Source organism: Typha angustifolia, chromosome 3 (genome assembly GCF_048772165.1).
Source record: "Typha angustifolia cultivar Huaian chromosome 3, ASM4877216v1, whole genome shotgun sequence".
Lineage (NCBI taxonomy): Eukaryota > Viridiplantae > Streptophyta > Magnoliopsida > Poales > Typhaceae > Typha > Typha angustifolia.
The window spans coordinates 4415803-4487891 of record NC_133241.1 but is presented as its reverse complement, the minus strand read 5'-3'; the positions used below and the strand labels follow the sequence as shown (position 1 = coordinate 4487891).

At 36.4% G+C, this 72089-nt stretch overlaps 3 protein-coding genes and 1 long non-coding RNA gene across 4 annotated transcripts; 1 reads left to right on the top strand and 3 right to left on the bottom strand.

The window, feature by feature from the left end:
• Positions 1-20859: 20859 nt before the first annotated feature.
• On the bottom strand, positions 20860-25156 carry LOC140758437 (multiple organellar RNA editing factor 8, chloroplastic/mitochondrial-like). Its single transcript, XM_073094605.1, has 4 exons — positions 24730-25156; positions 24151-24248; positions 23997-24062; positions 20860-21980 (listed from the first exon to the last, which is right to left on the bottom strand). The coding sequence occupies exons 1-4, from the start codon at positions 25098-25100 to the stop codon at positions 21193-21195; spliced, it is 1323 nt and encodes a 440-aa protein (XP_072950706.1). The 5' UTR covers positions 25101-25156; the 3' UTR covers positions 20860-21192.
• Positions 25157-31899: 6743 nt separating this feature from the next.
• LOC140758472 (uncharacterized) lies at positions 31900-33893 on the bottom strand. The gene is made up of 4 exons (XR_012104115.1): positions 33769-33893; positions 33594-33675; positions 33455-33508; positions 31900-32132 (listed from the first exon to the last, which is right to left on the bottom strand). It is a non-coding gene; the product is annotated as an uncharacterized lncRNA (long non-coding RNA).
• A 10384-nt stretch (positions 33894-44277) lies between these two features.
• LOC140758458 (sucrose nonfermenting 4-like protein) lies at positions 44278-62064 on the top strand. The gene is made up of 13 exons (XM_073094633.1): positions 44278-44632; positions 44733-44807; positions 53224-53400; positions 53506-53622; positions 53693-53752; positions 54197-54286; positions 56386-56520; positions 58119-58263; positions 58355-58528; positions 59239-59302; positions 60503-60569; positions 61311-61410; positions 61758-62064. The coding sequence occupies exons 1-13, from the start codon at positions 44561-44563 to the stop codon at positions 61847-61849; spliced, it is 1368 nt and encodes a 455-aa protein (XP_072950734.1). The 5' UTR covers positions 44278-44560; the 3' UTR covers positions 61850-62064.
• Positions 62065-62187: 123 nt separating this feature from the next.
• On the bottom strand, positions 62188-62970 carry LOC140758227 (pentatricopeptide repeat-containing protein At5g61800-like). Its single transcript, XM_073094325.1, has one exon. It carries the CDS (start codon positions 62968-62970, stop codon positions 62188-62190), a length of 783 nt encoding a protein of 260 aa, XP_072950426.1.
• Between the last annotated feature and the right edge of the window lie 9119 nt (positions 62971-72089).

Sequence of the window (72089 nt, the reverse complement as noted above, 5' to 3'; positions counted from 1 at the left end):
AGAGATACAACGACCTGCTACAAATGCCACTTGCTCCGGACCAACCAACTTTGGCAGCAGCCCCTTCATGCGATCTACCGGGATGCGAGCTATCACCTTATATATGACATTACATAAGGCAATCGGGCGAAAATCCTTCACCTCCATGGGTTGGCTCTTCTTAGGGATTAGGGTTATGTAGGTCTGTCCCCACAGGCGAGGCATGGAGGCCTAGGAGAAGAAAAAGCTTACAGCCTCACAGATGGTGTCCCCCATAGCACCCCAGTAGCGCTTGTACACTTCTACGGGCAAGCCATCCGGCCCTGGCGCTTTCCCGCGGGGAAGGCTCCACACAGCAGCTTTGATTTCTTCCGTTGTGACCTGTTTGACCAGCATCTCCGCCTCCTCTGGAGTAATGCTCAGCAACTCCGGCCAGCCACCATTGCCCGAGCTGAGGGCATCCGGAGTGCACCAGAGAGAGCTGTACGCCTCCAGGAACCCTTTAGCGACCTCGTCAGAGCTCTGCACCCAGCACCCATCATCCTTCCTGATGCCGACAATAAGGTTGTGCTTCTTCCTCATCGTGGCCGTGAGGTGGAAGAACTTGGTGTTGCGATCACCGTCGTTGGTCCACTTCAGTCTTGAGCGTTGCAGCCACTTGATGTTGAGCTGCCTACTCAGTGCTGCCTTCTTGTTGTAGAGTCCGCGTAGCTGCAGCACACCATTCGTTTGTAGAACCCCTGCCGCATCGTCCACTTCCATCTTGTTGATAGCAGCCTTGACCTCCAGCAAGGTTTTCTCCACATTACCCACCGCCTCGTGGTTCCATCGCCGGAGTTCTCTCTTCAGCGAGCAAGTTTTGTGAGACCAAGCTTGCATGGGGTTGCCATGGCTTTGAGCTGCCCAAAGTTTGTTGATCACGGCTTCGCAGCCCTCATATTCGAACCAGAGAAGTTCGAATCTGAAGGGTCTACCCGACTGCCTAGTTGCCTCAGTCCCCGAGAGCAGCAGCGGTGCATGATCCGAAGCTGAGCGATCCAGATGTTTAACCATACTCAGTGAGTGCGCACCCAGCCAACAGGCATTTGCCAACACCCTGTCTAGGCGCGCCAGTATGCGCCTATCGCCATGCTGGTTATTGCACCACGTGAAAGGAATACCCTGGAAACCCATATCTAGGAGGCCAGCCTGGCTGATGAAGTCAGCAAAGGCTGCCGACTTGGCCCCCAACATCACTGGATTACTGCACATTTTCTCCTCAGTCGAAAGAAAGGTGTTGAAATCCCCCGCGACGACCCAAGGTATGCTTGGGCTTGTCAAGCTAGCTAGCTCCTCCCAAAGTGCTTTTTGCTCTCCAAGCAGGGTGCTAGCGTAGACGGTTGATAGCCTCCACGTACTTCCTTACACTGGAGTGAGAATTAGGTGCAAGGCGTACCGCGAGGAAACCACCACGTCCACCCATCCATAATCCGATCTCCAGAGCTCCAGATGCTCCAATGGCTGGGATGGCAAACCACAGCCATCTTCTCCCAATGGACTGAGCCATGCGCTCGGCTTTTCCCCAGTTTGCATGGGTCTCTATCAGGCAAAGAAGGTCTAACCTATGTTCCCTGACCATGTCTCTACACTTGTCTTGAACATCCTGTTTTAAAGCCCTCCTATAGTTCCAAAAAATGGCTTTAACCATGGATAATTTATTTGGCGAAAAGGTAACAACCTAGGCCAGCGGGCCTCTTGGACGAGGTAGCAGCCTGATCCTCCTCCCGCATTTCACAGGCCTCCCGCACAGCCTGAGCGTCATCCTCCATGTCCTCGACCTCGCTGTGTTCCAGCAGTAGTTTTGGTTGCAGGACAAGGTCCACCTCCATCCCACTTTGGCCTACATATCCATCCCTTGCCTGGATTGCCTCCTTGAGGTTGGTGATGGCTTCTGTATGGCCATCTGTCAGCCTGAGGCAAGGGTTGCCCCTCGGACCGAAGCTTGCCGTTGCCAACCCATCCAGGTATACCCCAGGTGGGTAGTCTTTCGACGTTAGGGTTTTGGTCACCTGGCGTTTGGCAGTCTTGACGTATGGAGATCTTTGGGTTCGATCAGGGCCTGTTCCAAGTCTGATGATGATGCCATTAATATCCGCCTCTCCCTGCTCATGCGAGTTAGCCTTTGCTTCAGCCAAATCCAGGTCCAAATCCTGGTCTTGTCTTATCTTCATTAACTCCTCCCTTCCTCTGGGTTGCTGGCGAGGGCTAGCCGGTACAGTGCCCACAGACGGGCCAGTTTCCCCCTTGCTAGCCTGTCTCGTCCTGGTCATTTGAGGGGACACCATCTTTCGCGAGACCCTCATGTTGGTGTATTTTTCCCCATGCTCAGAGGCCTGGTGTACCTCAGATACCTTCCCTTTGCCCTTGGTGGCGTGTGCTTGCCCAGTATCACTTGATCTGTTTACCTCAACATTACCATGCTGACTTGGCTTGGCTGTTCTATCGTCACGTGGCACCCTAGCCCATGCCCTATGTTGCATGCCGTATCTGGCTTTGTCCTCTCCTGGTGGTGGCCCCGCTTCCCTGCAACCTTGGTTCACCCCCTCCGTTCGCCCATTGCCTCGGAACTTCGCATTTGGCCATGGCTGCCATCCAGACCCCTTGCCGGAGCTTTGTTGTACGGCCTTCCTCGGCTTGCGATTCACCACGCACCATGGGCCGAGTGTGTTTGTGTCCTCCGAAGCTTCATGTGCCACCGACTGGTGCACCTCCGGCCCCCCTTCAGTGGGCTTGTCCGCCATGCAGTCCCCCTTCCTTACATAGCTAGCACCATATTGGCAAGACTCACCTCGATGCCCCACTCGACCACAGTGGTAGCAAAATAGAGGAATGCTTTCATAAACCACTCTTTGCTCCACTTCCTGCTCTTTAAGCCCCAGCCAAACTGCAGTTTTGAGTGGCTTACTTAGGTTTATCTCAATACAGACTCTGGCAAACCGACTGCGGGTGTGATCCAGGGTGGTTTCATCAACCCTCAGAGGTTTGCCGAAGAAAGCAGCCACTGGAATAAGAGCCTCCAACTCCCAGTACTCTTTCGGGAGATTATGCAGTTGTATCCAAACTGGTGCTGTGGTGAAAGCATCCGCCGACGGTCAGAAGTTATCTCGCCACCTAATAAGATTCAGCACTCTTCCCATGATCGTTCACGACCCGATTGTTAACACATACTCCATGTCATCCTCGTGTTCAAACCGAAAGACGTAAAAACCATCCTCCATGTCCGAGACGGAGAAACCTTCAATCCCATTCCATACCTTAGCTAGAATTGCTTTGAGCCTTGATAGGTGTATGCCTCTTCCTAAGAACCGACCAAATAAGGATAGTCTCCACTTGGCCCGGCACCGCTCTAAGACCTCCGGCTCCAAGATGACACAGTCCTCTAGTTGTTCCTTCAGCTTCGCTAGTATCTCCTCTGGTATACGTCCGTTTTTGGACACCCTCCTGTGCGCACTTGCCGCCACAGAGGCCCAAGACTTCCCAGTGTGTGGTCTCTCCTTCTCCTTTGCTGGTAAACCAGCCTGCTCCTCTTGCCCCTTTGCCGTGCAGGGCTCCTTTTCAGCTCGTGCTGCCTCTCGCTGAAGGGGAACCTCCGGACCCTCTTGCGCTCTGGCAGGCTTCGACGAAGAGGCCCTCCGAAGTAGCACATCTTCTCCCCCGGCTGGTGCTGGAGGTGATGCCCCAGTTTCTCCGGTCGCCAGAGGTAGCATTTTACTTTGATTTTGTGAAAATTACTCTGCATCCCTTTCCTTTCTCTCATTTTCTTTCTTTTTTCTCCCTATTTGGATGAATGTGCCTAAGTGGTACTTCTGTTAGATATTACAAGCTAGCATTAATTCTCTAAAGACCTTTATCTTGATGGTGAAACTTTTCTTGCACCGTTTATTTCTCACAGAAAAGAAACTTTTCTTCCACTGTTTGGATGATTTGAAAAGAATGAAACTAGATTTTGAGTTGGTAATCTAGATTCTTCTGAACATCCTACTATTTTATCCTTTCATGTTTTCACGAAATTTTTTTCTTTCTTGAAGATATTACCTACTTACCATTTTGTTTCTTCTTGACATCTGTTTCTAATTTTTGGTTTGCCAGATCAGCTATGAAGTTATGTAAAACTTATTCCATGGTCGCCCAGATATGGCGATTTGAAATTTTGGTGGCAAAACTGGCCAGAAATGTATCACGGAATTTTTAGAACTACTTTCTTTTGTGAGATCTCTAGTTTGCCATATGACATGGTTATTGGGCTATTTTGCTTTGTCAACAATTGTCGTTGGCCTATTTATCTTCATCTTTAGTTGTTAGTCTATTTTGCTTTGTTTTCGACGTTGCGTTGTATGTCAAATTTTAGATTTTTGGTGGTTTGTTTTTGTTGTAGTTTAACACTTTCGATGCCGGTCCCAAGCCCGGAGGTGGAAAGTGGAGGGAGCTGTAGCTTATCATTCTTTTGTTACATGAACTATGTTTACATCTTATATAGGCATAATTTGCACTGGCATGCTATACTAGCTAAAAGACCCATTAGTATGACGAGAAACCAAGAAGTAAACCTAGCATCTATCTAGCCATTGGAGGGCTATCAAGTTAGGATTTAATTGACCTTCGGCCACTATTTGATCAATATCTTGAGATCTAACTGTCCAAATCTTATGATCTTGGATTTGTTGGAAACCTCTCTTCAAGAGAAACAACATATTCAGAATTTAGGAGAATCCGTTGGTTAGATTGTTCGTAAATCCCTTCGGAACTTACGAGCTTCATCGAGTCTAGAATTGTTGTGGATCAGATTAGGCCGGTTCGTAACAACTAGTATCAGAGCTAACGTTCCTTGGATAATCATGGCTACCACAAGATCAAAGGCGGCTAAGCAAGTAAGTGGTCAAGGCTTGGAGACGGACCACATGGCTATGTCAAGATCTCCATCCCCTTAGAGTTCAGGAGGACGGATAGAGGGACCACTTGATCTCGCGCAAACCCTAGCGCTTATGGTGCAAACAATGTTGGAGATCAAGGCCACCCTTACTGACAAGAACCACTATCCTCCAAAGCGTACCCCTAAGCGTCATCGAAGACATGAAGAATGCCCCTTACCTAGAGAGGGGAACTGACGAGGACTAATCCTGAAGGCACCATGGTAATAGCGTGACGAACTGCATGGACATCGCACCAATTTACCTCCCTTGCACCCGAGGGAACTTATGGCCCCCACATCTAGAGGAGGAGCCTTGGGATGAGTGGAAGGAGCCCCCACATCAATCAAGGGTCCAACAACAAGAGCCGCTTCACCGAGGACACAAGAACGGATGAGACCAAATGTTGCAACCCCGCACTATTCAAGTTGATTTTTCTAAATTCAATGGTGGTGACCTGTTGGATTGAATTTATAGGGTGGAGCAATTCTTCAGTTACCAAGGGACACCTAATCACCAAAAAGTGCTACTGACCTCGTTCCACCTTGAAGATGTAACAGTGAGATGGTGTTAAGCAGCACGTCGCGCGCGTGCTTTCGCAACATGGGAGGAGTTCGCCGACGCGCTTTGTGTGCGTTTCAGACCTTCCAACTATGAGGACTTCAAAGCACCTTGACAAATCTTAACCAAAAGACCTCTATAAGATTCTATCAAGAGGAGTTCGAAAGAATTAGTAATCGAGTCCAGGAGTGGTCGGACTCAGCCCTTAAAAGCGCTTTCGTCTTCAGGCGAGATATTCATGCGGAAGTCATGGCGTCTTGTCCTACTATCTTGTTGGAAGCCTTCTCAGTAGCTCAAATGATGGAAGAAAAGATAAAGGAGTTGAAGGCTACTCACCGTCCAATATGGAGCACTAGCGACCCGCCCGTTAATTCTAGACCACCGGTCTCGGGTGTGGCACATTTGGGGTGGGTTCGGCCAAATCTCAATCAGCCACTCCCACCACGGACAGGCCCTAACCTTAGGGGACAGTCACGGATGATAGGACGATGCCTCACACCAGCGGAGGTCGAAGATCGGCGCTTGAAGGGCTTATGCTTCTATTGCGACGAGCGCTTCACACCGAGCCACAAATGTGCCAACCGATCCGTAGCCATTATGCTCATGGAAGAGATGATAGAGGATGATCCCATTGAAGATCTAGAGAAGTAGCAAGAAGAAGAAGTGGGCCACACCGAAGAAGGTAAACTGCTTGAAGTTCAAGCTGAACTCTCCTTTCATTCTCTTGCCGACGAGTCAACTCTGAAAACTCTTCGAGTTGAAGGTATGATCAAGAAAAAAAAAGTCCTAATTCTTACTGATTTAGGAAGCATCCAAAATTTTGTGGATTCACGTATGATAAGGCGGTTGGGATTAGAGTCGGAGCCTTCTAACGGCTTTGATGTGATCATCGATGATGGCACTATGTTGAGAACGGAGGGCATATGCCGTAAGGTCCAACTGCAAATTCAATGTCATGTCTTCTGAATTGATCTTTATCTATTGGCTTTACGAGGAGCCAACTTGGTGCTTGAGGTGCAATGGCTTTAAAATCTTGGATCGATCACCTTCAACTTCACCACCATGGTGATGGAGTTCAGTCATGAAGGCCAACTGATCTAGTTATTGGTTGTATCAAACACGGAAACAAAAAGGGCACTGCAGTCCCTAAAGGGGTTGTCGAAACCCGAGTGTCGTGGGTTCCTCATGCGACTCATCAAAGGGGCCAAAGACGTGGATCATCCAACATGCTTACCCGCTGATTTAAATACTGTTTTGCAGGAATTTGAAAATGTGTTCCAGCAACCACATGAATTGCCACCACCTAGGGCTCAAGATCATCACATCGAGGTCATGCCCAGGGTGGGTCCAACAAATGTGAGGCCATACCGTTATCCATTCATCCAAAATGAGGCTATAACAAAGATGGTTCAAGAGATGTTGTCAAATGAGGTGATAAGACCAAGTCGAAGCTCCTATTCTTCACCGGTCTTGCTTATGCAGAAGAGGAATGGTTCGTGGCAGTTTTGTATGGAATATCGAGCTATCAATTCGATATGCACAAGAGGGCGTTTAGAACTCATGATGAGCACTACGAGTTTCTCGTTATGCTTTTTGGTCTTACCAATGCTCCTGCCACCTTTCAAAGTTTAATGAATGATATCTTTAGGCCTTATTTGGGGCAATATGTGTTGATATTCTTTGATGATATATTGGTATACAGCCATACATGGGAGGAGCATCTGGGATATCTTCGAACAGTACTTGGCCTATTGCGGCAACATGAGTTGAAAGTAAAAGACACCAAGTGTTCATGGGAGCAACAAAGGGTTGACTACCTAAGCCACATCATATCTAAAGATAGCGTGGAAGCTGACCCTAAGAAGATCCAAAGCATAGTGGATTGGCTGCTGCTCAAGACTACCAAGGAGCTACGCGGTTTCCTTGGTTTAACCGGCTAGTATTACTGGTTTATGGCGAACTATACCTTGCGGCTCCCTCACGGCCTTGCTACGGAAATGTGCATTCACATGGATGGACAAAGCAATGGAAGCATTTGAAGCCTTGAAGAAGGTGATGATCTCAACCCCGGTATTTGCTTTAGCAGGTTTTACCAAACCGTTCACCATTGAGTGCGAGCATCTAGAGTCGGCGTGGGAGCTGTTTTAATGCAAGAAGGCAGACCTGTGGCCTATATGAGCAAGGCTCTTTCTGAGCGATCACAACTGCTATCTACCTACGAAAAAGAGATGCTTGCCATCATCCATGCTATCACTAAGTTGAGACTCTATCTCATCGAGCGACGCTTCATGATTCGCACTAATCAAATGAGTTTGCCATACTTCTTTGGGTAGTGCATACACAAACCAACCCAGTAAAGATGGGTGTCTAAGCTACTTGGATATGACTACGAGTTGGTGTATAAAAGGGGGATTGAAAATAGCACCGTTGATGCCTTATCTAGGTGCCCAAATCTAACTAAGTTGGCGGCGATTTTAGCACTGGATTTTCCTTTTTTTTTCAGCAGTTGTCGAAAGCCTATAAGAATGATTTGGACACCATGAAAATGATGGATGACCTTGCTGCAGATCTCAGTTGTATGCAAGGAGTGCTGGTGAAGGACGGACTCTTGGTGGAGAAGGGCAAGATTATTGTTCCAGCTGACCATCACTTGCGCTTGGAGTTGAAGCACCACTTCCATGACTCCCCCATGGCTAGACTTCATGCGCACCTACAAACGGCTAAGTCAGAGTTGCACATGGGCTAGGATGAAGAAAGATGTATAAGCCTATATCAAGGCTTGTGAAGTGTGTCAAACAGCAAAGATAGAGTCGGCAAAACCCGTTGGATTGCTTCAACCGCTTTCGATTCTAATGAATGTTTGGGAGGATGTCGCCATGGATTTCATTGACGGTCTACCCAAGGCCAAAGGATATTTCGTGATATTGGTGGTGGTATATCGCCTTAGTAAGTATGCACATTTTTCAGCTTTGGCGCATCCTTACACGACAAAGAAGGTCGCGGAGCTTTATGTACGCGACGTGGACAAGATGCATGATATGCCAAAATTGATTGTTTTAGATCGTGATCCTATATTTGTGAGTCAATTTTGGCAACAATTCTTTGTGCTCAAAGAGACTACCTTCCATATGAGTTCAGCCTATCATCTTCAAACGGACGGCCACTTCGAGGTGTTGAACTGTTGCTTAGAGCAGTACTTGCGGTGCTTTGTTGGTGAGCAACCATGGCAGTGGTTGTCTTATTTGCATGGTCTTTCATTCAGCCATTGGCATAACCCCGTTTGAGGTCGTCTATGGACAACCAACCCCGACCTTGCTTACGTACTTGCCATCGACCTGAGCCGACCAAATTGAGGTGGATGCAGTTTTGCGAGATCGTAATAAGGTGTCGAGGAGACTCCAGATACACTTAGCAGCTGCCCAAAATACGAATCAAGTCTACGACTAGCAGCACCAAAAGAGGTCCTTTTTGATTGGGGACTAGGTCCACATCAAGCTCCAACCATATCGGCAAAGCTCGGTTAGACCCATTCCTAATCAAAAGTTGTCTCGAAAGTTTTATGGATCGTACCATGTGACCGAGAGGATTGGGCCTGTGGCGTACTACCTAGACTTACCTGTGAAAGTGCGGATACACCTAGTATTTCACGTCTCAAGCCTCAAGGCTCGAGTGTCCCTCACCGAGCCCATTGGAGCTATTCCACCGAGCCAACAATGACTGAAGCTAACGAGTCCGAATCTGAACCGAGTACTCTTATTTGAGTTCGGATCCTAGCCCGCCGACGCACTCGAGTCCAGAAAGAGTAGGTGATTGAGATTTTGGTGGAGTGGCAAGGATGCACAGTGGACGAGGCGACTTGGATGCCCGAAGTCGACTTCATGGACCAATATCTTGAGTTGACACCTTGAGTGCAAAGTGAACGGAAATGTGGTGGAGTGATACAATTCGATCTATATTGGCTCTACTCGCGATATTAGGTTCATTGGGATGAGTCTATTTATCTAATTGACTTTGTTTGAAGCAATAAAAGCATTTCTGTCGGGGCGCGTTCGAAAGTAGAGACCGCATTCGAACGGGGATGCGAATGCCTACACACGTTCGCAAAAATAGAGAACACAAATTATGTGTTCGAACGGAATTGGGTCGTTCAAACGCGGTAGTTCGAACGCCTTCATACATTCACATCGATGGAGAACTGAAATTTCGCGTTCAAACGTGATCGAGCACGTTCGAACGCACTACGGCAAAAGTGTGGGTTTTGATAGGGTTTTGTTAGGGTTTGTTAGAGTTGTTTAACTTAGTTGATGAGTCCTTAAGGTGAGCCTCTATAAATATGTGGAAAAAACCCTAATTTGGGTTGATCTTGGATAATTGAATTGGCTTTGGCCTTTATCTCCCTCTTAACTAGTCTCTAGCCATTGGTGCCCTCTCCCTCCTCCCTTCTTCCACCACCCAAGTCTTTGATCAACATCTTCCAGCTTATAACCCCCCTCTTCTATAATAATTTCTCCATCTTCACACCAAGGAATAAACCTAGTATCTATCTAGCCATTGGAGGGCTATCAAGCTAAGATCTAATTAACCTTCGCCCACTGTTTGGTCAATATCTTGAGATCTAACCGTCCAAATCCTTTGATCTTTGATTCATTGAAAATTTCTCTCCAAGAGAAATGACATATCCAAAATTTAGGAGGATCTGTTAGTTAGATTGTTCGTAGATCCCTTTGGAAGTTACGAGCTTCATCGAGTTCAGAACCGTTGCGGATCGAATTAGGTAGATTCGTGACAAAAACATAACAAATGTTATTATTACATTTGCGCTTGTTAATATATATATATATATATATATATATATATATTCTTCTTATTTTATGTTGTTGCTTTTTCTTCTTAATCTACTTTACTACTGAAGTTGTTAAAACACAACAAAATGTATACAGAAAAAAATGAAAGTTGTTAAAAGATAACTAAATATAAAATCTCACCACTATCTATGATTAATCTTCATAATTTATTAATTAAAGAGCGATTATAGAGACTTGCATAGGAAAAAAAATAATTAAGACATAGAAGTAGAAGAAGAAGAGAAAGCAATAGCAAAAAATAGTAGAATAAGAAAAAAAGATATATTAACAACTTGCGTAAATATAATAACAACTTTTATTGATTTTAACAACTTTCGTTATTTTTTATATACATTGCAAAATTTACATACTTCACCATTATAATTTACATAGAGACAAATAATAATTATATAAAGTCATGTTTTTTGTTATTTAACTAATCATAATTATCTCACCACTATCTTCGATTAATCTTTTACTTTATTAATTAAAGAACGATTATATAAACTTGTATAGAAAAAGGAAAGAATGATTAAATGATATAAGAAGAAGGAGAAGAAGAAACAATAACAGAAAAAAAAGTAGAAGAAAAAGAAGAAAAAATATTAATAAGTTTCAGAAATATAATAATTGGAGCTCTTCATCTCCGACAATTTGTTCAAACACTCTTTGGATCAGTAAGTTATCCTCAGAATCTATTGCCACTTGGGGACAAATCCAAGAGGCTTTCATTCAATGCTTCTATAATACTCAATAGGCTAATGGAATAACAGAACTTAGTTAAACTAAACAAAGAACACATGTAAAGACAACTGATTTTATCGATAGATAGAGAAACTTGAGCCTTCATTGTCCACAACCAATCATTGAACCAGAAGTTGTTCTTAAGTGTATGAACAACTTGCGTCTAGAAATGGTAGTTTATTTATAAAGAGTTCGTCCAATCATATTTCAAGAATTGGACTCTAAAGCTATAGATATAGAAAATTCTTAGTCTTGTAGCACGAAGAACCAAGGGAATACTAATGTATTAGCTCATTGGGTTTATAAGTATGGTTCCCTTTAATGTTGTTACTGATAAATCATTTCATGTATTGATGAAAGCAGTTGGTCAATATGGTCCGGGGTTCAAGCCGACATCTATGCATAAATTACGTGAGTCACTTTTGAAGAAGAAAATGGCTAAAACAAATGATGATTTGGAGAACCATAAAGCTGAATGAAAAAAAAAGTGCTGCTCCATTTTGACTAACGCTTGGACATATCGAAAATGAAGAAGCATTATGAATTTCTGTGTCAATTGTGAGCTGGGGATTAGTTTTCTACGTATAGTTGATTGTATACTGCATGGGTAAATCCCCCACGCGGTGCATCACGTGACCTATTATTAATATGTTTCCACAAGGCACATAGAAATATAGGTTCATACCATAAATAATCTCAAGCAAATATGAGTCTGAAATACAAGTTTCACATACCATAATAAGCCTTCAAAGATACACACATCCAAAATACAACTCCAATCATAACACCCTCGTAGGGGTTCAATACAACTAATAGAAATAACACTAAATAAAGTAAAGACAGCTACTCCTCGCTACTCGCACCTACTTCCCCTGGCTCTAAAATGATACCACCAAGAGATGGTGAGCACACAGCCCAACGAGTAGAATCCATAAAATCTATAACAATGAAATCAGCATGCTTATAGTTGCTAACAAAAAATAAGCTTATTTAAATAACTTACAATGAGTTATAAAATCAATGTAACTGATAAAGACTACACGGTACTATTCTTGAATATGCCAACTCCTAATCATATCAGGATAAGTTTACACAAGTATAAAGTTTGATACAATATCTTATTCATACAAATCTCAATCGTAACATTTACATGTTATCCGTAGAAGTAAAAAGAATAGTTTTTCTCATATTCACACAAGTCAAGGAGGTTAATCATTACATGCTTACCAAGGCATTAATCATGTTTTATCATAGCTCACCGAGCCATTTACTATATAATGTGGATATTCTCCAAATCTAGCGGTAATGTCATCCAAACATACATGGCACCACTACATGTGACCGGTTGTCTTAGGCCATCAGACTAAGGGCCTCGGTCGTGGGCCCATATCTCACTATCTCTAAATCATCACCGCCCTAAGCAGGATAGTCAAGAGTCCTCAGCATATCAATGGATGCCTTAACCCTGCATCGTCAGGTACTGCTAGAGATATATCTTTACCTCACAATCATGTTATTACTATCATCATAATCTAGTTCTGACCATATGGTATAATTATCTGAATGCCATTTAGGCTATCGACCTCAGATATAGATCGCTAATAATATAAGTCATATATGATACACTCTACCCTTAACCCTAGGCTGAGCGAGTAGGGGGCATTGCCTAGTCAGAACCTGACTACTAATAATAGGTAAAAATGGTGCAGTGTCTGTGGATGTATAAGTCATGTTATAGTCATCATAGTCATTATATTCCATATTCACTACAGATATTTATGCAAGAGTTTCTTATACTAGGATACATGTAGATCATAGTTACACTAATGCATGTGCTAACACTAACATTCCCATAACATCATGAAGAGTCTACTATCAACAATGACACATGTCAAGATATATTATGGTACACTAAATGCATGTGTTAATGCTAACATTCCTATAATATTATGGAAAGTACACTATCAACAACTACGTATACTGGGATACATAATAGTTATACTAAATGCATGCGCTAACACTATCATTCTTACAGCATCAGGAAAAGTATAATAGCAACAACTACATTGTTCTAGACTAGTATAAACTCTACTCGTCTAGGGATCTCCATAGTATTCTAATTACCCTCAACTACCCGACTCCTCCAGTATCCCAAAATCTTTCTCGCGCAGTGTCGATCCTATCAATTGACGCAAGTAAAGCCATACGTAAAGTTAGCGAATTAATAGAATTAATTACTTTATTAGGAAATTTAGGTTTAGGTATATCACATGAGTCAAGGGTTCTCTAGGATGAGTTCCATGTCATCCTAAAATTTACAAGAATTTGTATTTAGGGGAATCGTCCAAATAACCCCATTGGGCCTAGGCTGGTGCATAGGTGGGGTGTTGGGTTGGGCTCGAGCCCAACCCAATAGGGCAGGGGAGGCCTTGGTGTAGCCCACAAGGTTAGCTGTGGTGAGTTAGGGTCCAACCGCAGCCCACCAACCCAACAGGACAAGGGAGGCCTTGGTGTAACCCACAAGGTTAGCTGTGGTGAGCTGGGGTCCAACCGCAGCCCACCAAAGATTTGATTGGTGGACTGTAGTCTGCAACCCACCCAAATCTTGGGTTTAGTGGGTTGCGGTCTGACCGCAGCCCACTAAAGGTTTGGTTATAGGCTACGGTCTGCAGCCCACCCAACCTTTGGTTTAGTGGGCTGCGGTCTGAACCGCAGCCTACTAAGGGATGGGTGGGGGTTTGTTTAACCCCCCACCCTCCCTCACTATCTCTTTTCTAGGGAAGGAGACCGAGGGGGGCTGGGGGAAAGGAAGCCCCAATTGCTGTCGGTGGCCCACTTTCGAGGTCGGCGGCCCGCGTCCATCACCCGAGGTGGGTGGTTAGTTGGAGGAAAGGGGAGGGGAAAGAGGAGGAGGACGGCTCAGCTCGACGGCGGCGGGGCATAGCCCGAGCCGCGGTGGAGTCGTCATCCGTCCTCCCCGCCTACAGGGGAGTGGGGGCAGCTCGCTCCGCGGCCGGGGTGGCCGACGAGGCGCGCTCCATGACCCCTCCCTTCACTAAGGGCCTGAAGCCCATCTAAAGACTCCCCCATCCACCGGAGCTCTCGGATCGGTAGCTAGATGCAAAGTCGTTGGCCGCTGAGGACTCCGATGATGACGAGGGGGAGGGGTTGATTTACTGAAATTTAACGAGGGGGTAGGGGCTTACCAAGGGGGTCGTACGGCTTGGCTTCATCAGCTTCGGCGTCGACAGCACGAGAGAAGGAGAGGGAGAGAGAGAGAGATGGTGGGGTGGAGGGAAATAGAGGAGGGTGGCTAGGTGGTGTGCACGGCAGGAGGAGAAGGACGGGGGTGGCAGGCTAGGACGCACGCACGCGCTCGAAGCGTGCATGGGCAATTTTTTTATATATATTTCAGGGTGTTACATCATCTCCATGTTGCTGCATATTACTTAAATTCATACTATTTTATAGAGATTTGGATGAAATGAAGAATGACTTAAATGTAATGGATGGTGTTGTTAGTTGTATTGAGAACTTTTATCCGGATGAAGCCATTCAAATTCACATTTCAAATGTGGAGATAAAAGTATATAAGGATGCCACTGGGATGTTTGGGAGACCGCTAACAAGATTAACAAGAGAAGTTAACAATGATGAATTCAACCCAGATAATAATTATCAATTAGCATATATAGTAGAAGTATAAAACATATGTATTTTACTCTTTGTATGTTACTAAGCTACTTTTTAATTTTTATGGTTATAGCTCATTGGTGGAGTGTATATGGAGCCAGTGCCTTCTACTTGAAATGCATGGCAGTGAAGATTTTTAATTTAACATGTAGCTCCTCAGGTTGTGAAAGAAATTGAAGCTCCTTTGAATGAGTAATATATCATTAATCATTGTATTGACTAAGCTAAATTGATGAATTTAATTATCAAATTGATTTGGTCTTTGATTTTAGATTCTTTCAAAGAAGAGAAATAGATTGAAAGTCAAGAGGCTGAATAATCTTATTTATGTATAATTTAATGTAAAAATGAAGGATCGAAAGATAACGAAAGATAAGGATCCAGTCGTTTCAAAAGAAAGAAATAATGTAATGGAATGGTTAGATAATGATCATGTAAAGCAAGAGGTTTTTTCGGATGAAGGGTTAACTTGGGATATGGTGACAAAAGTATCAAGAGCTGAGGAATATTTAAGATCAAGAAGGAGCATCAGATCTACTCAAGCTACTACTAGTGGCACTCCTTCCACTTCTCTAGATGAGCAATTAAGTCAGTTGGATGAAGAAACAGATGATGAGAATGATGTTGAGCTAAAGTTCAATGATGATTCCGATGATAATCTTTTGGTAGATGAAGCTCCTATCATAGATTGTTAAGAAGATTAGAAGATGGCATTTTTGTTATAGTTGTGAATTTGTTATGAAGTTGATAATTTTAATTATATATTATTTGTTATAGTTTTGATATTTTTTATCATGTTATTTGTTATGATTGTGAACTTGTTGCTAGGAACTTATGGTTGTGATATTTTTGAATATTTGATTATGTATTTATGTTATTTCTTGTGGGCATTATGGTTGTGAACTTGTTAATTGTTATTATGGTTATGAATTATGATTATGTTATTTAGTATTTTGGTTTAGTGCACTATTAAAATTTTTGTATATACTATATTGGTTACAACCTACATGTAATTATATAATGTTTATTATGTATCTGTATTATATATATATATATATATATATATATATATTAAAAATGCTAGATCACATTATCGCCTGGCTTCCGCCTAAGTGCTAGGCGGTGGGGTGACCACCTGCCACCCATGGCCGTCTTTCAAAACATTGAAATATTTAGTCATTAATATACTTTTATCTTAATCGAAAAAATTTATTCAAAGATATTATGATTATTTTGTACATATAATTATCTTAACTCATCTATATAATAACCGGTGAGTAAGAAAACTAAGAGCTTGTGTAATATATACTCATAATATTTATATGGTAAGGTGTAACAATAATAAAAACAAAAAGTAGGGATTTTTGATAAATTTTCCTAAAACCAACTGATAAAGCAACCAATTCTGGAACAATGGACGCATCCAGTAGCTGCTCTAACAGAGAACATTCAGACGCAGACGCTGAAACTGAAGTTAGTTAGATAGGCAGTTATTTCTACTGTATGCATTAAATGCAGTCTGTTACAGATGTGTGGTTGAGATGTGTTGACAGTTGTAATTTGAAGCTTATAAATAGCGATCTCTCTCTGTACTCTAATTGTGTGAAATGAAATGAAAATTTCTCAATCATCTCTTTCTCTCTAAACTCTATTACCAACTATATCCTTGCCTACTTTTTGAGGCGGTGGCGATTTGGCATGGCATTGAAATCGCAATTAGGTGGCGGCGGCATGGCATTAGGGGCATTCGACATCGGAGGGGCATCACGAGGTGGCATAGAACCAACAGCACGATGCATCACGAGGTGGCATAGAACCAACAGCACGATTTTGGAATTCTTGGTTTGGCGTCGGTGGTGCTTCTCTAGTTTGGAAGTTTTGCATGTTTTCTCTTCTACGTTCAAAGTTCCTTGACCTATCAAAATTGTGGGGCCTGTCATTGCGCCTGGATCTCTTATTTGCACGGGCATTATTTCGGACACACTCCTCATGGTATTTAGGGTCATAAGGAATATCTTGACTACCGATGAAAGGTTCACCTACAACAATAGCAGAGATATAGAAAATGAGAAAATATCAGCTTTATTTAGTTTTTCCCAAATTAAGATTACTATGTGTGTATCAATAGGATAAACTTGTAAATTCCCAAACAAAGAAGACAATGTCTTTCACTAAAGTCATCATTTATATAAATTCTTAATATATATATTTGGCCATGCCAGTAGAGCATGAGGATTAGCAAAAGTAGATCTTAGATATTAATGATTACATTTACACCTAAATCTTATATTACAAAAGCTGTGCAACTATCAACTGGATTTCTAGCAGTTCCCAATTTCTCCCAAATTTTCTTCAGGTAAAGAAAGCCACATAGGAATATGGTGCCAAGACTGCGAAACCACTAATTTCTTTCTTCAATTGATTTAAGAAACATAAGCAATAAGGTGAAGCTTTTGAGTTTCCTTTATGTAAACCTAAGTCAGCCAGTCTGGTTTGATAATTATATTGCACATTAAGTCCAGGAACTAATGATAGGCCATTACATTGCATTAAGGTATCGATCACATAATACTGATAGATTTGAAGAGACAACTTTATGAGCAAAAAGATTCAACAACCATCAACGAGGAACCAATCATCAAAGAAAATATAACATGAATTTCAATGGTCAAGATCAAAAAGCAACTGTATGTCAGTGGCTCCATGTTGTCACCACGTATATGGTAAACAATGTATATTGATATGCTTCATCAACATATTAAATATAGTGGATAAAAGAATATGAATCAACACATATTATCATCTTTAATAACAAATAAACAATAACATCAATTAAGATGACAAACAATAACATCGATTAAAGTGACAAAAAATAAGAAATGGCACGAAATATATATTCCCACTTCCTACAATTGAAGCAAAAAAAAAAAAGGCTGAACATAGTAAAGCAAGAAAGTTAACATCACCATGGCAGAAGCAGAGAATTAGACCTTTTCATGAAGTTGACTGAAATAATAAACTGACCAGAATGATCAAGATAGAATCTAGCTGAACAAAACACCAAGTTTATTTGGTACATACAACATGTGATAAATTTACTTAAGCGGCTCGAGAGTAAAGATGATGACTTCACTAATTCATATCCAATTTTCATACAGAAAAAAAGTAGCTGCCTAATAATGATCTAATGCACAAAACATCCCCACTTTTCTGGTCATGCGCATCTACTAATTATGTGAACCAATAAAGCTTTACTTAGTAAGAATTACAAAGCTTGATATCAAGAATAAGACATTGCACTAAGTTGATCAGTTTTATATAATGAACCTTCTGAGTACCTAACTAATTCATCAGAACAATAATTTTAAACTCATTTAAATGGAACCCAAGAGACAAGCTAAGTCAACAATGACTATAATATCGAATAGGCTTTTTAAACCCTATTAGATGGCTTCTTGAAAGTGACCTTTAACTCTAAGGAACCTCTCATATAAAAAATTATGGTCTGTTCACCAACACATACAGAAATATTGTAAAATAAAAGGAAAAATAAAAGGGGTAAAAAACCATATGTCGCTTCAAGCAGAATGTGTATGTGCATATAAAGAGAAACATCTTTCTTATTGAAAAGTTCAAATACATCTCAAATGTTATACCTATGAAAAAATACTGAAGTTACTTATTTTATTTAAAAGACTAAATAGACAAAAGCAATACAACGTTGGGACAGGCAACTGATTGTAGAAGGCATACCCTTGATTTTGTATGAAAGCTCCATAAAGACTAAGTATCTAAAAGCAAAGTAATTCTTTGTCGAGATAGAGTATATTTTGTACCTTACTTCTTCGCTGCAAACAACAGCAATTGAAATACCAAGGAACAAATAATAAAGAACAATAACACAGGGTCAAAAATCAAATTAATCTTCTCAATCCAAAAATTTAGACAACTATCGAAAACGAACCGGCTGAGTTAACAAGTCATAAACTTCTAGAGAATATGTCTATTCTTTTACTGCAGTGAAAAATTTATCTAAAGTTAATACCGCATGAATAATAGCAGCTTTTTTTTTCAATTTAGACATATACAAAACAAACATAAAGATATTTCCTGAGCCAAGAAAAAAAAAGGTCTCAATCTCTCCTTTGTACACTTGGTTTTTCTACCGCACCTGTTAGTTTGGAAGTAATTTAACTGAAACCCAGTAGTTTGTTTAGGATCAAGTGCTATTGACTTACCTACAACTACTTTAAGAGATTTACCTAGTTCAACTTTCATTTATAAGATTATATTCATTATTGAATCAAATTGACGGTTTAAGTCAATGTCATCAGTCTAAAGACTGAACACATTAATGATCATGAACTCTTGTTTTTTTCAGGAAGATCCATTGGGTCATTGGATCTTCAGAAGCAAGAGCAGCCAGAACAATTGCAGCCCTGAAGGAGCTTGCAAAGGTTACATATTTGCCTTGGAAGTCAACGAGGAGCTCGATTACTGGCCAGAGCAGGCTAGCCATGGCAGGAGATGGGTCAGTGTTACTCTTGCATCATGTTCAAACTATTCTTTGCATAGACCAGCAGTATAGCTAAGAACTAACCAACTATTTCGAATGATGCCTCCATAAATAGGTGTCTGTGATGGATGCATACAAACTTTCTCGGTACGAGTGGATGTGTGAAGCACTTGACTTGCTCTTACAATTTCTATCGAAGAGTAAGCTTGCGACTTCTGCATCATAATTGCATGGGCCGTCAACCTTGTGCAAGATTCTGCCTACTACGGCTGAGTCAGCTGAGAGAGCCATAGCATTATGCTGATAGCTCCTATATCAGCTTGCCGTCTTGTGGTCGTGACTGTGAGTGCTAAATCCACTGCTGCCTCTTAATTGCAATGATCGGCTGTAGTCTTCGAGTCTTAAATCGTCGGATGGATCCCACTTGTGCAGTATTTCTTTCGGTTGGCACTAACTTTGCTTCCAAGACGGGAAAAATCTTGTTAGTTGAAGGTTCACTTAATCCCAGGAAAAGCAACAGTTTGAGGCTTTAGATGAATCCAAGAGTTGCTTCTGGGTCCCATGTAAGTGCTGATTGTTTGAGTATGATCACTAATGTATCAAGTTTCACCCTGCGTTATGTCTCACCGTCTGTGAAATGGAGTTTTTCTTGATAAATATCGATATATGTGTATTAGCAATACAATTTGATCTATGTATGCATGTAACTAACCTGGTAACAAATGTAGTTAGTAGGATATTTTACGATGTTCTCCATTTCCAGTCATGATATCCGGACATTAACATTGCCATTGATAACAAGCCTACCTGATCTTGAAATCGGTTCTTCTGTCGAGAAAGGAAACATTTTGATCAATTTGTTCATCAACTGAACTTGTCTCAAGTGCAAACAAAGACAGCTAAGAACTACTATCATTTTTTGGAAGTAAATTCCGAAGTAGTTTAATTTTAGCCCAGATTTTCTACGATTTGTTCGAACCATTTGACTTGGGATAAACCTGAGTTGCATCACCACTACTTTCCTCGTTGCAACTTGCAACACGAGGAAAGTTTCAATTCTTTGATGTTGGCAAACATCACGATATTTATTTTCACAAATCACAAGAGTGGTATAAACCTTTTCGTAGTAAGTTTTTATACCTTTGAAATATTGGGTGTCTAATATACCTAAAATGAGTAAAGAAAAACAAGGCATAAATGAAGCACTAATCCAGAGATGGCCTCATATTTCAGGAAAGAACAACAAATAAAGCAAAAACGTTAAAAAAAGCAAATATTTCACACTTTTAATAACCTTGTGATTTTGATCTATATGAACATCACACGAGATATCCAACAGTAGATATGTTGAACAAAGCTAGTATTGCGCTACTCAATACTAGAGCACCAAATAAAACAATATTGCTCAAGCAAGAAACGAGAAAGATTACGCATTACATCCGCTACAAAGCAATTAAATTTATCAAGCACTAGATAAAACAAACATATGCGCCCAATAAAATGGCTGAACCTACCTAATTCTATATGACGTATATTCTAAAAAATCCCATAACAATTAAAAGAAAACATCATCGAATAGGCAAACAGAGAGAAAACTTCCATACACGTTGGCCTGATTAGTCCATACAACTAATATATAGATATCATGCAATGATGTTACTGGGCACATGCCTGAACTCATTGGCTGATAGGTGTAACTTTGTTATCCCTGCAAAACTCTGCTATATAAAAGGGAAAAGCAGATAGACACTAAGGGAAAAGCAGATAGACACTACTACCAGCTAGACTTGCACGTAATCCATACTATGAAAATAATTATCAATAAGTTCCATTCTAGCAAGATCTCAGACACTAACTACAGATTTTTCCAAAATTGTTCTCAGTTCTACACATCTCTACTTCTAATGTTTTACTGGTAATCCCTTCCAGGAACATCTCTTCCCTGATAAGCAGGTCCTCCATAACCTGATCCACCCTGTTCATAGTTAGGGCTGTCTCCTTGACCGTGGCCAGCTCCTTGATTGACTCCTCCTGGATAGCCAGGGTTTCCTCCTTGAAATGGCGGATTGCCTCCCTGATAATCACGGCCACCAGGCATGTTCCCATCAGGATTACCACCTTGGTAACCTGGGCCACCTCCCTGATAACCAGGGCCACCAGGCATGTTCCCACCAGGATTACCACCTTGGTATCCTGGGCCACCTCCCTGATAACCAGAGCCACTAGGCATGAACCCACCAGGATTACCTCCTTGGTATCCTGGGCCACCTCCTTGATAACCAGGTCTACTACCTGGCATGTAGCTGCTTTGTGGGTTAGGCATTTGGTTCTGGTAACTGTTGGGTGGACCACTCATGTTAGGAGGCGGTGGCATACCAGAGCGATTTGGCATGGCATTGAAATCACGATTAGGTGGTTGCGGCATGGCATTGTGAGAATTTTGCATTGGAGGGGCATCACGAGGTGGCATAGGACTACCATCACGGTTTTGGAATTCCTGGTTTGGCATTGGAGGTGCCTCTCTATTTTGGAAATTCTGCATGTTTTCCCTCCTGCGTTCAAAGTTCCTTGACCTATCAAAATTGCGGGGCCTATCATTGCGCCTGGATCTCTCATTTGCACGGGCATTATTCCGAACCCACTCCTCATGGTATTTAGGGTCATAAGGAACAGCTTGACCATCTATGAAAGGTTCACCTGCAACAATAGGAAAAAAAAATAGGAAATGAGAAACTATCTGTGTTACTTAGCATTTCCCCAATTAAGATTCTATGTGCATCAATAGAAGAAAACTAGCAAATATCCATGCAAGGAAGCAAAATGATATCTTATGAAGAATCAGCCTTCTAAGTCCACCACAATCACCTATTTTAGTTCGCCAAAGTCATCATTCTTACAAAATCATAATATATGTTAGGCCATGCTAATAGAGCATTGAGAATTAGCAAAAGTCCTAGATCTTACATGTTGATGATTACACCTAAATCTTATATTAGAAAAGCTGTGCAGCTATCAACTAGGTTTCTAACTATTCCAATTCATCCCAGATTTTCTTCAGATAAAGAAAGCCACAAGACCAAGATTGAATCTGGCATCAAAGCTGCAAACCAGCTAATTTCTTGTTTTCTATATCACACAGTAACCCTAGCAAAGAATGACAAGCCATTGCATTGCATTAAGGTGTCGATAAGACAATATGGATAGATCGAGAGGGACAATCTTATGTGCAAAACAATTCATCAAGAATCAACAAGGAACCAATAAATGAAGAAAATACGGCAAGAATTTAGATGGCAGGAACGAAGTCATCGAAATTTGAGTATGTTATTGGCTCCATGCCGTCACCACATCTCTGGTAAAGAATGAATTTTAATATCTTTTATCAATATATTAATATAGTGGATGAAAGAATATGAATCAACACAGAAGAACAACTATCATTCATAGTAACAAATTACCAATAACATCAATTAACATGGCAGAAACAAATATATGGCATCCCAATTATCATCCTCTAGAGCAAATTAACAATAACTTCAACTGTAGTGACGAAAACAAAGAAATAACATCAAGTATTTGTTCCCACAAGAGAAGCAATAAATGCTAAAGATAGTGCACTCAAAGAAAAAAAGTCAACATTACTGCAATGGAAGCAGAGAAAGTTAATATTATTCTAATTAAAGCAGAAGAAAATAACATCACCAATATTGTTCAAGCCTCTTAGCAACAATGTGGGGAATACAACAAAAGACTAGAAAAGGAACCAGCAGACTTTACACTAAATAAGTTTTAGAGTGATGAAATCCTATGCACATAAAGTTCTCAGACATACATGGTTGTCCAAACTCCACAAGAGATAATAGCAACCATGGTTTGAAAAATCGGTCAATCTCGATCCAAAACACGATCCAAAACACGATCCAATACAGAAACAATGATGGGAATCAGGTTGGTTCAGTTTGTTTCAATTTTAATGCATCAAGTTTCGACCGAAACAAGATGTTGATGCCTTTAGGGTTTGTAAGTTTTAATCACAGCCCTATATTGAAAGTGAATGGTGGCGGCAATGATTGATTGAACTTTAGGTTTGAAATTAGCATTGATTACTTAACTTTTATCTCTTTCCATTACTAGTCAACATTTATTTCTCCTAATTGCCCCATATATGGCAAAATTCAAATCTGTGTCCGTAAGCCTCATTAGGCACAAATTTATAGAAACCATGCCTAATTACAGCTGTAATTACTCCTCATCAATGGCTTCTGTTAGGTAATACCATGGTCAAGCACGATTAGGCAGCACATAGTGAACCTTGTGAGTACCCAAACTACTCATCAGAACAACAATTTTAAACTCATTAAACTGAAACTCAAGAGAAAAGCTAAGTCAATAGTGACTATAATATCGATCAGGTTTTTTAAACCCCATTAGATGGCTTCTTGAAAGTGACCTTAACTCCAAGGAACCTCTCATGTCGGAATTACCGTCTATTTACCAACACATACAAAAAAAGAAAAAAAATCATAGGGGTAGAAAACCATCATCTCAAATCAGACTGGGTATGTGAATATAAGGATAAATATTAATCAAATTAAAAATCTCAAATGCATCTCAACCATTATAACCATGAAGAAATACTGAAGTTACTTATTTCACTTAAAAGACAAAATAAACAATACAGGTAGACTTTTATAGGCATCTTTTGGTACTCACCTCCATAGTCCTTATTCTTGACATCCAGATAAGAATCAGGAAGAACCCAGCGAACCTTTGGCAACTCTGCATCATTTTGAGAAAAAGGCAAAAAATTAACATTATGCTTATACAAAAGCAATACATAGTTGGGACAAGATTGTCAAAGGCATACCCTTGATCTTGTATGAAAGCTCCTCAGAGACCAAGCATCCAAAAGCAAAGTAATGCCTTGTCGAGACAGAGTATATTTTCTGCCTTGCTTCTTCTTCACTGCAACATAACAGCAATTGAATACAAAGGAACAAACAATAAAGAACAATAACACAGGGTCAATCATCTCAATAAGTTATCCAACAAACTACTGTTCTTCTAATCGCTAAACCAAATTTATCATCCCAGTCCAAAGATTTAGGCAAGTATCGAAACCAACAGGCTGAAGTTAACAAGTCATGGACTTCTAGAGAACATGCCTAGTCTTATATGGCAGCGAAAAATTTATCTAAAGTTAATACCGGATGAATAATAGCAGTTTCTTTTTCAATTTAGACATATATAGCAAACTGAAAGACATCTCCTGAGCCAAGTAAAAAACGAATCAATCTTCGAAAGCACCTCAGAAAGAAAGAAAGGAGCAGGGAAAAAAAAGGCTATTATTAGATCTTTCAAGCTCTACAGAACCCACCACTTATCATCCCAACCAACTAAACATCGAATTCCAATTAAATACAAGTTAGGGTTAGGAAGCGCAAACCTCCCAACGATCATGGCAAGCGTCTTTATGTAGCTATCAATTATCTCATCACGAGAGACATCAGGATTCCCGGCCGGACCCGGAGGAGGCTCCATGACGACGAGCCAATGCTCGAAATCGCAGCCATCTAAGAGGATGGTCTCTTTCGGTGGGCGGTTACTCCAGTTCGGAGAGGAATCCCGGAGCGACGAAGTGGTCGGCTGCGACGAGAAGCATCGAATGGCGGCGATGGCCGGTAGGCGACGGTGGAGGAGAAGGTCCGCGGCGATGAGGGGGCGGAGGCGGAGGAGAGACGATGAGGAAGAGAGGAAGGAGCGAGAGGAAAGGAGGGAGAGAGAGGAGACCTTCGACAGGAGGGATCGGGTAGCCATTTTAGAAACCTAAGAAACGGAAGGGAAGCTGATGAGATGAGTGATAAACCCTGGCATTTTAATATTTTATACAGAGTGTAGTTAAGGGCAATTTGCAAAAAAGGCGACGAGGTGACTTGTTTCTAACCCTTTTTCCGTGAGATATACGATTAATTCTGATATAAAATTATTTTTAAAATAAAAAATTATATGTTTCTATTTGTCATGGATTTAATATTATGGGTCATATTAATTTTACATAAAGACTTAAATCATAACATATTTGATGCACCAAGAAACATTAATTATTTTATAAAAATATTTGATTATTTTTGTTGATTTGCATAGTTCTTGTGATCATATATTCATAATTCAAATGGTTTTAGTAAAAGAAAAATTATTTTTGAAAAATCTCATATGATTGATACGAGTGATCTTAATGTGAAAGTGCAAATTATGTGAGTGAAAAAAATTGATATATAGATATTTAGTCATTAATATATTTTTATTTTAATCTAAAAAATTTATTCAAAGATATTATGATTATTTTGTATATATAATTATCTTCACTCATCTTTAAAATAACCGATGACTAAGAAAACTAAGAGCACTGTGTAATATATATTCATAATATTTATATGGTATGGTATAATAATAATAATAAATATAGAAAGTAAGGATTTTTGGTAAATTTTTCTAAGACCAACTATATCATTCCCTACTTTTTGATAAAGTAGGGATTCATCAATTGTATTTACAAAGATACAATAAATGAAGCATGTCCCTAACTTTTCCAATTTGATCTATGTATACATGATGCAAATGTAGCATGGATATTTTGGTAGGCTGTTTTATTTATTCTTCTTTGATTAAACCTTCCAATCATGATATCAGACATTAAGCTTGCCACTGATCTCAAATTCACTTTATTTCCAAATTGCTTCATCTGTTCAGAAAGGATTCATCTGTTGGATTTGCCTTTATTAAAAACAAACAAAGATTGCTTAAAAAATATAATCATTCTTCCGAAAGTAAGTTTTGAAGCGTTTAAAAAGACTACTTAAAAAATACAATCATTCTTCTGAAAGTAAGTTTTGAAGTATTTAAAAAGAGTTTTGCCTCACATCATAATTTCGTTGAACCCAAATTTCAAAAAACATAATTGAATTGTTTAATTCAAATTTCATGTTGATACATAAGCAGATGAGAAGCCATTAGTATAAACATTTATACATCTAGTAAGCTTTATACTTCGATTAGGATGAAATATTTGGATATATATGCATCTGACAACCCAGCCATCACACAACTCACTACACAATACTCTTCTGAAAAATAAATCGAATATAAATAAATAAAAATAGATTTCATAAAAAATAAATAAGAAAAAAGCAAAGCACCCAGATGTTACCAACAAATATTTTAAGTCAAAAAATGCTCTGCTTTCCATATGTATGATGTGAAGATATTTTTCAACAGATCAAATATAACTTTGACTCCAAGCTATAGCTCTGTAGTATACTGTCCCAGTTGAATAACAAGATCATCTCAACTGAACCACCTCAGTTATATACTAGGAAGCAACTAAATTTATAAGAACAAGATAAAAGAAACATAGATACAATGGAATGGCTAAAACTATCTGTTTCATTACCAAATATAGTATTGAAAATTTAGCATCTCAGTTAGTCACCACCATATTTGGTACATATAATATGTGGTAAAATAACTTAAGCGCCTCAAAAGCAAGGATGATGATTTCACTAATCCATATTCAATTTTCATATAGAAAAAGATAGCTACCTAATAATGATCTAATGCACGAAACATCTCTACTTTTTTGGCCATGCTCATCTACTAATTATGAACCAATAAAACTTTACTTAGTAAGAATTACAAAGTTTGATATCAAGAATAAGACGTTGCACTAAGTTGATCAATTTTATATAGTAAACTTTCGAAGTACCCAAATAAATCATTAGAACAATAATTTTAAACTCATTTAACTAAAACCCAAGAGACAAGCTAAGTCAACAGTGGCTATCATATCAAACAGGCTTTTTAAACCCCATTAGATGGCTTCTTAAAAGTGACATTTAACTCCAAGGAACCTCTCATATAAAAATTACGGTGTGTTCAACAACACATACAAAAATATTGTAAAATAAAAGGAAAAATAAAAGGGTAGAAAACTATATGTTGCTTCAAGCAGAATTTTTATGTGCACATAAAGAGAAACACCTTTCTTATTGAAAAATTCAAATACATCTCAAATGTTATGCTCATGAAGAAACACTGAAGTTACTTATTTCACTTAGAAAACTAAATAGACAATACAGGTTGATTTTATAGACTTATTTTTGTTACTCACCTCTATAGTCCTTATTCTTGATATCCAGGTAGGAATCAGGAAGAATCCAGTGAATTTTCGACAACTCTACATCATTTTGAGAATAAAATAAAGCAATAATTTAATATTATGCTTATACAAAAGTAATACAATGTTGGGACAGGCAATTGATTGTAAAAGGCATATCCTTGATTTTGTATGAAAGCTCCTCAAAGACTAAGCATCCAATAGCAAAGTAATGCCTTGTCGAGATAGAGTATATTTTTTGCCTCGATACTTCTTCACTGCAAACAATAGCAATTAAAACACCAAAGAACAAATAATAAAGAACAATAACACAAGGTCAAAAATCAAATTAATCTTCTCAGTCCAAAGATTTAGACAACTATCAAAAACCAACCGGTTAAGTTAACAAGTCATAAACTTCTAGAGAGAACATGCATATTCTTCTACTATAGTGAAAAGTTTATCTAAAGTTAATACTGTATAAATAATAACAGATTCTTTTTAATTTAGACATATACAAAGCAAACTGGAAGACATCTCCTGAGCCAAGAGAAAAAAAAGGATCAATCTTGGAAAGCATCTCAAAAATCAAAAATAAATAAAAAAAATCAGGAGAATAAAAAAGAAGGGTACTATTAAAACTTTCAAGCTCTATAGAAGCATCTTATTTCAACTCACAAGAATATAACCAAAACTCATTTTCTTTTTTTCCCCACTTATCCAACCCAACCAACCAAACCTCCAATTCCAATTAAATATAAAAGAATATATTAGGTTTAGGAAGCACAAACCTCCCAACGACTATGGCAAGGGCCTTTATATAGCTATTTATGATTTCATCATGAGCGACATTAGGATTTCCGACCAAACCTAGAGGTAGCTCCATGACGACGAGCCAATGCTCGAAGTCACATCCATCTAAGAGGATGGTCTCTTTCGGTGGGTGGTTACTCTAGTTCGGAGAGGAATCCCGGAGTGACAAAATCGTCGGTTGTGATAAGAAGCATCAAATGGCGGGGATGGCCGACTATTAAGGATCAGATCTAGAATGATTTGTATGTAGAATGATTATAAAAATTTAGGTGGAGGTACCTTGTGAGTTAGGGTTCTAATGGCTCTAGTTTCACCTAAATAGGATGTCGGGATTAAAAGATAAAAATAAAATAGTGGAGATATATCAGGGAGAGCAGAAAGGTAATTTTTAACATTGTGGTGCTCGTCGGAGTGTGGTAGACGACCAAGGGTGGTGGTGGATGACCGGGTAGTAGGATGGTTGTTGGAGATAGAAGATGGCTAGGGTTTGGATCTTTGTAAATGATCTATGGTTAGAATCTATTCCTATGAAAATAAAGACAATCTAATGGCTAATGTAAAAAAATAATGATAAAAATAATAACTGGCTAAACTCAGATTTCTCTCAATGATCATTATCAACTCATGTCCACCCCTATTTATAGGAGTAAAATCCTTAGCGGACCGGATCCACATGCAAATTATCCGATTTATTTAAAATTCAAAACAGAAAGATAAAGTTAAATAACTGATTTGACTCGACTTAACCCATGTGGTCGGATCGTAACACCGACAGGCGACGATGGAGGAAAAGAATGTCAACGGCTATGAGGGGGTAGAGGCGAGGCGGGGAGAAAAGGAGCAAGGAGCAAGAGGAAAGGAGGGAGAGAGAAGAGACCTTTGACAGGAGCGCTTGAGTAGCCATTTTGAAACCCTAGAAATGGAAGAAGAGAAGTAGATGAGATAGTGATAAACCCTAGCATTTTATATCGCGAGTATTAGGTTAAAGGAAATTTGCAAAATCTTTTCGAACATTCTAGAAAAAAATTTAGATACTTATTAGAAAATAGTGCGATCCAAAATTTTTTGAAAATACTAAAATTACCTAGCAGCAACTTTAAAGATATCTTCTTATATTAAATGCAAGAGATCTCATTTGTAAAATATAAAAAAAAAATTCTCTAGTTCTCTCTCGCCTCTTGTGGGAAAAATCGTAATTGATCTTCCCTAATCTCCTCGTTGCAACTAAGGGGCTCTCATCTTTGCGAAACCCGCCTTTGGTTGTAGCCAATAGAAGAGGCACATGTGTGTGAAGGCGGGGCTTCCCCTTCTTTCGGCAAGGAATCAGAGAGTGTGAAGCTATGTCTTCTTTTCATTTTTTTTGTTCTCTTTTTCGTAATGTTAAATTTTTTTCTTAATGAATTAGTTGGCTCATGTTGGAATCGGATGAATAGAATAGAAAAAAAATGGGTTGGTTGGAGGAGATATGAATACTTTAGATGGCATTGAGGATTCTTTTATGATTTTGAATAAGGTATTAATGAGATCTTTGTTAGAGAGTGGATTGAGGGATTTTTTTATGGAGTATAAGATTGACTGCAAAGTGCTACACCAATGACATTTATACAAGATGATATTGCTAGGCTTTTTGCAGAAATTACAATGAAAATTATTATTAGAGTCGAAAGAAAGGGTAGTGCAAAGGCAGAAAGGTCGAGCATTTCGAGCCATGTGCATGTAGTGGCAAGGGTAGATCTTGCATGTTGCTCGGCTTGAAAGAGCAATCCAAGGCAGTCAAGCCAAAGATCGCATTGTAGAACTTCGCCATGGCTATAGAGAGGTTGATAATGGAAGGAGGTGAAGGAAGCAAAGTGGTTGCTAATAAAGTCGGCAATGCTAGTGGAAGATGGGGAAAATGGGAGGATAAATAAGATAAGAATGATTTATGTATTCTATAAATTACTCAGTATATTATAACAAAATATTCCTTTGCTAGTACTATTATATTTAGTTACAGTTAGGTTAAATTAACACGTGTTAAATGAAAGAAAAAATGAGGGGTGGGATTACAAAATTCTCAAAGATAGAGCATGAATAATAAAATAGATAAAATATATGGGGTGATTTATAATATTCCTTTTTTTGTTTAATTTCATTTGTTGGTTGTTAAATTAAACTCAGATGTTTTTGAAGATTAAACTCAAATTGTAGGGGTCAAAGGGTCAAATGATAAATACTTATAAGGTCGATGTTTATGATAACAAAAGTAAAATGAAGAGGGTTTTTAATTAATTTTCCAAAAATAAATCTTAGTTTTACAAAAAGATATATATATATATGTTAGCAAGTCGAGCTTGAGGAGGGATTGGAGGAGGCGAGGTTGGTGACGTCGTGACTGAGGAGGTGATGGCATCCAGTGATCGGTGAAGGCAAGGACGTCAAGGAGAGACTTTGGAGTTGGGGGTGGAGGTGGTTACGGGCTTAATTGGGATTTGAGGGAGATGGAGAGGGTAGGGCTAGGGTGTAATAGATGAGTTGGGTATTTAAATAGCGGAAAAACGGATATCCGTTATTCGAATCCGTATCCGATAATATTAGTTATACTCATATCCGTATCCGGATCTGGATATTTTCTTAATAGACTATCCATATCTAGATCCAGATCCGGACATTTTACTATACTCCTACTCTTATCTGTATCCCGATCTGGATTGGATAAGATTTTTCTATCCATATCCGATCCAATCCGGATAGGACTTAAACCGACCCGTTTTCACCCCTATTGATGGGCAACCATATTTGGTTTAAATTTTTAATTACTGAAGAACAACTGTTATTTCTCCCTTAAACAAGACTAAATACAGTTGTCAGTAGCTATGTTCATTCTTCTAGTGGTAAATGCTCATGAGGTTTGGTAATACTCATGGAAGATTGTAAGTCAGATGTTATTTTGGAGGGCTAAATAGAATGATAAACTACCCTTCTTCCTTTCTCAACTCCAATTTTAGCAGTTGCTTATACAAACTAATCAGGCAGGAGAAGGTATACAATAAGCAAAAGCAGTAATGCCAATTCCAATTAATTTACCGTCAGATTTACAGAAATCTTCTTGATGTTCAAGTCTTATGTTGCAAACCCCTAGAACTGGATATAAGTTATACTTAATAACTTATGACATATTGCAACTCATATAGACCATAAATAGTTAAATACTTGTGGCATAATTCTGACTACCCTGAACTGGGGTGACCTCTGAATAGTCTGACTCCTTAGTTTCTAATCAAGTTCATGGATCAGAAGGTAGAACACATAGAAATGAACTGATAATAGTTTGATTTCTTCGTCATAGTATTACCTCATGCATAGTTTACTATTCAATGATATTTTTCTAGGTAGTAAATTTTCATATTTGTGAGTTTCTCGCTGTTAAAATGTTGAAATGCTCCCAATTTTCTTTTTTTTGCTGTTACAAATAGTAAGTACAACTTTTCTATTATTTGTTACAAAGCGATATATGATTAGTCAGAAACTTTCTTTCATTCTTTATTTTTTTTTTTCTTATTACCAATATTTGTTAGCTGTTAGATTTTAGCAGTCTAGTCCATTTTCCTTACCATATGCATTGCCAATATTTGTTGTTATTTTAAAGACATCCGCCACTATGACGCAGAAGAGCCCGAGCAGAAAGTTTATCTCTGGAATATACACCTGCCCTTCATACTTGACAGAAGTGTGGATAACCTTAACCCTTCATACTTAACTGTGATATGATCGCAAATGCACCGGATATCATAGCTTGGCTAGCAATTATTCCAGCAGCAACAGCAACTATAAAGGTTGGCCAGAATAATGGACCTGTGATCCCGTGAAAGGTTTATTTTCTTTAGTTTATACTTCATATTGAGCTGTAAAGGAACGTTTAGGAAAACTGGGTTATTATCTCTTGCCTGGAATTGATTTGTACAAAGTATCACTAACTTCATGAAATTGATACTGAAGGGAACAAGAATAAGCTGAAGCCTATTTGTACTTTGAAACAGACACTGTTGTTACCATATGAGGTACCTAAATGGACATGTCAAACTTTTGGGAAAGAAAATGTACATAATACAGATATGTGCCACGTAGAACTGCATTCTTAATCATTGGGAGAAAGTTTGCTATACAAGATGGATATATAATTCTTATTCATCACTTACTATATAATGTAGCAGATTACTAGTTCAAGTATTGCCAATCTATCTGCCACACAAGCTCCAAAAATAGGCTCCACTCATTTCTGTTCTCTTAGGCTTTATCATATTAAGAAGCAAAATTAGATCTTGGAGAATTATCACAGAAAAATATCCAAATTCAGTTCAGATGATCCTATTTTTAGCTTTCTTCTGCATAATTAAACTAATAACTTGAAGAAGAACTAGAAAATAATGTCAGACAGATTCAAGAAACAAGTTGGATATGAAAGCATAGATGCTAATTCAGCTACCACGAGTAATGCTATCATGGAACTTGAAGTCTGAACTGAGAGGTCATAAAGTAATTCCTAGAGAGTCTGAAATGAACTGATAGAGGGAGATAAACCCACAAAAGAGAGCAGCTCAAATGACGTGCCAGCTACAATGTCATATAGGACTTTATCGATTGAATACAGGAAAATAATAATAAATAGGATTGAGTGACTAAGCTAAGCATTAGAAAGAAAACGATGAAAACCAAAAGAAGATTGACATGAAATGAAGAGAGACTTGTCAGGAGAGTATGAACAACCAATCAGAAAAGACAATATGATTTTGCTCTTCTATTTATCAATGTCTGCGATGAGGACTTCTTTCAATCTCACTCAAGTGTATCTTGGATGGTCAAAGAATAGTTAGTTTTACACTTTTACATGTTAGCACTTAGCACAAAACAGACATTATTGTTTTAGTTGGTTTCCTATAACCACTGTTGTAACTACGACTGGTTCCCATTCAGGGTTCATGTTACAGTTTCGTGGACATATAAGACTCGGAAGGTTAGAGGAAATCAAAAGATTCACACTTTATATGCAATATCACAGCTACACTGTAAATAGAATCCCAGCATAAGACAACAAACCATACCTTTGGATAGCGTGAGGAAAACTATGTAACAAATTAAGGGAACTATGTAAAATCTCTATGTAGAGCTACTCTCTGTTTTCTTTATGATGCTAGCAGAAAGAGAAGCAGGAGGCATGCATCATTACCTGAATGGCTCTTAACATTCAAATGACCGAGGTCAGCAAACATAGCCTTTATGCCTGCTTCATGTAACATCTTGTTAGCTACAGGAAAGCCAGTAAGGATGTATATATCACCATGGAAATAACCAAGTAAAAGCATGACCTGTAATGCATAGGACAACACCTCCAAGAGAGATCCTTCCTTGTTTTCCATTTCTTTTGAAGTAAGTAGTCTATCATGTACTCTGGATCGAATGCACGCAAAAATCCGATTTCATATGTGAATAAGTTGGCAAAAGAAACCATACAAGGATGATAGGAGCAAAGGAGTAACCAACTTTATCTGTACCGAGACGCTGAGCAGCAAATAGCACGAGCGATGGAAATATAAACAATTTGGCCTGCACAAGAAGAATAGAGAAAATTCGTGTTATTATAAGATAATTCAGAAAATCCAAAATCTCCAATTATAGTTTTTCTGGCAGTATGGATCTTGAATTATTCTGTGAAGTAGTTCTTCTTCTTCGGATGAGTGAAATTGTGAATTATCAAAATTTAAGATCTGCGGTAAAAGATCCCTCTGTAGCTTCTTATGCATATCTGGGCATGGTATAAATGTAGACTTATTTTCTCCTGCAAATAAGATTAAAAGCAACTTCACTTTAAATCAATCTTTCCGGTGTTGTTGTTTTTGGTCAGTCTTCTTTGATAGCCAATATTTTATCCTTTTGTTTTTTTGGATTTTCTCAAATTGTCCTCTCAGGGTAGTTTCATGTAATTACTGAAGCACATGCTGTTTGATAGATCCTTTGATTTTATTTCATTATCTACTAAGTTTAATTTAATGATACCAATTTCTCTCCGCTTCAGACTGTTTCCAAGATAATGTCACATTAATATTTTTTGTATAATGGTTGTGAAGTTGCTTGTAAGCATAGCATTACTCCTCCTATTAGTGAACTCATAGTTAATGTAAACTAAAAGGACAACATTCTATGTATGTTTGATTGGTACTTTGATTTTGTCTAGTTATCTAGTAAAGTTAGTTTGATGACACCAATATAAAAATAAATCAAGGAACCTCTTTTCTTTTAACAAATCGTCAATCTTATCAACTCGTTAATTTATTAGGAAAACCTAATTTGAATGTGACATTTTTGTAACAACAAGTGTCACTGCTAATTAGTTTTGTTCGTAAGCAATCCAAGTAAATTTTTATTTGGTTAATGTAACATAAAAGGATGAATTTTATCCAAATGTCTAATGGACCGTCACATCAAGCAGAGTTAGTATTTACAATAAACTGATGGAATAACTTTGGAATTGGGATTTCTTTTTGCTGAAAAATAAATAAATAAATAAAACTGTTATTTTTTTCCGAAAAGAGTTGCAAATGGTCAATTGGATCAACTTGGAACATTTACACAGATGACTTTTTAAAGATCTGCCTTAGTTAATTTAACATAACCCAAAAGAGAAATATTTTAAAATTTAGGGTAATTTTTCTTAGCCCATTAGAGCAGCGTAACATGTTAGAAGCTACAAGAAACTTAAATGGGTAATCAATTTTGTAAAGTATTCTCCAGCAAATCACAAGATATCGAAATTTATTTTGTTGGGGATGTGGAAACACCGAAACAGTTTGGTATCTGCTTATATGCTTATAGGGAAAAAAAAGAAAAAAGAAAAGAAAAAACAGAATGAATTTACAAAATCAATTGTTGGGTTTTACTTAATTAAGTTAGTTTGAGCTAGTCCCATGAAGTGACTTACTTGGCTAATAAGTAGTAGAGTTAGACTTTTGTTAAGGGACACTTTTACTCATGCCATTCAGTAAAAAAGAAGACAAGAGAAAATAAGTTTTTTTTTTATACATACAACAAGGGTTTGCAACTAGAGGATTTCTTGGTTTGGATCAAGGCACAATGATTTTCTTCTTCACATTTACAAGGGTGTTCTTGCTTTAAAAATATTTGGGTTTCTCTATTGGAGGTGTTATCTAAACTTATTAATTTGAAGCTAGGATTATTGATTTCTTGTGGATGGCATTCTTGTGACCTTGAGAGACTTGTTGTGGTGATCTTCTTTGTACCAATTCTTTTGATAGTGGATTCAATTTCATACTTCGAGAAGTTTTTCTTTGAGAAGGGTTCTTTTACACATAAATTCGATGTTCTAGTTTTCTTTGGTGCTTGGTGTTGTTAATTGCATATCTTTCTTAATTGGTATCAATTTTAGCTTTCATTGTCATATATCTCTTGAGTGGAAAAGAGAGCTCCTTTCCAACAAGTGGTATTAGAGCCTTGGTTGGTGTACATAAGATGTTTGACAAAATTTCCTAGAGAGCTATAAAGTGGATATAAGTAGAATGATGAGTTTAAATGATGCCAATTAGAGTATATGGAAGGGCAAGATGCTAGACTTGTTTTATTGCAAAAAAATGTATGCTACATTGGAAGGTGATGATGCTAAGCTAAAGGATATGTCAGAAGATAAATGGAAGCTTTTGAACCGGCAATTTGTTGATTTCATTCGACAGTAGTTGGAGGATAATGTCTACCATCATGTGAAAGATAAGACATCGGCTAGCATATTATGAAAGAAGCTAGAAGACTTACATGAGAGGAAAAGTGCAAATAACAAACTTTATGTTTTTAAAAAGTTTGTTAATTTGAAGTACAAGGAGGGCACACCAATGGCATATCACTTGAATAATATGCAAAGTTTAGTGAATGAGCTTGCAACCATGAAGATAATATTGGATGATGAATTCCAAGCACTTCTACTCATAAGTTCTCTTCCGAAAAGTTATGAAATCTTGATGGTTACTCTCATAACAACGGCATTGAACGGAGTAGTGACAATGAACACAGTGAAGGCTAGTTTGCTTGAGAATGAAATAAGAAAGAAGAATATAGATTCTTCACACTCACAAGTTCTTGTTTCGGAAAATAGAGGGAGGAGCAAAAGTTGTTTTTCTTACAATCATAATAAATTTAAAGGTAGATCTAAGTCAAGAAAGGTATACATTGTTACAATTGTAGTAGACCCGACCACATGAAGAGACATTGCAAGTTTCCAAGAAAAAAGAATGAAAAGAAAAGCGAAGGCAAACAAGAGGATAATGATACCACCGTGGTTTCGGATGAAGAATTGATGATATTATCCGCTTGTGACGAAACTTGTATTGCCATTGCAAACCAAGACTTAGATTGGATTATTGATAGTGGAGCCTCATGTTATGCTACCCCAAGGTTGAATTTCTTCACTTCTTACAAGGCGGGAGACTTTGGTTTTGTGAAGATGGGCAACAATGGAGTTGCAAAAATTGTGGGCTTGAGTGATATACATCTTGAGACTAGTTTAGGTAATAAGCTATGTGAGGCATATTCTGGATATTTGTTTGAATTTAATCTCCACTAGCAAATTGGACGATGATGGTTTTGAAAATCGGTTTGTTAATGAAAATTGGCAAAGGTACACTTATCTTAACAAAGAGGAGAAAATGTTGTTCACTTTACCGGACTCAAGCTAAGGTGTACAATAGGTAAATTAATTCCATAGAGAAAGAGACATCTATGGATCTATGGCATAAATGGCTTGGTCATATGAGCGAGCGAGGCCTCCAAGTACTTGCAAAGTAAGCGCTCATTTCCAATGTCAAAGGTATGCCATTAAACCGGTGTTCTCATTATATTATTGAAAAACAAAGTAGAATTTCATTTTTCACATACTTCTTGTAGAAAGCATGATTTATTAGAGTTGGTGCATTCCGATGTATGTGGGCCCATGAGAAAACAATCTATGAGTGGTGCATTTTACTTTGTCACTTTTGTAGATGATACTTCTAGAAAGGTGTGGGTATATACAATGAAGCACAAGAATGAAGTATTTAGCATTTTCAAGCACTTTCATGCAAAAATTGAAAGGAAAATCGGAAGCCTTTGAAATGTATTCGAACAGACAATGGTGGAAAATATAAAGATCTATTTGAAATCTATTGCAAGGAGCATAGGATCTGATGTGAGAAGACGAAAAGCGATACTCCTCAACATAATGGTGTGGCGGAGCGGATCAATCGCACTATTTGTGAAAAAATGAGGTGTATGTTGTCACATGCCAAGTTGTCAACATCATTTTGGGGAGAGGCAATGCGGACCGCATGCTATTTGATTAACCGGTCTCCTTCAAAACCTTTGAAATGGTGATTATTCGGAGAAGGTGTGGATCGGTAAAGATGTCTCTTTCAAGCACTTGAAGGTATTTGAGTGCAAAGCTTTTGTTCATGTTCCAAAAGGTCAAAAAAGTAAACTTGATAACAAGTCAAGGTCATGTATCTTCTTGGGTTATAAAGGTGATGAGTTTGGTTATGGATCCAAAAACTAAGAAGTTAGTTAGAGGTCGAGATGTTGTGTTCTTTAAAGATCAAACTATTGAAAATGTTGACAAGGTTGAGAAGCCACAAGCTAATGAAGGTGAGCTTGTTGATTTGAGGCCTATTTCTCCTCCGATGATTTGCGATGAAAGGGGAGATATTAAAAAAAGATGAACATGAAATATTGGGTGAAAATCCTCTTGAAGATTCTAACCAACAAGGAGAACCTACACATGAGCAATCTTCTCAAGATCAACCACCACCGGTACCATATATTAGAAGATCTATAAGGGTCTCACAACCATCAAGAAAATACTCTTCTAATGAGTATGTGATGCTTAATGATATTAGAGAGTCGAAAACATTTCAAGAAGCTAATATGCATGAACAAAAGGACAAATGACAAAGGGCTATGCAAGAGGAGATTGATTCTTTGCATAAAAATGAGACATACGATTTGGTGAAGCTACCAAAGGGCCAAAAAGCTTTGAAGAATAAATGGGTGTTCCTATTGAAGAATGAAGGTGATAATCAAGTCAAGTACAAGGCACGACTAGTTGTCAAAGGCTTTGAGAAACGTAAAGGTATTGACTTTGATAAAAAAAAATTCATCGATTGTTAAAATGTCTTCTATCTGGATTATTCTAAGTCTTGTTGCATGCCTAGACTTAGAATTGGAGCAATTAGATGTCAAAACCGCTTCATGGTGATTTGAAGGAGGAGATATATATAGAGCAACTTCAAGATTTTGTTCATAAGAGCAAAGAAAACTTGGTTTGCAAACTAAAGAAGAGTTTGTATGGATTGAAGCAAGCACCTCGGCAATGGTATAAAAAGTTTGATGGTTTTATGACGAGCCACAAATATAAAAGAATAAATGCGGCTCATTGTGTTTATGTTAAGAGGTTTGCGGATGGTGATTTTATTATTCTTCTGCTCTATGTACATGATATGCTTCTAGTTGGCAAGGATGTAGAGAAGATCAAGAAATTGAAGAAAGATTTGAGTAAATCCTTTGATATGAAGGATTTGGGACCAGCAAAGAAAATTTTGCGCATGAAAGTTAAACGTGATAAGAAAGCAAAGAAGTTGTGGCTATCACAAAAGAAATATATTAAACAAATTCTAGAGAGGTTCAATATGAATAATGCCAAATCGGTTGGAACATCATTTGCGGGTCATTTCAAATTGAGCTCAAAGCAATATCCTTTAAATGAGAAGGAGGAAAATGAAATGAAAAGTATTCTCTACTTTTCTGCCGTAGAGAGTTTGATGTATGTAATGGTTTGCATAAGGCCGGATATAGCATATGTGATTGGTATGGTTAGTAGATTTCTTTCTAATCCGGGAAAAGAGCATTGGGTAGCCGTGAAATGAATAATAAGATATTTAAGAGGCACTTCTAATTTATGTCTATATTTTGGAGGTAGAAAATCTCACTTGGTAGGCTACACGGATTCTGATATGGCCGGTGATGTCGACACTAGACGGTTTACTTCAGGGTATATATTCACTTTTAGAGAGGGAGTTGTATCATGGTAATTAAGGCTTCAAAAGTGTGTTGCTCTTTTTAGCACCGAAGCGGAATATATGGCCGCTACTAAAGCTTGCAAAGAAATATTGTGGTTGAAGAACTTTTTACAAGAATTGGGTTTGGAGCAAGATAGATATGTCATCCATTGTGATAGTCAAAGTGTCATTGATCTTAGCAAGAATGCAACTTATCATGCTAGAACTAAACACATTGATATCCGCTACCATTGGATCTAAGATGTTTTGGAAAAGCAATGGTTGAGGCTTGTGAAGATATCCACGGACTATAATCCATCGGATATGATAACCAAGGCCCTTACAAAGGTGAAGCAAGAACTTTGTAGAGACTTGGTGTATATTGATGTTTGGTGAGTATGACATTTGGCATGAAATTCACTAAGAGAATGAAGACTCCCCTCATGGGTCTAGAGGGGAGCTTGTTGGGTTTTACTTAACTAAGTTGGTTTGGGGTAGCCCTATGAGGTGACTTACTTGGCTAATAAGTAGTTGAGTTAGACTTTTGTTAAGGGGCACTTTTGCTCATGCCACTCAGTGAAAAAGAAGACAAGAGAAAAGAAGGTTTTTTTTTCTTCATATAACAAGGGTTTGCAACTAGAGGATTTTTTGGTTGGGATCAAGGTACAAGGATTTTCTTCTTCACATCTACAAGGGTATTCTTACTTCAAGAAGGTTTGGGTTTCTCTATTGAATGTGTTCTCTAAACTTGTTAATTTAAAGCTAGAATTATTAATTTCTTGTGGATGACATTCTTGTGACCTTGAAAGACTTGTTATGATGATCTTCTTTGTACCAATTCTTTTGATAGTGGATTCAATTTCATGCTTCAAGAAGTTTTTCTTTGAGAAGGGTTTTTTTACACATAAATTCGGTGTTCTAGTTTTCTTTGGTACTTGGTGTTGTTAATTATATATCTTTCTTAATTGGTATCAATTTTAGCTTTCACTGTTATAAATCTCTTGGGTGGGAAAAAGAGCTCATTTCCAACATCAACAAATACTAAGAACTGCTAAAGTAGAGGGGAAGCTGAGAATTTAACAAAATTTTAATAATAGTAGAACAAAGTTCATATAAAAGGATGTATTTATATGGTTACATCCATTACGCATTCCAACTTCAACTCAAATAAACTTTAAAATTACACACGTCCAAACTCTAGATAGATGGAAACCTCGGTGATATACACAATGTGTGACTCCCCTTTATTTTTTATACTAGGAACTGAGCAATTCTAAGTACTACAATTACTACAATTACTAAGGAGATCTAAACTAGAGGAATAGAAAGAAAGGGGGTAAAAAAGAAAGAAAAAGAAGCAACAAACCCATGAGAGAGAGAGAGATTTCCCCCCCTCTCTCTCCACAAGGATTGCAGAGGAATACTACGTCGCAGTCTTTTTACCCTGAGTTGGAGCCTCGATCAATCGCAAGTTTAAGAGGCGGGTACGGATACTAATGATAATGATTCCTTGATTTTTTTTTGTTAGTGGCTCTTTTTTTTAATTCTTTGAAAAAACAATGATGAAATGTTAGATTACAAAAGACTTCGTTATAATTGGAGATTAACTAGGGAAGCAAACCAATCCGCTGCTTTAACTACACAATGAATATGAGAGATTTTGTATGAGCTAAATTTGAATTTTTTCATAATCATAGATTGAATGTTCGAAGTTAGGGGATAAGTACTTTTGAGGATTTTAATAGAACTTAGGAGTTCGGTTTGAGCCACAGACTACAATTTCTCATCTGCTCCACTGCCTTCATTGTATTCAACATTGCCATCGCTTATGCTTTAAGAGCTGAACCAAATATGGCACTTCTAGTACCTTTATACCTCTAATGTTCTCTATAACTAAATCAATAAATGGCTTTTTCTATGCTTGCATTCTCTTGTAATTTTCTTATTTTTGTGTGTACTTTACTAAATTTCATATTTGCATGTGCCTTTTAAAAGTTAGAGCTACTAGCTATTGAAACCAAAAAATTTAGGTGATATTGGTGCGCACATAAGAGATACTTATTTTTGAAATGCGAGTAAGGTAGGATTTGTTATCATGTCTATATTTTGGTTGCATGAATATGTAATCACCTGCAAAAATTAAGATATGTTGTAAATAAACAAAATTTCTTATTTAATGAGTTATTTGCACTAAAAACACATTGGATTTTTAGTTTTATCAGTCAAAATCTTTTTATGTTTTCGTTGCATGGCAAATTTTAATCTATTTTATCTTTCAACTTTGCCCTCAAGAGAGATGCATGATATACATATAATATATTTTGATTATTTTAGTAAATTGTACTATTATGTCTAATTTTTGTCTTAGGAAAATACGTTTAATAAATAATTAAATATTTGCCTTGTCTCTCGTATATATTTATGTAAATACGTAAAATAATTGTGCATACATGAAATAACTATGAATTGTGTTTTGAGAAAATTTTAAGTATTATTACGCCACTTTTACCTCGAGAAGATATGGACAGTAATAAATATTTACTAATTAATATAAATAAAACCACAAATTATTATAGTTTGTGAGATCTCCTCTCTTACGAAGTATGTCATTTTTAATCATGACATCATTCTTTTTAGATTGAGAGACTCTGCTATAAGTCAGCTCATCTATGCAAATTATTTATTTTTGTGCTTCGAAGCTAGTATTTCTTTTTATATTAAAATTATCCAAATCTTTAACCACTATGAGAAAATTACTAATCTTTGTATTAATTTAAATAATTCTAACTTTTCTTTCCAACCAAACTATGCTATATTGAGAAAACAAATTTCCAAGCATTCTCTATATGTCGAAGAGTTATTTTTTTTTTCAAGTATTTAGGAGCCAAAATCTCGCCTAACCATTTGCTTGTCCACAAACACGAGGATTTTTTTGCGAAGGTAAGGCTAGGTTAGTGGATTAGAAATACGTTTTCTTGTCTTAAACAAGACACTTTACCATTATTAACTTAGTCTTAAACTTGATGTCGGTCTACCTCATCTTTTTTATGGGCACCGCTAGCTGTGGTAGATAGGATAGCAAAGCTATACATGAGATTTTTGTGAGAAAAATCAAATCATAACGTGGTCTCAAGATAGTAAGACTTGGCAAGTAGGGACTTGAGGATTATTCAGTTGTGATGGCCAAAAAAGTTCTTTCTATACAATATGAATCCTATTGGTTTATTGAAAATTATTAGAAATAACAAATCCATTGATATTGCATGATCCTTAGCTCTCCATTATCCCTCTATATCATTGGCCTACTTATATTAATGTGAGGACCATCAAAATTTTTACCATGGCCTATCTATAGCGAAACTATTTTCGGCATTCATCTGTCACTATATAGTAAAACAATTATTAGGTTTGCCCCTCTCCTATTCCAGAGGTATGCCACTGCGAAGATTACTTATTATTTTCTTCATTACCCATTATATCTTGATTTTCAATGGGAAGGATGTAAGAAGCTTTGATATATCAATGTTCCTCCTAAAATCAAAGATTTTTCAATAGAAGGTTTGTTGGGGCTGAATTCCTACTATTGACCTCCTTTACTCGATGAATCTTGGGCTTAATTCTATTTGGCTAGAAGCAAGCTGGGTTAAGATAAATTATGATGGATCTTTTACTAGATCCTTGGATTGGGTTTTGAGCACGATCGAATTTGGATTGAAATTGATTCATTGTTGTTGGCCAACATGCTGAATGATTACACATAACCTCTTACACTATGTAGTCTACCAATGATCATATTCTCTCCTTTTTTATCGGAAATACCAAAATTCTAAAATTACCCATATTTTTTGTGAAGCCAATAAAATTGTTGATTGGCTAGCGAACCTAGGCAAATCCCAAGTTTTCGATTATACCTAGGTTAAGAGTTTTCTTCTTTTTCTTTTGCAATTTTGTATCCCAATTTATAATAAAAACTACTTTATCTCATTTAGTAATTCATATCTTTTACAAACTTAAATTTGTAAAAAAAAAATCTTTAATAGTAAGGCTAGTGTGTCAATAAAATTTTATATTTTTGCAATTTAATTTTTGACCTATTTTATAAAAGTTAGCTGATCTATTACTCTCTCCACTAGTTTATAATATATATATATATATATATATATATAGTAAATTAACTTTAATGCATAACATAATAATAGAATATAAAAAAATAATGATTTTATTACAGTAAGCAGCTTTATGCCATTTCTACTATATTTTCGCCACCACATAGCCTATATGAACTTAAATTTGTCAATTTTATTCTTATGACATCGAGAAAATAATTTAATGGTAAATTTTTTTTTGTGTTATAATAATCATAATTTGTTATTTTTGTGAAAATATTTTTAATTCTCTTTTACAGAAAGTGATTTTTTTTCTTGATAATTTAAGATATCATAGGCTATTCTATAGGCTAGGCAACATCCCTTGTAATGAAGTAAAAAAATTATGATAGTAATACGCTAGTTTTTTCTTTTCTTCACATATTTATATATAAAGTAAAACACATAACTGTTGAAACTGTCAACAATCCTTCCCTCCTAGCGGAGAACGTCTCAAGTTTTTGGACGCGCTTTCTCAGAAAAAGATGTCATTAATATAAAACTCAAAATAAGAACAGAATATCACATGACTTGGTTAAACTAAACTATTTTCTATTATTTTTAGTACTAAGTGTCTTATACCAACTTATCATCTTTGTAAAAATCAAAGAATTTAATATATTATAAAAAGCGTATAAACTTTGAAAAATTAAAAGTATATATATGTGTGTATCAATATTAGTAATTAATAAGTAACAGTGAAATTAGGATAAACCCCACTTTAAACCCAAACACTATTTCCTTTTGCCCTTTTGTTCTTTTTACTGCTGCTCTTGAAGTAAAAGTCTCTCACTCGGTCTACAGAAACATTATTATATTCCATACCTTTTACCGCGCGAGCCACCAAAGATCCTTCCCTCCACCCTTCACTCCGGCGGAGACTTCCATACTACTTCTGTTTGTCTCCTTTATTATTTGATCGAGGACTCTCCACAGCGAAATCTTTCAAAAATCCCCCTCAAATCTTCCGATTTATCTCCCATTTGCATGCCAGAATCCTCCTCTTCTCTTCCCCTTTCCTCTTTTCAGGATTGTTGGTAGAAAGAGATTTGGGTTCAGTTGAGCTTGGAGTTGAATTAGGTAGGATCGGAGGAGGGGGTGATGGTTCTCACGCGATTTTCGTGGCCATACTATGGTCTGCATATCTCAGTTTGTGGTTCCTTTACGGGGTTCGTGCGTGGTCTCTTGTTCTCTTTGAATTATGTCCGTGTTGTCTCGAATTCTGAAGATCTTGACGAATTTTAAAGTTTTTTCCGTGTTTTTGTAGATGGAGCAATCCCTATCCAATGGCACCGGTCGAGAGCTCGTAGGTGGAGTGATCTTTGATCTCCCTCCTGGTGTTTATCAGGTGCTCTATTGGATGGTTTTTTTTTCTTTAATCTTTAAGTATGGTGGTGTAAAATTTATTATTGCATGTTGGTTCTTGAGATAAAGATGAGAACTGCCATGGTAAACTAGCAAGATATTGTGTTCTTTGGAGGTGAAAATGGAGACTCGGTGATGGATAAATAAGAAAAGCAATATGGTTTCTTTCTAAAATTTAGGGACTTGAAGGTAGTTTCTCACACCAAGCATTGTGAAAGCGCTCTTCGCTGATTGGTTATGTTAGAATTGTAGTTTCCGATTTAAGGAGTGACTTTATGTTGCATGCACTTCTTTAATGTTATGTTTCCTTCTTTAAATTTTAAATTCTAATTGATATTTTTTCATATGAAATTCATCAAAGCAAAATCACGTAATGTTCTGTCTTATGGAAACACCTGCGAGTATAATAGAGTTCAGCCACCTCAGCTTTCAATTGCTAAAATAATATGCTTAATATGTGTGTCCGTGTATATATAGTTCCAGGTCTCTGAAAAGTGAAATACTATAATTCAATTCTCAGTGGCAGTAAGTCAAATTTATTATGATAGGAACTTAGGAAAATAATAAAAACTGAACAAAGTTGGGCATAATGTTGAAAAGGCGACACTTTCTTCTAGTAAACATCAAATGAGGTACATGCACTGCATCTATATGTATATATATATATATATATATATATATATATATATATATATATGCCTTTACTTTCTAAAAGTCCATAGGTGTCTTCAGTTGACTGGATTTTGACCTGATCTATTCTTAGTGAAGATTCAATCAGTTAGGCCTGATATGGCTGGAGTTCTATCAATATTAATTGTGACCTGAATCCTTATGTACAATCTAGCTATGACCCGGTTCACTGTCTTTATTTTTAATAATGATTCATTGATATTGGCATGTTGTTGAACTGTGTTCCCCTCTAACCTTTCTAGGTGCTCTCTTTTCCTGCTTAATGTGAATTCATTTCTTTGCCTCTCGATTCTTCCCACATGGCTTCCCGTCATCTTTCTTGCTTTCTTCCCTCAAGATCATTTGTTGTACCTTACCATCTTTCTCGTTCCCTTAGGAGTTGAAATAGGTAAAACCTCAACGGCTGTTGCTTATACTAGAACCAATGGCCATGGTTTTTCAAGGTTTTCTCAACTATCATTCTTTGAATGATCACAAGATAAGTTGGCTGATTTGCACCAGATAAGTTGGCTGATTTTGCAAATAGAAGCTCGCTGAAGGTTATCATATTAACCTCATAATCACCCAAATCACTCTCTCTCTCTCATGTATACATATATATTCCTTCTTTTGTGCACTTTCTAGTGGCAAATCACCGCTGATGAAGCATGATCTATCTTAATTGGCTTAGATCCACTATCTAAATTTAGGCCATTTGTCCAGCCAGGTATACTTTATTTAATTTAATGAATCAAATAATTTTTGTTGTATAGTATGTCTACCATAAAATTCAATATATATATATATATATATAGTTATAGGATATCAATGTCAAACTATCTATATTATGCTTCCTTGATGAACTAATCATCTGGTGGTCATGGATCATGGACATAACATAGGTGGAATAAAAGAAGTTTATTTTTTAGGTATAGGATTTTTTATTGTTTCTAAAAACCTTGTTATAGGTTTATAGCCAGCCAATTCAAAATGATGGCACAGTTATATTATAAAATTGGAAGATGCTCGTGTTTTGCAACAATTTGCTGAAAACTTTATAATTATCCTTATAACAAGTGAGCTCTTGGAAATGGAGAACTTTTAAAATAATGATCAACATGTCACTGCCATATGCTGTCAAGGACTGTTCCATATACTGTTGCACATTATTATAGTTGAATAAGTTATTTTTCTAAAATGAATATTACTTGCTAATAGTAGAGTTACTCTGTACTATTATGACAAGAAAAAGGGAGAACTTTAGAGAAAGATAGTATGTTTCTATGGATAAAAAAGGTGCCAGTATGATGATGTAATTGATGGAACTTGTTCTCTGTGTAGTTATGAAGCATAGTTATGGATACGGGATATCAGGATACAGCGATACGGATACGGGGATATGATAAATTCTTAAAAGTAGGATACAAATACAGCATGGATACGCCAATAAATAAATAAATAACTAATATATTTTTAATTTGTTGTCAACCAATATAACATGTCGTAAAAAATGATTATCCTAGAAATAATAAGATAAAAGAAAAGAGACTTATAGATTTAGTATCTACATGTCTAAACCTCTAGAATAATATTGTAACAAAAACTGATATGAAACTCAAAATGTTAGTGAAATATTGAAACTTAATTCGACCATTAATCTACAAATTAATTTTGATCTTTAAATGACTTATATGTTTAATTCATTATCAAATAAACAAAGCCTTAAAGTATCATGAAGGATTAGATAATCACGTCTACATATAAAATATATGTTTTATATCATCTTTTAGCACAAAAAGAAAAAAAAGTTTTGGATGATCAAGAAATGTATCAAAGCCGTATCACTGTATTGAAGTCGTATTCTACCGTATCGAAGCCGTATCCCGCTGTATCAAAGCTCTATCGGAAAATAAAAAGTAATTTTTTTATTCGTATGTTTCTCCAGCTGTATTCGATACATATCGGGCCGTGTCAGTGTCGTATTGGTATCCGATATGTATCGGATACTGATACGGAGGGGCAAATGAAGTATCAGTGATTCATAGCTGTGAAGTATTGATTCTGTTATAAGGTGATCTCCTTTAATAGGGTGCATGACCATAAAATTATACATCTATAGTCTATCCTTTATCTCTTAAGTTCTACTATCCTTCTCACGATCTGTAACTTTCCATAAATAACAAAAGAAGAGGAAGTATATTTCTCTATTGAAATGGTAGGATAGGTTACAAATTGGACAAATTACAGTATGGTCTTCAGATTATACTGTCCAACAATTTATACATGTATTGATAGATAAAAGGTAAGGGTGTAAACGAGCCGAGCTTGAGCAAGATGGGCCTAGCTCGGCTCGGCTCGGCTTGAGAGGAAGAAAATCTTTGGCTCCGCTCGAGCTCGATTCGAGCTGGAAAAGTTTGGCTCTACTCGGCTTGTCTTCAGCTCGGCGAGGCTCAAACTCGGCTCGACGGCTCATATGTTTAATGGGCTTACATGGGCCGGTTCCGATATGTGACTAACATCTAATAGTCTTTATGGAAAAGAATATCATTTAGTAGGTAGGATTCGATCCCAGACCGGCTGGGTAATAACATTTGTTTTAACTAACTATGCTATCTAATATTTATATATTTATTTTGGTATATATATATAACATCATCTCACATATTATATATCGAGCCTATTTAAGCCGAGCTCGAGCGAGCTGACTCTAGCTCGGCTCGGCTCCGCTCGATTAGCCTTCCAAGCTCAAAAATCCAACTCAGCTCGACTCATTTAGAGCTCGAGCCGAGCTTGAGTCAAGCTCTAAACGAGCTGAGGTCGCGAGCTAACGAGCTTTTTTGATAGCCCTAATAAAAGGTGATCCTAGTGGCATAGGGTTCCTAGTAATGCAGGGTCTTAAGAGGGTAAGATGTTCACAGCTTTTTATAAGAGATTTAGTTTCATAGCCTCATTTGTCATGCTATCAGGATGCCTAGAACAAGGCTTAACTGTCACATTGAGTGACACCTTCTAAGGTTTCTAGTATCGAGATCAGGATCGGTATCGGTATTGGTCGTCTAGAAAACCGATACTTATCGACCGTATCGGCCTTTCGTATCGGATCTAACTATTTTTTAATTACATAAAATTTAAAATATTATTTAAAAATGCAAAAAAATTTAGAAAAAATGAAAATAACAAAACAAAAATTACTCACATGTGAAGTCTAAAAACTTAAAAAACATATTAACTTACTTAAAATTTAAAATTTTAATGAATATCGAGCTAGTTTTCATAAATTTCTATGGTCTAAGTTTGTAAATAATGATGCTTGGGACCTAATACTCCAAAAAGTGATTCTATTATACTAGTCATATTGTATAGATCTTGTTGTGTGACTTGCGTCTGAGGAGGATAATAACTAGTATTTGGATCTTGTGTTTGAGAATACTGATAATACTGAGGGTAATAACTAGTATATGGATCTTGTGAAGGCTCCAAACAATAAATACTCGATGTATCATAATCATAAGAAGCAACATTCTCATGACAACGTCGCTGATATGTATATATATCCTTAATTTCTCTATCTTCAATCTTTATTCCTCTTTGACTTTTTTTAACAAATGTAGATGAGATGATCTCACCACCAAGTGTATCATCAGGATTATGACTAGTATTGGTAGGTATACTATCTCTCGCTGCTGAACGACTCGTACCAGCCTCTGCTTTCGTCGTGGTCTCTCCCAACATCTCATTTAACTATGTGTTATCTCTGTCATCTAATAACCTGTTTTCTATTTCTCTGATCCATAGAGTCAAAATGTTTTTTTCATTAAAAACATGATTTAAATCAATTAGTTGTTCATTTTTTGCCTTTCTTAAATTTCTCTCCCTCAATCTCATATTATAATGACAAAAAACTAATTTTATCATTGTTAATTGGTTGCGTGTTTTTGTATGGATTAAGGAGAAAGTAGTCTAATTTCTTTCAGACTATGATGATGACACAGTTTGACTTAAAATTTTATTTGTTATTGGCGTCAAATTTGGTGCCTTCTTTCATCCATAGATAGATCACCATTCAGCTGAAGTGTTATGAGATATAGCTGTAGCAACTTTAGTAGTACTGAATTGCCCAGTTTTCAATTTATATCTCTTCATCTAAAATCGGAAATATATTATTGTATACTGATTATATTGAAAGTTAAAATTTGAAATAAATAATAATAATAATAAAATTATTTAATTAAATCATAACTCACTTTTTTATCGTAAAGTATTTGTTTATGAATATTGGGCTTAAGCCTGCTGATTACTTTCCTAACTCCCAATAAGATTTCACTATCATTATTGATATTTGTAGAGAATTGAAATTTTGAATTAAGAAGATACCCTGTAGAAATTTAAAATTTATAAGCATTTATGTTTTTAAATATTCATAAATAAAAGTAAATTAGTAAATTAAAACTTAAAACTTAAAAACATGCCTATTAGCAGTGTGTATATTTTTATGTAATTGTCTGTTCGATCTAGAATCAATTATTTTCCACCACTTTTTATAACTTTGGCTTATATTTTTTTGATTGATTCTTTTGCTATGTCTATTGTTTCATATAAGAAATCCATCTCAGACTTATCATCATTGTCTACAAGTTGTAATACTTTGACAAGAGGCTCAAATACTGTGGTGGCAATTGTAATATCATCTTAAAATATATTTTCAAGAGCCATATTTTTTAAAGTTTCACCTAAAGATTTATCTTTAGCTTTCATATTCTTAATTTTTATAGATCACTCCTGTGATATAAATATCCACATAATATCATTCTTGTAGCACATGATGCTTTCCAAGGCTAAAAAATGAGTGACAAATCTAGTGATGCTAGACCTGATGATCTCCCTACCACCAATCATTTACCTAAGTAAATTAAAAACCCAACTATGATTATATATAAAATTTGTTAACCTCTGACTTTCATACATAACCATGTCAATTTTTTGGGATTTTTTGCAATATCATTTAACATTAGATCAATACAATGTGCATTATATGGCATTCAATATAAATAAGGTCTTTTTTCATAAGTAAATTTTCAACAGCTTTATAATTGGCCCCATTATCAGTAACCAGTTGGACTACTCTTTTTTTCACCGATTTCTTGTATCACCTCATCCATCAATTGACAAATATAATCTGTACTTTTGAAATAAGCAGTAGCATCCATAGACTTTAGAAATATTGTCCCCATGCCTGCGTACATTAAGAAATTAATTATATTTCTTCTGTTTTGTGTACTCCACCCGTCACACATCAGTGTACAACAAAATTCATCCCAATACCATTTAAATGTCTCAATATAAGTACGAAGCTCATCTACCTCTGAGTCAAGATATTTAGTAGCAATATTATTTGAACTAGGAGGCGAAACACCATGTTCTATTGATTGTATAGCATTTACCGTAGTATGATAATAAGGACTATCAGCTACATTGAAAGAAATATATTTGTAATAGAAAAATTTAGAGATAGCACTACTAATGTGTTTCTTTGTATTTTTAATTTCTTTGAGAGTTATCTTTATAGAAGTCTGTGTATGACTCCTTTTTTTCTGAAGATATTTATCCATCGGTCTAATATTTTTGGACTCTACTGTAACACCGGAAGTGGTAGGGGTAGAACTGCTGCCCTCTTATTCTCTCTCTGTATATTAACTGATTTAGATCTCTGAAAGTTACCATCAGTGCTTCTTCTTATCTCTTTATCTCTTCTATGCATATTTTTGCTTTCTTTCATTGCCCTCCTCATCTGTCTCTCCTCTTCATCCTCCTCACTCTGTTCACTGCTATCATCATTAATGTGTACAGAATTATGCATTAATTCTTTACGAACCATTGGCTCTCTCTGTTGTGTAGATTATTTATCCTTTTTTTTATCAATTAGATGAGCTAACATCTGCTTTCTAATTTTCAAAGACACTTAAGTACAAACTGTTATATTTCTTTGCCTTCCAACTAAATGTTCTTTCAAATAGCTGATACCATTACTCATTTCTTTTCCACACTAGTTGCATTTAACATGTCTTTTATCTTATCCAATAGTACTGCAATGTTTTCACTTAATATCAGTATTATATGACTTCTCTTTTGGAGCTATTGATATTTTAACTCTGTAACTAAAAAACATAAACAAAAATTAAGTAAAATATAAAATAATTTAAAATTTATGAAAATAAAAGTATAAAACCCTCTCATCTTTTTTTTTTCTAGTTTTTTTCTTTACTTCCTTTCAGTTTCCACCCCTCTCAGCCTCTCTCAGCCTCTCAAGTTCTCAGCAGTAGAGCTGCTGCTGAGAAAGAAAGAAATTAGAAATTGAAAAAAAAACTCACTCGAGGTCGCCGGAGGTCGATGTCATCGGAGATCTACTCAGTCGCCAGTGAGAAAGAGACTAGTGAGAAAGAGAGGAATAAAGAAAAGAGATAGAGAGAGAGAGAGAGGATCCGATCGTTCTCACCCGTTTTGGATGAAATGGTCGAAACCCCACTCAAAACCAGCCAACCGGCTGGTTTCGTCCAGGATTGGGATCGGCCGAAACTGGGAACCTTGATACCTTCTTAAGGATAAAATGATAGAACATTAAAAATGGGAAAGAATTATTTGTGAGTACTAAGTCAGTTCTTGAATGACCTGAAAATATTGACTACAAAGCAAAGCGATGAAAGAAAAACACGTCGGGGATGCCTGTAAATTTGACAGGAGAATAGGCAGATAAATTGAGATATTTGAATGCCTGAAAAAGAGACCAAATCAGAATGTTTATGATAAAATTCATCAAAAGTTATTAGAACTTGAGGAAATTAATTCTAATATTAGCCTATCATGTAGTAGCCCCTGCCAAAACCAGATTCCTCATCTACTCAACTGCCATATAAGACCTATTCATTCATCTTATCACGCTTGCCAGCTATTGCGAACACCAAAAAGGTAACATTCCTTGCTGAAAATATTTCAGACAATAAGGTCAAAGTTTAGTGGCTGTAATATGTGCCAATAAGGATGCGACGTAGTCCACATTGCTGGCCTCCTGGTTGCGGATAAGAAGTCCCACTGTCATAAATAAGAGCAGTAGGACCATCATGGGACTTCATTTGTTCACGGAGGAGTTAGCGTCAGTCAGAAGAGATTTTGTCTTCGTTAGTTCTTCATTTTTCTATGCTATAAAGGGAAAGTTAATTTGGGAAGTGATGAGAAGATGAACGGTGAAAAGTGGTAAACAAAAATTAAAGGATACAGAGCTGGATCGGGTAGGAACCACCTCACACTTTAATTTGCTGGTAAGATTAAAATATTACATGGCCGCATTCTGTTTTAACTTTTAACAGAATTTATCCACTTCTGTGCCGACTAGTCCTGAAATAATTGTGTTACCTCTCATTGAGTTGTCTACGTTCTTAATCCAAAAGGTGCTCATTCTTTTTAAACTTTTTGTTAGATGATCTTTCGTGGGCCAAAAGTGAGTTGATAACATCTCTAGGTTAGAGTGTTTTATCAATTTCCACATTCTGATTGACCTATATTTTTTGGAATTAGGTTGGTGAGCCTGCTCTTAGACTTAAATAAATGGGGTGGATGACTTTTCCACTCTTTAGCTACATGTTTTCAACTTTCCATGGCCTGTTTATACTTAAGAATGTGTTGCCACTTACTTTTCATGATCATCTATTTTGATATGATCTTGTGGTGCATTTCAGTACCGATTCTTGGTTGATGGCATCTCTAGGTGTGATGAATGGAAGCCTTGTCTTGCTAATAAATTTGGAGTAGTGAACAATGTAATCGTTGTAGAGGAACTTTCTACTGCAGTTGTCCACCTTGAACCATACACGTTCAGAGGCATGAATTTGGATGAGGGGATTCCTTTGTCAACAGTAAGTTCCACATCTCTGTAACTCTTGCATTTTCTTGTTGGTCTACAACTTATCACAATAATAATTGCAACTGTAGTATCTTCATGGCATAAAATGTTTATGCAGATGCCTCCGGAGCCATTGCATCAAAATTCAGATGCACACATACAAGTTTTTCGTCATTGGGTCTGTGCACTCTTGTCACAGATTACGATATTTGACATTATTCCAGTGTCAAGCAAGGTCAGGGTGCATTCTTTTCTTCTATGATGTATAGCTTTCAGCATGCTAAATTATGATTTAAACTTTTCAGGTCTCTCCAATGGATGTTCAATTGCCTGTGAAACAAGCATTCCGTATCATGTACGAGGAAGTAAGTTCCCCTTTGCAGATTTCAAGAATTATTTTGGTATTTCCTTATCTAGTTTTGGTATCCTTAGGCTTAGAGTCCATCTATACTCAGCCTTGTCATTTAGATATATCTTTCTTGCAATGGATAGAAATAGCATTTGTTGATCTGGAACTGATTCCTGTGCCTGCATAAGGTCTTCTCAATCAGTGTTGAAATTGAACTTATGATTTCCTTTTAAGATGCCTGCATACCCAATGTTTAATTCAGAAATGACAAGCATCAAGAAAATGATTTTCAACATGTATATTCATTTAAATATATATTTCCTGGGTTATAACTTTGAGGAAATTTAGTTTATAGTTTGCATCAAGTTATATTAATTACTAAGAGTCTATTTGCACTCTTTGGAAGTTAATTCTCTAGATATGAATGGTAAATTGACTATAAATCTACTCCTACTGACAGGGCTTGGCTGTAGTCCCTCTTTGGGATGATTCAAGAGGAAATTTGGCAGGCATGCTTACAGCATCTGATTTCATATTCATATTGAGAGAGGTTTGATTATTTTAGTTGCTTAGTTTATCTTTTTTTCATATTAATTACTGGGACTCCATATATTTGTGTCTTTTTTCTTTTTCATGTTTAGCATTTTATTCATGTCATATATTGAACCGGAAGATACTAAAACTTTACCTGCTGAGAACGTTATTCTTTTTTATAAATACAAAATGAAAACAAATTAATAGTAATTTAAGAAAATGTGGACATATACTTTACTGCATCAGAAACTTATTCAGTTCCTTTACGCCTACTCATCAACAACCTACATACTTTACTGGAGTTTTTGACCAAACTAGACCTATTTTATATATTTTTTAATGAAATAAACTAATTTATTGTAGCCTTAATAAAAACGATGATTAGTTCAGCGTTTTTATCGTCAGACTTTTATTTGCTTTAACTGTTGAAAGACTAAGTTAAAGAAATTTATATACATAAAACGCTGATCAATTTAGTGTTTTAGGATCAGACAAAAACGCTGAATTAATATTTTAACCTACGGAAAAATGCTGATCTGTTCAATTTAGCATTTTTATTAGGGCTACAATGAATTAAACACTATTTGGTAATAAGTTTGAGGTGTAGTCCATTTTGGTAAAAAAAATTTGCAATAGGACTAGTTTGGTCAAAAACTCTACTTTACTGCATTAGAAACTTACTCAGATGCTTTGCGCCTACTCATCCAATCTTTTAAGGAGGTGAGCCATTGAGGCAATGGAGTGTTCTGCTGGATCCCACTTTCACTTGCTGAATTATATGTGCAGCCATTGAAAACAATGAGACAATAATCAAAGGTTGCAAGCCTTTTCTGATTGACCTTTAGGAGAAGATCCATGACATACTTGCATAACTACTTAGATTTAACCAGAACCATTCTTGCTATTTTAATAAGCATAGCTGCAAGTAGTGGAATGCAGCAAAATTAGATTTTTCATCATATGCTTTGTCAGGCACTAGACAAAGATTCAATGGTTGTGGATTTAAAGACCAAAAAAAAAAATGTTCTGTCTGAAAAAATTGAGATTTCTTTGTCACAACCAATTAACTAGCAATGATTTCATGGAATTCAGTTCTTAGGTGAGATTTTGCTTGTAGTGTGACTGTGTTAGTTGGCCAGGCCTGATTGATCTATGCCTTTGGTTGACCAGGCTTGATTGATCTATGCCTCTGTTGGCATGTTAAACTGTCAGCTGGACCTGCATTTGCCGAAGCAATTTAACATACCATGGCCCAAAGGGAGTTTAGTTTACCTTCATTTTTCATATTCTTTGGCAGTTGACTCCCATCTGGAACTTCAAAATTTCGAGCTTGAATGGCACCCAAGGAACTAATGATCGAAGAATGGGCCTTCTCTTCTTCCCTTTTTTCTTTGGTTAGCAATGGGGTGAGTCAATGGACGGGTCTAGGTCTTATAGTGGTCACACCCACTGGCAGCCTTCCATCCTGGCTGCTTTATTATTGCTAGTTTATTCTACTTTTTGTCAAAGAGGACCACAATATTACAAGATTTGATTCATTTTGTTTTTGCTTGGTCCTAGATATCTGTAGCACCATAAATGATCAACAAATTGCTTAGGACTGCAATGTTTTCAACAAAGTGGAGTCTGAACTCTGAAGGGCTCTTAGATTTGCAAGCATGCCTTGATATGAAACTAAGGAGCTGGACACACTTATGGAAAAATTCTTCTAGGATATGTTTATGCACCTACATGATCTCTCTCTCTCTCATTGGTCCAGATAATAGCCCTTCTATGTTGCTTCTCCGCATGGGCAAACTTTTTGCACCTGAGGAAGATGCAAAGCTTCTCCTTTCCCAGCCTTATTCTCACCAGCATGTCAAATTTTCCTAGCAATAGCATGTCCTACACGCTTACCTTGTCTAATTGCAAATTAAGAAAAAATGCAATTACTTACTACGCTTTATTTGGAAATGTCCATTTTTCAATAACTCACTTTCTGTTATGCAATAATGTAGAACATCTTTGCTATATTTTTAGATCAAGACAATATATTTTACCAGCCAGCACTAGAGCGGTTCTGCATTTTATTCGCCTCTTTTCTATTAAATAGTTTCGTTATTGTCAAACATGCAGTTGCAGAAAAATATACAAGCTCTTGCCAATGAAGAGCTTGAAATGCATTCTGTTTCTGATTGGAAAGAAGGAAAACTACAACTGTACAATGGACCTGATGGAGCTATGGGTAGGCACAGAAGGCCTTTAATTCATGTAAGATTCTCCTTTGCATTAACTTGTGAATTGTACATCTATCTTCTTATTTCTGGCTGATAACAAAGTACCTTCTTTGAACATGGTTACTATTGTGTAGAAGTGAGCAACATTTTATTCCTATTTATTTTCTCAAGTACATATGAAGAGCTAACCACCCTGATTTGGTGTGCAAGTGATTGATTGCCACTGTCATTGGTGGCTTGACAACCTAATTTTGAAACCTTTTGTATTATATATAGTTATATACAATAATACAAAGCAAAAGCTGACGTAGCTTTATCTCAGTTATCCTTAAGATTCTAAAGGAGGGTGCCACACTGCCACTTCATGTGATTGTAATGCTTGTTTGTTACATCCAAGTGGTCATGGTTTCAATTATGCCAGTTCCTATTCCTCATACAGTCCTTATACTTTGTATGCTTGATACGAATCGGATCAAATTAGATCACATCAAAAGAAGATTAGGTTCAACGGATTAAGTCTAATTATCTTATTTGGTTATTTGGTTTAGTTAGAGTTTTAGTAGGTTAGGATTTTATTTAATTAGCTAAATTCAACTCTGCACAGTTTCGGAAAAATATTTGTAGAATATTCAACACATATCCAAATAATATCAAACCAATTGGATAAGGTCGACAACCTTTATATCTACAACTTTGATATTCATAACTTCTCTAGATTCGGAATATATCTATGACAAAACGAAAGTTTAATCCAAAAGGTATTCGGAGAAGATAAGGAATACTGGTTTAGTTGGTTTGTTAGGGTTTTATATTGTTTTAGGACTTGTTGGCTAGCCTTTATAAATATGTGGATGGCACCCAACTTTATATTGCTATTGGATTCTTGATTTATTGCCTCCTATTTTCTCTCTAGACTCCTACCTCCTCCCTCCTCCCTCCTTCCTTTTCACCATCCTTCCACCTTTACCGTTGGCAAAGTTTCTCCTCGTTTCTAATCTCCCTCGACTGTCGAGCCACCCCTCTTCTTTGGGATCCCGACCACTTCGTTCCCTTCGTCTATATCCCTTAATCACTTCCACAATCTACTCTATCTCCATACCTATCCATAACCCTAACATCTACTCCACCCGTCACCACCATCATCATCCACGTTATTCTGTATTTTCGTCCCTGCTACAGTTCGAATCTATAAAGGGCGTAAATACAAAAGTTGTAGATTAGGAAGATACGGATCCAACCCAATTAGTTTCGTAATTTTTTAACTACCGGAGAATATCTGACGAATATTTTCCCTCGGTTGCGCGAGCTGCTTCCTATAATAAATTTAGATCTTAAGGAATTGTTCCGTAGCTGATCTTTTGGTTTTAGATCCCATCAATTTGGCATCCGAGCTTTAACAAATTAGTATCAGAGCCTATCAGTTGGTTTAAGAGCTTATCAGTGCTTATAATGCTTAATGATCATTATTTAAGACAACTGTGTCAGTTCCTATTTTTCATATAGTTGTATCTTGAATTTTAGAGTAATTATCATTTCCAATTGGTTGTTAATTGTAATATAGCGACTTACCTTTTCTCTCGCATAATTTTTGATAATGTTTGTTGCTTATTAAGTTTCTTAATCTTTCTGCAGGTTGGTGATACTGACTCTCTGAAGTATGTGGCTTTGAAGATTGTGCAAAATAACATATCATCAGTTCCGATACTTAATTATTCCTTGCAGAATGCAGTATCCATGCCCTTGTTGAATCTTGCAACCCTTCCTACTATTTTAAAATGTAAGACAATTTGCCCCTGCATGCAACTCTCTTTTTTATTTCTTTTATATTTTTATCCTGCTGGCTCATTTCTATACTATTTCATATCCAGTTATCTGCACGAATATTGGAGAACATATTGAACAATTTTCACTTCTCCAATATCAGATTTGCAGTATTCCTTTAGGCACATGGTTGTCAAATACTGGTACCGGTACTAGGCACCAACTGGCAATTTTACGCCGTGATGCCCCTCTGATTTCTGCCCTAAATTTGCTAATTGAAGGTACATGTTTAAATTTTCTTCTTAGTGTATTTAAAAATGATAGTTTGATCAGTTTATTGTTTTTTAAAATTGATTAACTAAAGAAGAAATTTAATTCATATAATCCCATGCTATTGTCTTGTACAGATACAAGGTAGAATGTGCAACTTTATTTAGCAAAGCTATTATATGTTTTATATGTTCATCAGAAAAGAACTTTTTCTGAAGATAATTTTTGACATTTGTATGACTAACTGGCACTTATGAATCTCGTAACTATAACGACTAGATATCATCAGAGAATTATAATGAGGTATTTCTAGATTGAGCAGAGTACAAATTTACAATCTTCCTTCCCACATGATTATCATTTCTTTTATCCTAGCTTTCAAAGCGACCAATTGATATTTCAAGTTGAACCAACTTGTTCCACATAATTTTTTTTTGCTTTTGTGAAAAGTGTTTTAACTGGTGAAAGTATTTTTTTTATTTTTTTTTTTGATCCCTTAAATTGATCCTGGAAACTGAGACTTAGTGTTAAAAGCTATCTAACTACCAAGTTTCAGAAAATGCTCTTTTAACTTGGATGCCTTCAGACTTCTCAGCTAAAATTAGATTGCTAGCAAGTTGTAAGATGAAGATATGTTTGTTGTGCTGTTATACAAGTTGCAATCATGCAAAATTATCTCTGTGATATTGTACCATCTACTTATTCTTACCTTTCCATCCAGCTAGGGTAAGCTCCATTCCAATAGTTGACGACAATGGATCATTGCTTGATGTGTACTCTCGCAGGTATCAGTTCTTTTCATAGACATATTCATAGACATGCATATCCTGTGAAGATGATTAGATCATTAGAGTTATTGTATATTAAAAGATTGACATAAAAATTGTAAATATCAGAGTTGTACTTGAGCTGCGATCCTACTATGAGGGTTAGAGTTATTTGGGCTTGCTCAAGTATTCATAAATGGGAAAACAATTCCATTAGTGGACCCAGCCTTCTGAAGTACAGTACAAGCTGTGTTTGAGTGAATTTCAGTCTCTTGAGTGTCTTCTATGCGATCGGCAGATAACCTAGCATTGAGGCACTTTCTGAGCTTGTTCTTTGGCCCAAGTCTTGCTCATTGTCAAAGTCTTAATCCTTGGAATAGTTGGACATAGGTCCATCCTAGCCTAGATGGTCCTTTGACTCTTTTATTCAATAGCAAATTTTTAAGATTGTTTTCTGGAGTCTCTGCTAGAAGCTACCTAATAGTTAAATCTGCACTTCTCTTTTCCATTCTTCTGTGTCTTGTAACATTTTGCACAAACTAAGATATATGTGCATTTAGTCTGGTAGGTACAACTTACAAGTATTGAATAAGCAAGTAGAACATAATTTCTTCTTGGAATATCAGTCTATATGTAAAAATGTGGAGAAGATCATTAACAGAATAAGCAATAAGCGTAACAGAGACCATCTCCTAGTCATACTACTATGAATCCCATCACATACTGTATACCAATGCTTTATTTTGGAGTGCTTGTTTCTTAATGTTTTTCATTTAATATTAAAAATCTTTTTATGTAATTTTCATTATTTACATCCGTGAGCACGAAAAGTTCTCAGTCCAGGATATATCTGAACTGCAACTGCCGAATGCTTTATCCTGGCTAGACAACTCATTGCAACTTAGAGATGAGAACTTTTCTCTCAGAACTCTTGATTCTGGTATCATTTATTTGAATGTTCTATAGCGATCTTATCTTTCTTTGAGTTTATATACCCTATTTAAGTAGCTTTAGAAGTCAAATTCTCTCTTGAGAGGATCTGTTGCTGAGTTGAGATACTGTAAATAAAGCAGCTCTCAGAAGTCAAATACTCTCTTTTAATGGGATGCTGAAGAAAGAGACCAAGGATCCAATTTTCTATCAAATTTTATTGCAAACTTTCAATATTTCTGCACATGGAAAGTCTAAAATGAAAGTCATTTATCTTCATTTGTGCAGTGACATTATAGCTTTAGCAGAGGATATCTATGCTCACATTCAGCTTGAGCAAATGACTGTGGAGCATGTGAGTCAAGTTTTTTTCTTATTCATAATTCACCTTTATTTCTTAGCCCAGCAGTAGTTTTAACATTCACATTACGTATGACGTCACTTCTGTATGGTATGTTGCTTATAATGCTGGAGTTCTTGAGAGTAACTCATACTGCTGGAATTGTGTATTATGTAAGATATTTTACTGATAAACTAGGAATTTTTAAGATATTTTACATGATAGAGAAAATCATGCATGAAAGTAGCTTGTTGTTCTATCCGACTATTCTTGCTTCTCATTGATATTTCTTTTGTTTATATACCGATTTGTATGTTTATCATGTTTATCTTAGACTGAATATAGAGCTCTGAATTGCTGGTTATTTCTGTTCTGCAATATTTTGTTGTATCTTTCCCGACTTCCAGGTGTTATATTTCTTTTATTTTTATGAAAGTATGTTATATTTCTTGATAATGGTCTTTACACCTTAAACTTATCAACATGAGCAAGGTTTCAATCATAAACTACATTACATATTGCATCTATACTAGATTTATTGACACTGATACTTCATTGGGCGATGGAGAGGAGTGTGCATTTTTGGTCACATGGTACTACTGGATTTGGCAGATATCTTTCTTTTCTTTATGAACTGATCATGGCAGTTGAGATCTAAATTTTCTTTTTTCTCTACTAGACATGCTTTCCATTGGTTGATAAGATAAGATAGACAGTTTCATTTCTGAGACAATGATTCATTTTATCTGGTTTCAGGCTCTGGAACAGGTTTACCGAGTGAATGGTAGGAGACGATGCCCCACTTGTTTCCGTTTAACTCCCTTCCATGAGATTTTGGAGCAACTAACTCATCCAGGTACTAGAAGGATGAAGACACATTATATATATAGAGTTGAACTGCAACATTTACATGAAAACTTTGACAAAAGTTTAACAACTTTTTAGCCACTAAATGCATCTCAACATCTGGAATAGCTCATGTTAAGATGAAATAAAGTGAGAGTACTTTTCCTCTCTCCATGTTAGGATTAATTTTTCACAATCGCAATTTGCAGCAAATGGCTAAGAAAGTGTTAAATTTCTTGCAAAGCACACAGACGCAGAGAGAGAAAAGACGCACTCACACTACATACATAGGTTTACATATATCTAGCATTTCATATGAGTAGTAGATGGAAGCTTCTGACATTTCTCCCTTACCAGGAGTGCGCCAGCTTGTTGTCGTTGATGCTAGAACCAGATTTGTTGAAGGCATAATCTCATTGAGAGACGTTTTTACATTTCTCCTTGGTTAATATCTTTGTATAGCCCTCTTATTTATAGTGACCATTTTGTTAGCAGCACTGGATTCTCCTTGGTTAATATCTTTGCATAGCCCTCTTATTTATAGTGACATTTTGTTAGCAACACTGGATTCTCCTTGGTTAATATCTTTGTACAGCCCTCTTATTTACAGTGACATTTTGCTAGCAACACTGGATTAAAGTAATAAAATCTTCATTTGAGCAATTGAATCTGTGTTTCCACTTCCAACTCCAGTACTGTCGAACGTGTCACTATCTCTTTCTGTTTACTTGTTTCTAATAGCTCTGGCTTAGCAAACTCCATGGTACGTTGTGGTTATCGTCAAAATTTAGCTGTGGGTGTCTTGTAAGCATCTCGCAGGCAACCGCATCAGTCTGCCCTTAAAAACACCACAAATCTGATCCACCTCAATGGAACTGCAACCTACATTCTTCCTTACTTTACTGTCATCCATTAGCTTCCTCATCCTTGCAACATCTTCCCATCTCCTCGTAGTTGCATAAATTCCAGCCATGATAGAATAAATCCCACAATCTTTAGGGTTCAGCTCCAACAGATGCTGAATTGCAACCTCCACATTTCCATGAATCCTGCAACCCTCGAGCGCCACCCGATACGTAAGTGTGTCGCCTTCCATTGGCATCCCTTCTATTATCTCCGTTGCTTCTTTTACGAGCTCTGCCCGACTGAGCAAATTAGCCATACAACCATAATGCTTCAACTCCCGAACTACCCCGTAAATTGTCTCCATCTCACTGAAGAGTCTCTTCGCAGTTTCTACAAGGCCCAAATGGCTACAGCCGACCAGGACGCCCAAGAAGGTCATTCTATTTGGCGAAACACCTACAACTCGCATCCTATCATAGTACTCAAGCGACAGCTTCTCATGCTCGTGCATGGCAAGCTCGATAATAATGGCATTCCATGTGAACAAATTCTTGTGTTGGCTCGACTCAAAGATCTTTATAGCAACATTAATGCAGCCACACTTGGCATACATGCCCACAAGCCCCGTTGATAGATACACATTTAAGGTAACTCTATTTTGTTGTATGTATTCATGAATAGCTCTGCCTTTATCCAAGTCCAACACCCCAACTAAGGTTATCATGCATGACGAGTATGTGTGTTTCTATTTATATATATATATTGTTTAGTAGGTAATATTTAATTGCCTCCACTGGGTTCTGAACTCGTTTACATTGGGTTGTTTTTTCAGCTTCATCCTCAAGAGAGTTGTCATTGTAGCCATGGTAATTGGAGTTGCAGCAAATTAAGATTTCATCATCTGTGAAGTTACTGTTAGCAGTCTAGTTCTTAGTTTACCCAAATAAAATTTATTCATTGTACTTATCTATACGCTGACTTTTAACGTAGAGGCAGTTTAGGGTTGACTTGAGATGATTACCTGTTATGATTTCAATTTGTTATTTCTCCATATTTACTCGCTGTAAGTAACTTTATCTTCTGAAAGTTTCACTCTTGAGGTTTACAAGGCTATTAGCTATTTGAAATCATATGGATGCTTTGGTTCCAAAGTTGATATACGTTAATAATATCGATCCTTTCTTTCCCAACTTCTACACTCTTGTTGGCTTCTTTTAATGACCAAGTGGTCTTGGAGCGCAATATGAAAAATGGAAGTTCAAACGACCTAGTTTTGTTCTTTTTCGTTCACTCAAGTTATTATTTAATTGAAATTTTCTCCTATGAATGATTAGTGCCATAAATTATGTAGTGATATGTTATTTTAGACGGAATATTCAAACACATGTTGATTGATTACTATGAGAGTTTAGCTAAGTTTAACCTTTTTTTGTGAGATCTCTAGTTTGCCATGTTAACAATTGGTCTATATTGCTTTGTCAACAATTGTCATTGACCTATTAATCTTTGTCTTCAGTTTATATAGCCTATTTTTCTTTGTCTTCGATGTTGCGTGTATGTCAGTTTGAGATTTATGGTGGTTTGTTTTCGTTGCGGTTTAACACTGCCAATGTCGGTCCCAAGTCTGGAGGTGGAAAGTCGAGGGAGCTGTAATATATCATTCTTTTGTTATATGAACTAAGTTTTACACTTTATGTAGGCATAATTTGCATTGGCATGTCATACCGGCTAAAAGATCCATTAGTACGACGAGAATGATGTGGAATGAGGGGATTAGGCTAGGTATCACACCGTTGTAGTAAAAGAGAACTAGTCTCACACCCTACAATATTTATATTTATCATAAAGAATACCATGTTGTTAGATTATTATATTTAAAGTATAGATACAAAATGATCTTAATAACTTTGTGAAAGTTCTTTTATGTTAAGGTAAAAATAAATAAATAACTAAATCTTAAAATTAGATTAAGGATATTTTTTAATTTATTCTTATCCAAAAGAAACAGAATGTTTTCTATATTGTTAGCAACTATTAGAGTAAAATTATTTGATGTAATTTAGATGTAATATTAATATGGTAGAATGTAAATGATAATAAAAAAAAACAGTATTTTTGATAAATTTTTGTTTTTTAAAGTTTTCTATATAATTATCACTGAAAATTGACGGTACAATTAATAAAATATGTCAATGCCTTATTTAACTGTTTTAAAAAAAAAGTGTTGTAAAATGAGGATCGACATACTTAAGCATAAAGAAATCTATTATTTTGGTTGTTCTTATCTTCTCACCTCTAGGTTCCTTATATACTTGCACTATATAGCTACCTTGATAAAACTTTACCAAGTAAAACCCAGTGGAAAAAATCTTAGTAAAGGAAAAAGAGTACATCATGCCAACATTCATTACCCTATCTTATTAGTAAATAAGTTCTCTAGTAGGTTAGGATGAGAGATTCTTACCGTTCTGGTTTTGTGCACCAATTTCTTAAATGTCATTGTTGGTAGTAATTTGATAAACATCACCGCTCTTTTGGATGTTATGCATATAGAAGAATTTTAGTGAAATATGTTTAGTTCTATCCCCTTTAATTTGTGTCATACATGCGGCATTATATTCATATAGAATTGTAAGAATACTTCTGATTCCCTTATTGAATATATCCCACATTTTTCTTGAATATGCTTGATCATGGACCTTAGCCAAATGGGTTCTCTACTTCATGTATTGCAAGTATATAAGGAACCTAGTAGTGAGAAGGTACCGTATCTTATAAGTGTGAAAGCTACTATTGCATATCTAAATTATTTTCGGATATATGGTATAGGTTGGTTTGATTTCTAGATTAATCATATGTCGATCTATGTTTATATATTAATATATGATAGGATCTTTCATGAATTTCATATTTAATATCATGCATAATAAGAAAGTGCTTAATCTCTCGACGTTTTTAATTGATTTTAAAGTCTCTATTTAGAGTCTAATATATTTCTGTTTAACTTTAAAGTATTTTTTATTAGATTTGAAAAGTATGAAATTGATGGAATTAGAAAGTTTGAAATCACATATCATGCTTTGCTTGACATATTTGAATTTCGTGATTTTTTAAACTTCTATTTGGATTTGATCGAAAAACTTTGAAAAACATTGTTTTTCGCCATAAAATTTTGATCCACAAATTACTTGGATTGACTTGTTGATTCAGATTTTTGGAGCTTTTAAAAATTTTGGAATGATTTTGATTGCATTCTATCGTAAATTCTTCACCCTTTGTAATGGTATTTCATGTCTATCATGTTTTATTCTTATTAATTTGTGACAAAAAGGGAGAGAATTGACTTAGAGAGGGAGAACATGATTTTCATTGTTTATTGATTTATGTGTTCAAGTTCGGAGTTTTTGTTATATCTTTTCAATAGTTTTGTTTGAGGAAATTCATTGAATATTTATTGCATTTTGCTCTACATAAGTTTAGACCAAGTGTTACGCCGACGATTAAGAAAGAGGCAAAATATGACCATTTATTCTATGTTAGATATATAGGGATAATGGTGATGGTCATATTAAAAACTGATATCTAGGAGTTGGAATTCTATTTAACTGTTCTTCTCTTGAATAAAGAAAGGTAAATTGCAAAAGATCTCATACCTTACTGGTTTATTATGATTGGAGAGATAGATTCGATCCATATTAGCTCCATGCGTGATATTGGGTTTATGAGAATGAGCTTATTTATCTAGTTGAGAATGAAGAAACAATAAAATCAATTTTTGCCAGGGTGCGTTTGAACGAAGTGGTTCGAACGCCTGCATCACGTTCGTATCGATAGAGGACGAAAATAGCATGTTCAAACGAAAACAGGCGCGTTCAAAAGCGGCCGTTCAAACGCCTGCATTATGTTCGTATCGATAGAGAACAAAAATTTCACGTTTGAATGCAATCGGGCACGTTTAAACGCACCACGGCGAAAGTGTAGGTTTTGTTAGGGATTGTTAGGGTTGTTTGGAGTGTTTAAGTTAATTAAGGAGTTCTTAGGGTGAGCCTCTATATATATGTGGAGAAAACCTTAATTGATATCTCATTTTGTGATTGGAATTGGCTTTAGTTTTATTTCCTTCTCTACTTGATTCTAGCCATTGACGTCCTCTTCCACCTCCCTTCTTCCACCGTCCAAGTCTTTGGTTAGCCTCTTACAGCCTCTATCCCCCCTCTTTCACAACAACTTCTTCCTCTTCACACCAAGAACTAATCCTAGTATTTATCTAGCCATTGGAGGGCTATCAAGCTAGGATTTAAATTTTAGAACCGTTGCGTATCGGATTATATCGGATTGTAACACTATCTTATCTATCTTTCGGGGAAAAATCATTTGACAGATTGGATGTTTAATATATAATAATCTAGAAAGAATATTCGATCTTATTTAAGGTTATACTTTTAAAATTTCAAAGTTACCCTTGTCAATGCTTATATATAATAGTTTTACTGTCAAAATAAAATTACTTTTATTTCAATTCTTCATACTAATTTTTACGTTTTGTACTTTTAAATTATTCCTATCTCAATATGTATTCAAATTATTATCTCAGTAATGGTTATTGCAAAAATTTAAGAAGTTTGGGTCTTAAATTTGTGATATCTTAACATTATGATGCTATAATAGTAATAATAGAGTGTTAATTTGATTTGTTTCCTTTTTGGGAAAAGGTAGGGTTTTTCTTTATGTAAAATAATAAATTTTCGAGAGGGATAGAAACCTAGTTTGGCTAGGCTTATAAAATAGCAAGTAAGAAGTGAAAGTCAAAAGTCAAAGATCAAAGATCAAATTCGAATTGATGAAACCAAATAAAAATTTTCTTATATTTAGAAAATTGAAATTAAGTAGGAAATGAAAATTCAAATATTATTCTAATGATGAAAATTAAACTTAAGTCCGTAAGTAAAAGTTCAAACAAGGGTAAAAAATAGAAAGTGGAGTAAAAATAGGAAAAGTTAAATACATCAAACACATAACCATATTTTTTTAGCATAAAAATCGCTCTCACAAAATAGAAAAAAAAAAAGTTAGATCTTAGATAGATTGTAGAAATAAATTTCAGTGGCCCAACGGGTCTAATAAGTCCCTAACTTGCTCAAAATCCATCTCAATTAACTGTTCTATGAGTAAAAAGTCTCTAATTTATTTATCAACCAAGGATGGAATAGGTTGATCTCAAAATCTCATGTCATCGAAGAAGATAAATGAATATTCAACACCTTTGATGCTATAACAGCAGACATATGTAAAAACTCTCCTCACTCAATAATAAAAAAAATTAACTCCTTAAGAGAATACTCTCTTAGCTGAACTAGAATTGTCTTAGACTTCTCTCTTTAGATACCTCACCCTCTACCTATAGTTCACCTAAGTAGAGGTTTTAGGAACATCACTACTTCGTTCTAGGAGAGTCCATTAAGAAAAACACTAAGTTAAAATTAGTTTAAGAAGTTTTTATTTTTGATCAGACTGTCGGGTGCGCACCTAATAAATTATATATAGACTTTAAACTTCGTGTCAAGATACGCGCCGCACTATTCTGGATGCGCATTAGCTTGTATTCTGTTTTAACTTGATTTCACCTTTATTATTTATTCATATTCGCATGAATAATTCTTCATAAATCATATGTATTGACCTAACATTAAAACCATATTGTACGGCTTTTTATAAAGTGTTTTGAGTCTACGAACTTGTCATCACATAAATTTGCACTTATAGTCTCCCCCTAGAGTTTTGTGATAAGATAGTTCTCAGATACCTAATGCAATATTTGTATGATCAGGACATACTTCTTATTTTAAATCTGAAAAATTTCTGCGAAGATCAAACAAAAAAAATATACTTGTGAAATGCAACTGTGTAAAACAAAATCAATTTGACAAAATGATAAAGAATCATTTCTTAAATTAATTTTAACAAAAGAGTTAGTGATCCGGGTGTATCTGTATTAATTACTTATAATAGAAAACTAATATAGATCAATATAGCAAATTGCTCAATTTATGAAGCTGATTAATTAAATGTGGAGTATGTGATTTACTATAAATTGATAATAATGATATGAACGATAATCCAAGGTAAATTATTTAAATTACTCTTAATAATGCGTCAGGCCTTGGTATAGTGCTCAACTTGACTATTAAATGCAATGAATTCTTAAAAGAACCTACCCAAGCCTATAGCGGACATGAGTAGGATTATTTAATTAATTAGTGGTAGATATTTATGCTTATATTTTTTTTTATTACTTTCTTTATCGAGTTGGACTTTATACCTTATGAGAATGATTACATAGCATAGTTATAGCTAGCATTAGGAAAGCGATGTTAGGAAAATGATACTTCTGTAATCTATAAGTAGTGTAAAGAATACAATATCTTACCTTATGGCATCATCATATCCATATCATGCATACGTGTATATATTTATTTACTATTGTTAATACAAGTAGTCCTTGCTAGCTTTACTTATAGTTCAACATAATTATATGTATCATGATACTATACATATATATTGGCATGATTATGTAAGATAGCATGTAACACATGATAATGATGTGTGTTGCATTATATTTGCTGTGCTACATAATATCATGTCACTTGCACGACCTTAAAAAGAGTGATTTATGCATTTCGACAATACCCGACACCTCCTCAGCTAGGGTTGGGGGTGGAGGATATTATTATACTTATATTTTAAGATCTATGCTTGAGGTCTAAGTCTATTGATCGCAGACAATTAAATAACAGTTTTGTGGAGAGATGAGCGATTTACTATCGATCAACGAGTATCATATCCTTTAAGGTATTTAAATTAGAGAAACAAATGGTAGGATGATATAGACCAAGCGGTACCCGATGATATAGGGTGAGAGCGTCCGTGAGAAACGGCTCATGAGCTTTCGCACAATGGTGCAATGATGTGGAGCCAAGAGTTAGATTGTAGTATCAATGTGCGGTACTAATTTATGTGATGGACTTACAAGTTACTACTAAGGTCTACCCTCCTTTGGGGTGTTCGTGTGGTCGAGTAAGAGTATTAATGTGACCTACGGGTGCGACTCTACTTGAGCTTGAGTTAAAGATTTAATAGTCTGAAATGATGTATATATCTTATTATAAATTGAGAACACGATAGTTCAAATTGATGCATATCATATTATTGATTGTTAATGTATGTGTACACTAGACGTGATCATAATGAGTATGTGATAGTGATGCCTTAATTGTAATCATGAGCATATTCATATTTACCATCTTGCTGCATCCTTATTTATCCTACTTTTAGATTGTAGAAATAGAAATTTGTCGGGCTTTATGCTCACTTGACCTTCTAGTAGAAATATTTTCAGATTAGTAGATAACTCCGAGCCTGTGAAAATCTAGCAAATACTAGTTTATAGTTTTCTTTTTGCTTATTTTATTCTTATAAACTTAAGCTTGATGACTTGTAGCCCATACATGGGCATTTTGCTTATGTTTTCATATATGTATTTTGGGGCTTATTATGGTCTTTGGTGTTATGAGCTTTTCTAGTCTGTATTATTTATAGAAATGTGGGATCCTCTCTCTAGTTTATTGCGTTGAAACATTAACCAACAAGTCACGTGAACATCACGTGAGTTCCACCCACATTAGGGGCACATGTAGTTGGTGGTGTGTGTTATAGTAGGGGTGCTTTGAAGAAGAAAACTCTCAGTAGATGTAGGGATAAAAATAAGAATTTAAACTAGACTTTTTGTGTATGCTAGAAACATGCACCGACTAGAACAAAGCTAGTTTGGTGGCTAGGTTGCTCGGGCGCTATTGATCATGGTTGGCCATGCCTTTGATTAGGATGTCTGACAAGATCCTAATTCTATGGAAAACGAAGATAGGATGGATGGATGTGGTGGCTTCTTCTAGATATGCAGCACACCTAGTGATCTCGTCACCAACTCACCACCCTTAGCTGTTGTCCATTATTACACTAGTGCTAACCTTCACAAGTAGTGAGTGTTATGGGAGGAGTTGAGAAAACCTTGTAATTACCCAACTAGTAAAAAGAAAATTTTGCTGGGCACGACACTACTGGCCACACTATGGCCGGCCTCGTGCCCAGTATGCTTTGCATGCTGTGGTTGGAGTGGAAGTGCCACGCACCTCCACCAAGCCACTTTGTCTTGGCATCATAGAGATGCATGGAGGTGGGACTGAGCCCACCGGTCACTCTACCTCCGCCACGTGACCACTCTAATTCCCCCTCTTTCTCTAATTTTCTCTTTCTCCTCCTCTCATTCTCTTGACCTCTCTCTCTCTCTCTACCTCTAGTCCCCCAATAGCCATCGACCGCTGGGAAGAACTGCTCTCTCTCTACTTCTCTACCTCTCATTATTTCTCCTCGAGACCACCGGTGAGAGGGCCGGCTGCTGAGTGCCCACCAGCAGATGTTCCCCTCCCTTGCGGCTCGGCCCCCTCCTCCATCTTTCTTCTTCTTCTTCCTCCTCCTCTTCTTCTCTTCCCCCTCTCCTTCTTCTCTCGGGTGTCTACTACAGTGGTGCTCGGTTCAGGCCAGCACCCTACAGTGAGTGCGCTTGGGTGCTAGGCTTGGCCCAACACCTATGGTGCCTAGGGTGCTAGGCTTGGCCCAACGCCCACAAGATTGTGGTGCTAGGCCAAGCCCAGCACGTGCTAGTCAGTGGTGATGGGCTCGGCCTAGCACCCTGAGGCTATGAGGTGCTGGGTTGAGCCCAGCACTGTGCGTAATTTATTTATTTACTATTTAACTTATATTATTAGTTATTTAATTATTGTAGTTAATCTAATATATTTAATTTATATGAATTAAATCTAATTTTATCATGGTTCATAAATAAATCTAATTATACCAGGATTAGCAAAATATAGGTAATATAAATTACTATATTAATCCTAGCTATATATAGTAATTATTAGAGTTATGTACATATTTTCATATGTAATTACTTGCATTGATTTAATTCTTATTTTTTTAATTATTAAAGAGAATAAGAGTCAGATAATTATTTCTTAAATAACAAAATAAATTTAGAAATTAATAGTATATGATTACAACGAGGAATTATTTTTTACTCGGGTTAATTTTAATTAGTGGAAAGACTGATATTATATGTTATAAATAATTTCATATTTCAATCCCCTTATTCAAGACCCCGATGGACATAACTATCGAGGATTAATCATTGTTGTAGCATCGTGAACAAGTGGTTGTTTGGTAATTACTGTTGTGGTGAGTAGTCTTATCCCCTAGATGTCTTTCTCAAATTAGGATATATTATATAATTATGTATACACATGTTTTGGCCTCCAGCATAATTATAAGACTTTATCTAGAGATGATTTCAGTCGAGCATATTTTATCATCCATTTAATTAGGCTGATCTGGGATATGAGTACACTAGTGATATATAGAGATATTTGAAAATGATTATACTGTTATGATTTTATGTCGATATGATATCTAGCATGACTGTGCATGTGATAGACTAATAGGAGTATATGTGTGTTAGATATATGGTTGGAGTCTACATTGCATCATCTTTTTCTTGACTTCTTTACCATCTAAATACCTGAGTTGCATGATCTATTGTATTACTGAATATATGCATATGATCTATCATGTATAGAAAATTATGAAAAATACTTATGTATGCGATGTAATGGTTGGAACGGTATATGGTTCGGACTGATATTGGACATATTTTTAGCATATGACAGAATAAAATAATGGCTAATAGTTATACTATTAGCATATAACAAGGTAAAACTATCATTGATATAC

Coding starts and splice junctions, on each gene's coding strand:
- LOC140758437 (XM_073094605.1), bottom strand. CDS start 25,100: ATGGCTACCCGATCCCTCCTGTCGAAGGTCTCCTCTCTCTCCCTCCTT. Junction 24,249..24,729: donor CTTGCCATGATCGTTGGGAG/GTTTGCGCTTCC, acceptor GTTATGTTGCAG/TGAAGAAGAAGCAAGGCAGA. Junction 24,063..24,150: donor GCTTTCATACAAGATCAAGG/GTATGCCTTTGA, acceptor AAAATGATGCAG/AGTTGCCAAAGGTTCGCTGG.
- LOC140758458 (XM_073094633.1), top strand. CDS start 44,561: ATGGTTCTCACGCGATTTTCGTGGCCATACTATGGTCTGCATATCTCA. Junction 53,401..53,505: donor AGGGGATTCCTTTGTCAACA/GTAAGTTCCACA, acceptor ATGTTTATGCAG/ATGCCTCCGGAGCCATTGCA. Junction 58,264..58,354: donor CCTTCCTACTATTTTAAAAT/GTAAGACAATTT, acceptor TTTCATATCCAG/TTATCTGCACGAATATTGGA.
- LOC140758227 (XM_073094325.1), bottom strand. CDS start 62,970: ATGATAACCTTAGTTGGGGTGTTGGACTTGGATAAAGGCAGAGCTATT.